At 45.1% G+C, this 72,089-nt stretch overlaps 1 protein-coding gene and 1 pseudogene across 1 annotated transcript; both read left to right on the forward strand.

The window, feature by feature from the left end:
- The first annotated feature begins 45,671 nt into the window (after positions 1 to 45,671).
- LOC123430138 (glutathione S-transferase T3-like) lies at positions 45,672 to 47,114 on the forward strand. Its single transcript, XM_045114042.1, has 3 exons — positions 45,672 to 46,170; positions 46,379 to 46,541; positions 46,618 to 47,114. Exons 1-3 carry the CDS (start codon positions 45,878 to 45,880, stop codon positions 46,942 to 46,944), a joined length of 783 nt encoding a protein of 260 aa, XP_044969977.1. The 5' UTR covers positions 45,672 to 45,877; the 3' UTR covers positions 46,945 to 47,114.
- A 19-nt stretch (positions 47,115 to 47,133) lies between these two features.
- Positions 47,134 to 48,986, forward strand: LOC123427501 (annotated as a pseudogene).
- Positions 48,987 to 72,089: the final 23,103 nt, after the last annotated feature.

Raw genomic sequence — 72,089 nt, forward strand, 5'->3', positions numbered from 1 at the left:
TGGTGAACACCATGATGATGGCTTCATTCAAGGCACTTGGGTTCTTGTTGTGCACCTGGCTGAAGAGTTGGATGTACTTATGTAGGGTCTCTCCAGGGTGCTATTTTACACGCTACAGGTCATTGACAGAAAGGGGGCGGTCATGTGTGGCCTTGAAGTTGGCGACGAACTGCTTGCAGAGCTCACTCCACAATGAGATCAACTCCTCGGGTAGGTTCATGAGCCAAGAGCGCGTGCCATCCTTGAGGGCCATGGGAACCAGTTCGCCATGACCTTGTCGTTACCGCCCATCACCTTGATGCTCAACATGTAGAGTTGGAGGAACTTCGTGGGGTCAGGGATACTAGCGTAGCGCGGGTGCAACTCACGTTTGAACTTGACGGGCCAAACCACCCGGCACAGTGATGTTTGCTATGTATCCCTTGCAACGGCGCCATGAAATAGTTTGTCGACGGCACGAGGAATCCTTCAGCTATGGCTACGCCTTAAGGGACTTCCTAGGCAAGTATGCAAAGGATTTCCCCCGTGGCCTTGGAGCCTTGCGTTGGTGTTCCCTCGAAGTGAAAAGGGTGATGTAGCGCAGCGACGGTAAGTATTTCCCTTAGTTTGAGAACCAAGGTATCAATCCGGCGGAAGAGTATCTCAAGATCCTGCACAAACACAAAAGCTTGCACCCAACGCTATGAAGGGGTTGTCAATCCCTTATAGATTGTTTGACAAGTGAGAACTGAAAGCAACAAAGTAACAAAGCAAAGTAAAAGCGGAGGTGCACACGATGGATGTGAATAGACCCGGGGGCCGTAGTGTTTACTAGTGGCTTCTCTCATAAAAGTAAGTAGACGGTGGGTGAACAAATTACTGTCGAGCAATTGATAGAACCGCGCAAAGTCGTGACGATATCTATGCAATGATTATTTCTATAGGCATCACGTCTGAAACAAGTAGACCGATACTTTCTGCATCTACTACTATTACTCCACACGTCGACCGCTAGCCAGCATGCATCTAGTGTATTAAGTCCATAAGAACAGAGTAACGCCTTAAGCAAGATGACATGATGTAGAGGGATAATCTCAAACCAATGATAAAAACCCCATCTTTTTACCCTTGATGGAAACTACTTGATGTGTGCCTTGCTGCCCCTACTGTCACTCGGAAAGGTCACCACATGGTAGAACCCAAAACCAAGCACTTCTGCCATTGCAAGAATCATAGATCTAGTTGGCCAAACAAAACCCAAGACTCGAAGAGACTTACAAGGATATATATCATGCATATAAGAAATCAGCAAAGACTCAAATATATATCATAGGTAATATGATCACAAATCCACAATTCGTCGAATCTCGACAAACACACCGCCAAAGAATATTACATCGGATAGATCTCCATGAAGATCATGGAGAACTTTGTATTGAAGATCCAAGAGAGAGAAGAAGCCATCTAGCTACTAACTACGGACCCGTAGGTCTGAAGTGAACTACTCACGAGTCATTGGAGGGGCGATGATGATGATGAAGAAGCCCTCCAACTCCAAAGTCCCCTCTGGCAGGGCGCCGGGAAGGGTCTCCAGATGAGAACTCACGGAAACGGAAGCTTGCGCTGACGGAAAAGTATTTCCGAGGCTCCCCTGATTTTTTGCGGAATATTTTGGAATTTATAGGCCAAAGACCTAGGTCAGGGTGCCAAAAGCCCCCTGGTCTTCTTCCGTTCGGGAAAAAATCATTTCGGGGTTTTTCTTCCATTTGGACTGCGTTCCAAAATCAGATCTGAAAAGAGTCAAAAACACGAAAAAAACAGGAACTGGCACTTGGCACTGAATCAATAAGTTAGTCCCAAAAAAGGTATAAAAGGTACATAAAACAACCAAAGAAGACAAGATAACAACGTGTAACCATCAAAAATTATATATACGTTTGAGACGTATCAAGCATCCCCAAGCTTAACTCCTGCTCGTCCTCGAGTAGGGAAGTGATAAGAATGAATTTTTGATACTTTCATGCTACCTAGCATAGGTGTCCTTTGTAATTCCTCTTATGTGACGTGAATGTTCAGATCCATTAGATTCAAATCAATGGTTTGCTATTGACGTGGAAACAATAATAATTCAAGCAAACTAGCAAAGTAATCATGAACTTTCAAAAAAACAAGGCCAAAAGAAAGTTATCCCTACAAAAGCATATAGTCTGGCTATGCTCTATCATCATTGCACAACGAATTTAAATCATGCACACCCCCGGTATTGGCCAAGTAATTGTTTCACACCTTTACTTTCTCAAACCTTTTCAACTCTCACGCAATACATGAGCGTGAGCCATGGTTATAACACTATAGATGGTGTGGAATGTAGTGGAGGTTGCAAGACAAAAAAGGAGACGATAGTCACATTAACTAGGCATATTAATGAGCTGTGAAGATTCTCATCAATATATATCAATGTGAATGAGTAGGGATTGCCATACAAATGATGCACTAGGGCTACGAGTATGTGAAAGCTCTTAAAGAAAACTAGTGGGAGTGCATCCAACTGGCTTGCTCACGAAGACCTAAGGCAATTTTGAGGAAGCCTATCATTGGAATATACAAGCCAAGTTATATAATGAAAATTTCCCACTAGCTATATGGTGGTGACAAAACGAGAGACTCTCAATCATGAAGATCATGGTGCTTAATATGTACAAGTGTGGAAAAAGTGGTAGCATTGTCCCTTCTCTCTTTTTCTCTCATATTTTTTTTATTTGGTGTGCTCTTTGGCCTCTTCTTTTTTTGTGGGCTTCTTTGGCCTCTTTTATTTCCTCACATGGGAAAATGCTCCATTAATGATGATCATCACACTTTCAACTCAAAACTTAGAGCAACTATGACTATATGGAATGCCTTCGGTAGTGTACCGTGGCAATGATCTAGCATGGCATAGACATCAATGGAAACATCATGCTAGCTATCTTACGATCATGCAATGACAATGTAGACGTGGTGGCACATGTCATGGTGGTAGTTGCATGGCAATATATCTCGTCATGACTTTGAAAAAGCCATAATATGTAGGTATGGTGGCTGTTTTGAGGGAGGCTAATGGTGGGTTTTGTGCACGGGCGAAAGTTGCACGACACTAAGAAGATAGTGATGGTGGAAAGTGAAAGTGCATCTAAACCATGGACTCAACATTAGTCATGAAGAACTCATATACTTGTTGCAAAAGTTTTCTTAGTAATGAAACAAAGCATTCAACGCATACTCCTAGGGGAAGGGTTGGTAGGTATAAACCATCGCGCGATCCCGACCGCCACGCAAAGGATGACAATCAATATACTAATCATGCTCACATTTCATCACATAGCAGTTCACCATACGTGCATGAGTATTTCTAGATCCACAACACCTTACTAGCATGACTTCAATATTACCATAACCACAACTCAAAACTAATTGAGATGAATCAAACTTCTCTAACTATTCAATGCACATGAAGGTGGAAGTTTTTGTATCCCTTTGTATAACTACCCCTTTTGAGACTACTTTCAAAGCATAGATCAAATACCAAGCCACACACCGCTGCGCTCTAAAAGATATAAGTGAAGCACATAGAGCAAAAGTATCTAGCTCAAAAGATATAAGTGAAGCACATGTGAGCTGAATTGTCTACCAAAAGATATAAGTGAAGCACATGTGAGCTGAATTGTCTACCAAAAGATATAAGTGAAGCTCGAAAAAATCACGGTGTGTGCATGTCTCTCTCTCTAAGTGTGCAGCAAGGATGATTCTGACACAACAAAAATAAAAGACTCCTACGATACAAGACGCTCTAAGCAAAAACACATAACATGTGGTGAATAAAAATATAGCCCCCAGTAACGTTACCGATGGATTGAAGACGAGAAAGGGGATGCCTTCCCGGGGCATCCCCAAGCTTAGGCTTTTACGGCATCCTTGAGTCTCTTGGGGTGCCTTGGGAATCCCCAAGCTTGAACTCTTTCCACTCTTTTATCTCTTTGTCCATAAGAACTTCACCCAAAACTTGAAAACTTCACAACACGAAACTTAAACAGAAACTCGTGATAACATTAGTACAAGAAAGCAAACCACCACTTCCTTAGGTACTGTAGCAAACTTAAATTCTACTTGTGCTGATGTTGGGTTACTGTACTTTCAAACTTCCATGGCTAATACCCCCCGATACTATCCATAGTTTCATCAAAATAAGCAACCAACACAACAAAAACAGAATCTGTTAACAGCAGACTAGTCTGTAGCAATCTGTATGTTTTGTATAGCTCTGGTACTTCAAAAATTCTGCCAAATTACGACAGTCTGAAGAATTTGCGTATAAATCAGCAGCAAAAAGAATCAACTCAAAAGCTCTTACAGAACAAAAATGAAAATTCTTTTCGTGAGCAGAAAGTGTCTGTCTTTTCCAGCATGACCAAACGATCATCCCCAAGACTAATCATAACGGTTTTGCTTGGCACAAACGCAAAAAGAAACACAAAAAACACAACCATAACAGAATTATGGAAGTGTGGAAAACACAAAACAGAAAGAAAAAGGATAGATTTGTTGGGTTGCCTCCCAACAAGCGCTTTTGTTTAACGCCCTTAGCTAGGCGAAAGTGATGGAATCATGTATAGTCATCTTTGGTGCTCAAACCATAGGTAGCCCTCATCATAGATTCATAAGACAATCTTATTTTATTTCTGGTAAAGTGCTCCATGCCCTTCTTTAAAGAAAACTGAAATCTAATATTCCCTTCCTTCATATCGATTATAGCACCAATAGTCCTTAGGAAAGGTCTACCAAGAATAATGGGACATGAAGGATTGCAATCTATGTCAAGTACAATGAAATCCACGGGTACATAGTTCTTATTGGCAACAATAAGAACATCATCGATCCTTCCCATGGGTTTCTTGACAGTAGAATCCGCAAGATGCAAATTAAGAGAACACTCTTCAATCTCATGAAAACCAAGAATATCACATAAAGACTTTGGAATCGCGGAAACACTAGCACCCAAATCACACAAAGCATTGCACTCATAGTTTTTGATCTTGATTTTGATAGTAGGTTCCCACTCATCATGAAGTTTTCTAGGTATAGATACTTCTAGTTCGACCTTCTCTTCAAGACATTTCATCATAGCATCTATGATATGCGCAGTAAAGGCTTTGCTTTGGCTATAAGCATGTGGAGATTTGCAATGGATTGCATCAAAGAAATGCATTCAAACAAGGAGCAATTATCATAATTGAATTCCTTGAAATCCAAAGTGGGAGTTTCATTACTACCCAAAATTTTGACTTCTTCTACTCCACTCTCCACACCTTTATCATCAAGATAGGTGGACTCCGAATCATTGGGGCGTTTTTCAACCAAAGTAGATTCATATCCAGCCCCTCCATAAGTAGGTTCGACACGTGAAAACAATGATTCCAGAGGAGACACACCAAGCACTTTAAGATCTTCGTGATTTGCATCACTAGAATGCACCCTTTTAAACCATTCATGTCTAGCGCGAATTTGGGCGGTTCTTTCTTTTCTCTCATTCATGGAGATACGCATGGATTTCAATGTTTCATCCAAGTTGATCTTGGGAGGAGCGCATCTAAATTTCAAAGCATCAATATCACAAGACATCCTATGAACGCTCTTAGCCAAATCGTCTATTTTGAGTAGTTTTTCCTCTATGGACGCATTGAAAATATTTTGAGAGTTGATGAACCCTTTGATATTACTCTCTAGATCAGAGGGTAATTTGTTGTGATTTCCATAAGTGTTGCCGTAGGAATTGCCATAATTGTTAGAGGAGTTACTTGGAAAAGGCCTAGGAACATAGTTTCCTCTAAAAGCATTGTTGTTGCGAAAATTGTTCCTACCAACAAAATTCACGTCCAAACTAGCATTTCTACTCTCAATCAAAGAAGATCGTGGCATGTCATTAGGATCTACGGTAGCATTTCTACTAGCAACCAAATTCATCAACTCGTCCATCTTAGCACTAAGCGAGTTAATCTCTTCTATAGCATGCACCTTTTTGCTAGCACGCGACCTTTCAGTGTGCCACTCAGGGTAGTTGGTCATGATATTGTCTAGGAGTTTTTTAGCGTCTCCTAACGTGATTTCCATGAACGTTCCACCTGAGGCGGAGTCCAAGATATTGCGAGAAGCAAAATTCAAGCCAGCGTAAAAGATTTGTATAATAATCCACAAACTCAAGGCATGAGCGGGACAATTTCTAATCATAAGCTTCATCCTCTCCCAAGATTGTGCAACGTGTTCATGATCAAGTTTCTTGAAATTCATGATATCGTTACGTAAGGAGATGACCTTAGCCGGCGGAAAATACTTGGATATGTAAGCATCTTTGCACCTATCCCAAGAATCGATACTATTTTTAGGCAAGGAAGAAAACCAAGTTTTTGCGCGATCTCGCAACGAGAAAGGAAAAAGTTTCAACTTAATCACGTCAATATCCACATCTCTTTTCTTTTGCATATCACAAAGCTCAATGAAGGTATTGAGATGGGATGCGACATCTTCACTAGGAAAGCCAGAGAATTACTCTTTCATAACAAGATTCAGCAAAGCTACGTTGATTTCATACGATTCCGCACTAGTGGCGGGAGCAATCAGAGTACTAATAAAATCATTATTATTAGTGCTCGAGAAGTCGCAAAGTTTGGTGTTTTCAGACTTGATGTCTTCAACAAACAAACAAGCACACAAGAAAGCAATAAACCGGCAAAGGAAAACGGCAAGGGCAAGAGAAAACGGCGAAGGAGAAAGGCGAATGAAAACGGCAAATGTGAAGTGGGGGAGAGGAAAACGAGAGGCAACTGGCAAGAAAAGTAATGCAAGAGAAGAGTTTGTGAGACCTACTTGTATAGATCTTGATTTCTCTTCCCCGGCAACGGCGCCAGAAATACTTCTAATGTTTGTTGTGTATCCCTTGCAATGGCGCCAGGAAATAGTTGTGTCGACGGCATGAGGAATGCTTCAGCTACGGCTACGCCTTAAAAGACTTCCTAGGCAAGTATGCAAAGGATTTCCCCCGTGGCCTTGGAGCCTTGCATTGGTGTTCCCTCGAAGCGGAAAGGGTGATGTAGCACAACAACGGTAAGTATTTCCCTCAGTTTGAGAACCAAGGTATCAATCCGGCGGAAGAGTATCTCAAGATCCTACACAAACACAAAATCTTGCACCCAACGCTGTGAAGGGGTTGTCAATCCCTTATAGATTGTTTGCCAAGTGAGAACTGAAAGAAACAAAGTAACAAAGCAAAGTAAAAGCGGAGGTCTAAACGATGGATGTGAATAGACCCGGGGGCCGTAGTGTTTACTAGTGGCTTCTCTCATAAAAGCAAGTAGACGGTGGGTGAACAAATTACTGTCGAGCAATTGATAGAACTGCGCAAAGTCATGACGATATCTATGCAATGATTATTTTTATAGGCATCACGTCCGAAACAAGTACACCGGTACTTTCAGCATCTACTACTATTACTCCACACGTCGACCGCTATCCAACATGCATCTAGTGTATTAAGTCCATAAGAACAGAGTAACACGTTAAGCAAGATGACATGATGTAGAGGGATAATCTCAAACCAATGATAAAAACCCCATCTTTTTATCATTGATGGCAACTACTTGATGTGTGCCTTGCTGCCCCTACTATCACTGGGAAAGGTCACCACATGGTAGAACCCAAAACCAAGCACTTCTCCCATTGCAAGAATCTTAGATCTAGTTGGCCAAACAAAACCCAAGACTCGGAGAGACTTACAAGGATATCAAATCATTCATATAAGAAATCAGCAAAGACTCAAATATATATCATAGATAATCTGATCACAAATCCACAATTCATCGGATCTCGACAAACACACCTCCAAAGAAGATTACATCGGATAGATCTCCATGAAGATCATGGAGAACTTTGTATTGAAGATCCAAGAGCGAGAAGAAGCCATCTAGCTACTAACTACGGACCCGTAGGTCTGAAGTGAACTACTCACGAGTCATTGGAGGGGCGATGATGATGATGAAGAAGCCCTCCAACTCCAAAGTCCCCTCTGGCAGGGCGCCGGGAAGGGTCTCCAGATAAGATCTCGCAGAAACGGAAGCTTGCGCCGACGGAAAAATATTTTCGAGGCTCCCCTAGTTCTTGCGCCCGGCGACCGTGACATCCTGGATGATCTAGTCCTCGCGCTAGTGCTGCTGCTCGAGGATCACACACGTGTTGGGCAACATGCGATAGACGACCTGGCAGCTGGCCTTGTCTTCGGGGTGTGAAGGTTCCGTGTCGGGCTGCTTGCACGGTCATGCATCGCGCCGAGGCTCGACTGGGTCGTTGTGCAGGGGATGTGGCGAAGGCGCTCCGTGTGCCATGTCCCAAGTGTGAGGGAAAAGCAAGCGAGAGGGTCCAGGGGCTTCTCCGGTGGCGGTGATGAGCTCGGTGATGCGGCCCAACCAGGCGTCATAGCCAGCGTTCGTCGGGCGGTAGCGAAGCAGGTCACGTGCCATGACCAGCGCGTCGTGCAAGTTCATGTGCCCAAGGCAGGCATGGGAGGAGGAAACCATGGTGGTGCGTCCATCCTGTTGCACGGAAGGGTGCAAGGAAGAGTCCTGCTGCTCGCGGGTAGCAGGTTCAATGGCAGTTGCGGCCGCGGCGCGGGCGGAGTGGTGGTAGTCGTTGTTGTTGCAGTCGGCAGGCATGGGCTAGGTGGCGCGGGCCGCCCAACGCTCGGCACTCACATGAAGACCGTCAGATAGAGGTTTGGTGGAGCTAGAGCTGAAACGGAGCTCGAGAACAGTGGTGCACCCCTAGCTGGCGTGCCAAATGTCGGAATCGGGGCTCCGAGGATACAAAGAGGTTCGAACTCTGGGGTGTGCTGGTTCCCCCGCCCTATTCTACCTCGCAACCTCAAAGCGACAGTTCTACGTTCTCGAGCTATGGAAGAAGAATAGTGGACACGACAGATTACCCAGGTTCGGGCCACCTTGCGGTATAAAACCCTACTCCTGCTTGTGTGGATTACTTGAGGGTGAGGGATAGAGTACGAAGGTGGGTTCTGGATAGTTCTGGGGTCGATGCTCTTCTAGGGCGGTAGCTTGTCCTATCTTATACTGGCCACAATCCTATTCCCCCAAAAACACACGATGGGAGGGGTTGCCACAAAGGCCAGTTTGAAGGGGGCAGGACTGCAACTTATTGTGATAAAAGGAGTCTTCGGTTGCAAAAGCCTCTTGCCGTGATGTGCTGGTGGGCTCGGGGATGGCCTCTATCCTCGCGATTGCTTTGGGAACTGGCGAGTTGGTGCAATAGCATGTTTATCAATGTGTGGTTTTGGTAATTGATGTCAATCCCTATGGACTAATGGTTTCCTTGAGTTATATTCGAATGATTTGTCCATAGGCACCTCTTGGAGTGCATCTGTATGTTTCAAGGAATTTATATGGTGACCAAGGTGCTATTCATAGTTTTATCCAAAGATTGGTCATGTGAGATTTGAGCTTATTGGAAGCATCTATTGAAGAAGAAGATTGTGTGATCATTCAAGTTTAGCTTCAAGACATCATCTTTATGAAGAGAATAGATTAGATACAAGGTTGATCAAGACTAAGTTAGTGAGTGAATCCAGTTGATCAACACACAAAGCATACAATATGTATCGAGACGGATCAAGTGATCCCATGGTATGGTAAGCATTTTACGTTACACTTTGTGTACTAACCCATGGTCTACGTGATAGTTCTATGTGGGGTTAGGTATGTTTCCATGGGATTGCGTCAAGAGGAAGATCACATACAACCCATGGAGGATAACATCAAATGGTGATTGTCATCAAGATTGCGGTGTGCAAGTTCAAGTGGAGAACGGTGAAGAGATCATGCTTGAAACTTGTTGTCCATTGTGGTGATTGTCAAAACCGGTGGATCTGGAGTAGGGGGCGAACTATGGATATTGGATCAATTGGTAAGAGATACAATGGAGACAATGTTTATCCAAGTTGGGCCCTATCAATGGAGGTAAAACCCTACGTCATGCTCTTATTATTTTCATGGGGTTGCAGAGTGTACAACGTTGATCTACCTCCAAATCGGATGTTGTGGTCTAAACCCTACTAGTAATGAGCTTAATCTGCCCTACGAACTATGGCCCCTAGTTTATATGGACACAAGGGGAGTTAGGGTTACACAAGGTCGGTTACATCAAGGACGGAATATGTCGATCACTACGTGGCCTTGCATTACACTCCAAGTTTTCGGAAGAGTCCATCTTGAAGTCAGTATGACTAATGATGATAGAACGGCCCAGGAGTCTGATCCATGGAAACAAGTAAGCGCCCGAGGACCCCTGAGACCCGGACTCCCTCAGTTGCCCCCAGACTGGCCTCCAAGGTCGTAGTCTTGACCTTCACGTGCTTTATGTGTCCAAAGTCTTCACCTTGCAGGGCAAGTTCTCCCCTTCTTACATTTAGCCGACAATAGTTCGGTCGCCGATGGGTTATTTTCTTTATGGATTTTAATCTCCAAGCCAACTGTTCTACCGCGAACGGTGTTTTTTGCTTGACACCCTTTCTAACGAAAGGATGCGGTTAGTTAAGGCCCATGACCCATTATGGAAGCGCGGTTTGAGACTGTCTTTACTCGCACGTTCCATTACAGAGATCGTGTTCCTCTTTTGCAGGGATATGGTTTATGATTTGGGTTACCCCACGCGCGCATAATCGCATGATTTTATCAGGAAATTGCGAAGTTCACAATGCAGTAGTGGGGCTCTTGGTATTTCAATGGTTCATAAAAGGAAAAAAACATCAGCATAGCCTCCTTACACATTTCATGTCTCGCACCATTGTTGCTATTCCCAGCCTCCAAAGCTCCAGCGCTCAAGTTCTCTTCTTACCTCCACTTCCTTGAACCCTTCTTCGAGGCCGGCCATGGCCAGATCAAGCTCGAAAGGAAAGTGGGAGGTCTCCTCGTGACTGAGAAGGACATCCAAGAATTGAAGAGCTTCGTCTATCTATCGGAGAGCATAGTCCACCGTGCCCTGGAGAAGGGCCAAGCCATCCCCATGCCAAAAGACGGGGAGAGGGTAGTTTTCACGCATCATTTTCTTGAGGGTCTATGTTTTCCCCTTCATCACTTTGTTCAGGGTATTATGCTCTACTCTTGGCTAGACTTCCATGATCTCCCCCCAAATTCCATTATGCACATCTCAGTCTTCATCGTAGTTTGCGAGGCATTTATGCGGGTCCATCCCCATTTCGGCCTATGGATGGGAGTCCTTAATGTCAAGCCCAAAGTCATCAATGGTGAATAGGATGACTGCGGGGGAGCAATGATCAGTAAACTTGCTTGGGCCCAATGGCCGAAGGGCACATTCATAGGTACCATCAAGGCCTAGTAGAAAGAGTTGTTCTATATTACCGAGTCACACAACATGGAAGGGGCAGATCCTCCGGCATTCTGATCTGGTCCTCCTACTCGACTTGTGTCCTGGACTGAGAAGGCCAACGATTGGGGGGGAGGCCTCATAGGTGAAGGCGCTCATAAAGAAAATAACCACTATAACGGAGAAGAAAATCAAGCTCGCCAACGTGGTCCGGTTAATGTTGCATCGCCGCCTTCTCCCCTGCCAACATTAGGCCACCCTATTGTGAGCCTACAATCCTGACGATCTGTCCAGTCTCTGGAACTTTTTTCTCGTTACCCACGAGAAATTGTGGAAGGTGATGTTCAAGCCACAGAAGTCTTGGCCAGCCGAGCAGGAGGACGTTGGCATTTCCAACCTACCAGGCCAGTAAGGTTATTATCGTACTCTTAGCTTTTATCTTTTCCTTTTAATAAGGTGCTCACTTCTTCCTTCCTCCATTTCCCGAAGATCTGGCTGAAAAAGTCCCAGCTGATCAGCTGCCCGGCGCCCTTACCCGAGGACGCCATGACGCCCTTATTGGCAGCCATGCTGGTCGAGAAGTCGTACACGGCTCCAAATGAGAAGGACAATAAGAAGAAGGAGAAGAAAAAGGCCCGGTGGGGTCCTCGGTCAAAGGGTCCACCAGACACCAGGCCTGAGAACACGTTGGCTCCCTCTAATCTGGAGGGATACGAGGAAGAAGAAGATGAGGAGGAGAGCCGCTCCTCCTACATGACGAACAGGGGAGCGTCCGAAGACGTCGAGGTAGATCCAGCTCCCGCTGCTCCAAAAAGGCAATGCAAGGCCCCACGTTCCTATTTAAAGATGCCCCGGACTCCGACGAGGGATCTAAGGATTACGCACTGGTCCCTCGAAGGACACTCAGGGTGAAACCGCAATCGTGAAGGTAATTATCAAAAATCTGAAAATACCATAGTTTTGAGATGCTACGTGCTACTTCTTGAGCTTGCGTTGGTTTTTCCCTTGAAGAGGAAAGGGTGATGCAGCAAAGTAGAGATAAGTATTTCCCTCAGTTTGAGAACCAAGGTATCAATCCAGTAGGAGTATCAAGATGAGGCACCAATGAACCTACGCAAAAACAAACAAACTTGCACCCAACGCGATAAAGGGGTTGTCAATCCCTTCACGATTACTTGCAAGGTGAGATCTGATAGTGATGAAAGGTAAATATAAATGAAAGTGCAGCAAAGTATTTTTGGTGTTTTTGTATGTAGATATGAATATATAATGTGTAAGATAGACTCGGGGGCCATAGTGTTCACTAGAGGCTTCTCTCATGATAGCAAGTATTACGGTGGGTGAACGAATTACTGTCGAGCAATTGGTAGAATCGCGCAAAGTCATGACGATATCTAAGGCAATGATCATACATATAGGCATCACGTCCGAGACAAGTAGACCGTTACTTTCTACATCTACTACTATTACTCCACACATCGACCGCTATCCAGCATGCATCTAGTGTATTAAGTTCATAACAAACGGAGTAACGCCTTAAGCAAGATGATGTAGAGGGATAAATTCATGCAATATGATATAAACCCCATCTTTTTACCCTTGATGGCAACACCACGATGGGTGCCTCGCTACCCCTTCTGTCACTAGGTGAGGACACCGCATGGTATGAACCCAAAACCAAGCACTTCTCCCATTGCAAGAAATTATAGATCAAGTTTGCCAAAGGAAGCCCATAACTCGAAGAGAATTACAAGGATACGAAATCATGCATATAAGAAATCAGAGGAGACTCAAATAATATTCATAGATAATCTGATCATAAATCCACAATTCATCGGATATCGACAAACACACCGCAAAAGAAAGTTACATCGGATAGATCTCCATGAAGATCATGGAGAACTTTGTATTGAAGATCCAAGAGAGAGAAGAAGCCATCTAGCTACTAGCTATGGACCCGAAGGTCTATGGTGAACTACTCACGCATCATCGGAGAGGCAATGGTGTTGATGAAGAAGCCCTCCGTGTCTGAATCCCCCTCCGGCAGGGCACTAGAATGGTCCCCAGATGGGATCTCGCGGAGACAGAAGTTTGCGGCAGCGGAAAAGTATTTTCGTGGCTCTCTATGTTTGTTTAGGGATTTTAGGGAATTTATAGGCGAAAGAGGAAGGGCAAAGGAGGAAAGGGGGCCCACGAGCCTGCTAGGCGCCCCCTAGGGCGCGCCTAGGGGGCTCGTGACCTCCCATGAGACCTCCTGCCTTGGTTCTCAAGTCTTCTGGGTATCTTCTGTTATGGAAAAAATCAAACCGCAGGTTTTATTCTGTTTGGACTCCGTTTAATATTCTTTTTTGAAAAAGGTCAAAAACACGGAAAAAACAAAAACTGGCACTAGGCACTGAGTTAATAGGTTAGTCCCAAAAATGATATAAAATGGCATATAAATGCATATAAGACAGCCTAGTTGATAATATAATAGCATGGAACAATCAATAATTATAGATACGTTGGAGACGTATCAAGCATCCCCAAGCTTAACTCGTGCTCGTCCTCGAGTAGGGAAGTGATAAAGACCAAATTTTTGATGTGGAATGCTACCTAACATATTTGTTCTTTGTAACTTCTTTATTATGGCATGAATGTTCAGATCCATAAGTTTCAAATCATTAGTTTAATATTGACATGAAAACAATAATACTTCAAGCATACTACCAATGTAATCATAAACTTTTGAAATAACAAGGCCAAAGAAAGTTATCCCTACAAAATCATATACTCTGGCTATGCTCCATCATCCCCACACAAAGAATTTTAATCATGCACAACCCCGGTATTGGCCAAGTAATTGTTTTCGCACTCTTAGTTTCTCAACTGTTTCAGCTCTCACGCAATACATGAGCATGAGCCATGGATATAGCACTATAAGTGGAATAGAGTGTGGTGGAGGTTGTGAGGCAAAGAGGAGGATATCGTCACATCGACTTGGCATATCAATGGGTTATGGAGATGCCCATCGATAGATATCAATGTGAATGAGTAGGGATTGCCATGCAACGGATGCACTAGAGCTATAAGTGTATGAAAGCTCAAAAAGAAAACTAGTGGGTGTGCACCCAACTTGCTTGCTCACGACGACATAGGGCAATTTTGAGGAAGCCCGTCATTGGAATATACAAGCCAAGTTATATAATGAAAATTCCCACTAGTATATGAAAGTGACAAAACAAGAGACTCTCTATCATGAAGAACATGGTGCTACTTTTAAAGCACAAGTGTGGAAAAAGATAGTAGCATTGTCCGTTCTCTCTTTTTCTCTCATCCTTTTTTTGTTTGGGCTGTTTGGCCTCTTTTTTTTGGTGGGCATCTTTGGCCTCTTTTTCTTTATTTCCTGACATGGGACAATGCTCTAATAATGATGATCATCACACTTTTATTTACTTACAACTCGATACTTAGAACAATAATGACTCTATATGAAATGCCTTCGGCAGTGTACCGGGATGTGCAACGATCTAGCTTAGTGTATGACGTTGAAACATCTCGCTAGCTATCTTACGTTCATGCAATAGCAAAATGAAAATGACGGCAGATGTCATGAGACGGAACGGTGGACGTTGCATAGCAATATATCTCGGAATGGATATGAAAATGCCATAATAGGTAGGTATGGTGGCTGTTTTGAGGAAGGTATATGGTGGGTTTGTGTACCGGCGAAAGTTGCGCGGCACTAGAGAGGCTAGCAATGGTGGAAGGTGAGAGTGCATCTATACCATGGACTCACATTAGTCATGAAGAACTCACATACTTATTTCGAAAGTTTTATTAGTAACCGAAACAAAGTGATAAACGCATACTCCTAGGGGAAGGGTTGGTAGGTGTTAACCATCGTGCGATCCCGACCGCCACTCAAAGGATGACAGTCAATTAATCAATTATGCTCCGACTTCCTAACATAGCGGTTCACCATACGTGCATGCTACGGGAATCACTAACCTCAACACAAGTATTTTAGATTCGCAACACCCTACTAACATGACCATAATATTACCATATCCATATCACAAAACTAATTGTGAGGAATCAAACTTCTTTTACTAATCAATGCACTTGAATATGAATTTTTTATTCTATCCTGTTTGGATGCCTATCATATGTAGGACTAATTTCATAACACACGCAATCACCAAGTTACTTAGTGAGAGCGCTCTCAAAATGATATAAGTGAAGGCCGAGAGTTTTTATTTCTACAAAACATGACACCGCCGTGCTCTAAAAAGATTTAAGTGAAGCACTAGAGCAAAATTATATAACTCAAAATATATAAGTGATGCTCATGGGAGCTAAATTGCCTATCTCAAAAGATATAAGTGAAGCTCACTGAGTATTCTAACAAATTCACGATGAGTGCATGTCCCTCTCAAAAAGGTGTGCAGCAAGGATGATTGTGATAAAACAAAAAAAACAATGATCCTATAATACACGTCGCTCCAAGCAAAACAAATATCATGTGGTAAATAAAAATATAGCTCCAAGTAACGTTACCGATGGATTGAAGACGAAAGAGGGGATGCCTTCCCGGGGTATCCCCAAGCTTAGGCTTTTTGGTGTCCTTGAATTTGGCTTGGGATGTCCTGGTCATCCCCAAGCTTAGGCTCTTTCCACTCTTTATTCAATTGTCCATAAGAACATCACCCAAAACTTGAAAACTTCACAACACAAAACTTAAACAGAAACTCGTGATATCATTAGCATAGGAAAACAAACCACCAACTTTTTCGGTACTGTAGTAAACTTGATTTCCATTTAGATTGATGTTATATTACTATATTCTCACATCTCCATGGCTCGTACCCCCCTATACTAACCATAGTTTCATCAAAATAAGTATTCAACACAACAAAAACAGAATCTGTCAAAAACATAACTGTTTGTAGCAATCTGTATATTTCGTATACCTATGATATCCCAAAAATTCCGAAAAATTATGACAATTAGGGAAATTTGCATACCAATCAGTAGCAAAACGAATCAACTCAAAAGCTCTTCCTGGATAGGAACTAAAAATAATTTCGTGAGCACAAAGTTTCTGTCTTTTTCAGCATGATTAAACAACTATCACCAAAACTAATCATAAAGGTTCTACTTGGCACAAACACTAATTAAATCAAAAAAAACACAATCATAACAGAATAATGATGGTGTCGACTCAACAAAACAGAAAGAGAAAAGCAAAATAATTTTATTCATTGGGTTGCCTCCCAACAATTGCTATCATTAAACGGCCTTAGCTAGGTATAAGGCAATAGAATCAAGTATCGTCACCTACCAAGAATAATGGGACATATTGGATTGCAATCAATATAAAGCACAATGAAATCTACAGGCACATAGTTCCTATTTGCAATAATAAGAACATCACTGATCCTTCCCATAGGTTTCTTAATAGTAGAATCCGCAAGATGCAAATTAAGAGAGCACTCATCAATCTCATTAAAACCTAGAACATCACATAAAGATTTTGGAATTGTGGAAACACTAGCACCCAAATCACACAAAGCATGGACTTCATAATTTTTAATCTTGATTTGTATAGTAGGTTCCCACTCATCATGAAGTTTTCTAGGAATATATATTTCCAACTCAAGTTTCTCTTCAAGAGACTTCATCATAGCATCAACGATATGATTGGTAAAAGCCTTATTTTGGCTATAAGAATGGGGAGAGTTTAGCATGGATTGCATCAAGGAAATACATTCAATCAAAGAGCAACTATCATAATTAAATTCCTTGAAATCCAAAGTAGTAATTTCATCACTACTCAAAGTTTTGATATCCTCTACTCCAATTTTAGTATTTTTAGCATCAAGATAAATAGACTCCGTATCATTGGGGCGTTTCTCAACCAAAGTGGGTTCACATCCAGCCCTATCATCATTAGGATTGACATTACAAAATAAGGATTCAATAGGAGTCACACCAAGCACTTTAAGATCTTCGTGATTCTCATGACGAGAACACGCCTTTTTAAGGCATTCATGTCTAGCACGAATTTGGGCGGTTCTTTCTTTACTCTCATTCATAGAAACACGCATAGCTTTCAAAGTTACATAGATATTAATCTTGGGAGGAGCACATCTCAATTTCAAAGCATCACTATCAAGAGAAATTCTATCAACAGTCCTAGCCAAATCATCAATTTTAAGCAGTTTTTCTTCTATGGAAGCATTGAAAATCTTTTGCGAAAATAAACTCCTTTATATTACTCTCAAGATCAGATGGTATTTTATTATAATTTCCATGAGCATTGTTGTAGGAATTGCCAAAATTATTAGAGGGATTACTAGGAAAAGGCCTAGGATTAAAGTTACCTCTATAAGCATTGTTGTTACCAAAATTATTCCTACCAACAAAATTAACATCCAAATTTTCATTGGAATTCTCAATCAAGGAAGATAAAGGCATATCATTTGGATCTAGAGGAGCACTTTTACTAGCAAACAACTTCATTAACTCATCCATCTTAGCACTCAAAGAGTTAATTTCTTCTATAGCATGCACTTTTTTTACTAGTAGGTGACCTTTCAGTGTGGCATTGAGAATAATTTTCATGATATTATCTAGGAGTTTTGTAGCTTCTCCTAGTGTGATTTCCATAAAAGTTCCACCATAGGTGGAATCCAAGATATTTATAGAAGCAAAATCCAAACCAACATAGAAAATTTGTATAATCATCCAAAGACTTAGGCCATGAGCGGGACAATTTCTAATCATCAATTTTCATGATCTCCCAAGATTGTGCAACATGTTCATGATCTAGTTGCTTAAAATTCATGATATCATGATGGAGAGAGATAATATTAGCCGGTGGAAAATACTTGGAAATAAAGGCATCTTTACTCTTGTTCCATGAATCAATACTATTTTTGGGTAAAGATGAAAACCAAGTTTTTGCTCGATCTCGTAATGAGAATGGAAATAGCTTCAATTTAATCATATCATTATCCACATATTTCTTCTTTTGTATATCGCATAACTCAATAAACACTACTGGAAAATAGTTTTTTGCCATCTGCCTTGTCTTTGCCTTCTGCTAGCTGATGGAAAAGAGTGTCTTTGCCGTCAGCTTCAACAAAGCAGACGACAAAGCAATGGCTGATGGCATAGAGTATTTTTGCCATCAGTGACATCTTTGTCGTCAACTAGCAGACGACAAAGAGTGGCACACCAGACGGCAAAGATGTAGATGGGCCCACCTGACCGCGGGGTGGTTAGGTCAAACTGGAGTCCCTTCTTTGCCGTGGCAAAGAGTCCGGAGGCAGACGGCAAATAGTCTAAACTCTTTGTCGTCCGTAGGCAGACGGCAAAGCACTAACTCCGTTAACGGCTCCTTCCCCCCACCCCGCCCCTCTCTCTCTCTCTGTAACGGCTCACCCCGCGCGCCCCTCTCTCTCTCTCCCAATCCCCGACGCCCACCGGGCGCCGCCACCACCGCCGCGTCGCCGCCCTCGTCTCGCCGCCACCCCTATCGCCCCCGCCGCCGCCCCTATCGCCCCCACCGCCGACCCTGTCGCCCCCGCCGCCACCGTCGCGCCACCACCATCATCCCGCCGTTGCCCCACCTCACCCCCGCTGCCGCTGCCCCACCACCGTCGTGCCGCCGCCCCTGGTGCCCCCGGCGCCGCCCCGCCACCCCCAACACCCGGCCCCTTCCGGTGAGCCCCCACACCCCCACCCCCCGCACCCGCATTATTTTTTAGTAGTTTTAGTGGTTTTAGTAGTTGTTATTGTTAGTAGTTTTAGTGGTAGATTTAGTTAGGTTAGTTAGTTAGCTTGGTTAGTTAGGTGGAGGAGGAGAAGAGGAGAAGAGGAGGAGGAGGAGGACGAGAAGAGCAGAAGAAGAAGAGGAGTAGGAGGAGGAGGAGGAGGAGAAGAAAAAGAAGAAGAAGAAGAAGAAGAGAAGAAAAAAATAACAAGGAGAAGAAGTAAAGAAGAAGAGAAGAAGAAGAGAATAAGAGAATAAGAAAAAAATAAGAAGGACAAGAAGAGAAAAAAGAAGAAGAAGTTGATTTTTTATTGTTTGGTATTTAGTGGTAGCTAGATTCTTTTTTAGTTACTTAGTGGTAGATTCTGTTTTTTTTGCTGTTTATTGCTATCTAGGTTTAGCGATAGGTTTAGTTAGCTTGGTTAGTTAGGTTAGTTAGTTAGTTAGCTTAATAGAAAGAATAGAAAGAAGAAGAGGAGGAGGAGGAGGAGAAGAGGAGGAGGATAAGAAGAAGAAGAAGAAGAAGAAGAAGAAGAAGAGGAGGAGAACAAAATAAGAAGGAGAAGAAGAAAAGAAGAAGAGAAGAAGAAGAGAAGAAGAAGAGAAGAAGAGAAGAAGAATACCTTCTCCTCCTTCTTCTCCTCCTCCTCCTTCTCCTTCTTCTTGATTTCTTGTTCTTCTCCTCCTCCTCCCCTTTCTTCTCCTCTATCTTATTCTCCTTATCTTATTTTCCCCAACAATGAGATAATTAGCCCATTTAGCTACAAAATGGCATAAAAACCTTGGTTACCTCATGAATATTATATTCTTAACTTGTTTTCCTCTAAAATGCCATAATTAGAATATTTGTGTTGATCGGGTGGATTTGCATGTGATAGTTGTCTCGTTGTTGTGAGGTCTGCTATGCGAAGACCTCCCCGTGCGTTGTACGAGCTCCGCCCCTGCATTCGTGGGTCAGTACAAATTTCATCTCCTCCCCGCCCCTTCATTTACTGTGGCTCGGTTTTCGGATGAAAGTTTCTAGATTTAGGTAATTAAATTAATTTATCAGTATGCGTGACCAGTATGCGTCTCCCGTTCGAAAGGGCGACATCTATAAATATGCATGTCTTTGCATATTTATAACCGCCATCCTTTCGAATTGTCCAACATTATCCATGGACAGCCCGAGTATGTGTAGATTGGGTTCGTTTTCCCGTATGCTGTGCTCTGGACCGGATGCGGAATTTCGTCAGTGCCTCCCTGTTGTTCTTCGGATGCACATCCTCTCTGTTTATTGCGGAGACGTGTATCAGGAGAACAACGTGGACGTGCTGCCGAAATTTTGCGTTGGATCTGGAGCAGAGCATGGGAAAACGAACCCAATCTACACATACTCGGGTGGGATTAGGACCTATCTTTACCTATTAGCGTGTAGGTTGCGTGTACGTAATAAAAATGGCGAACCTGATTAACTGATGAATATAAATGCTAAATTATATATAAATATATTTCTTCTGTCTTTAGTAGCTAGGCAAGATGAGCGATCGTGCGTGGATGTATAGCGGTCACCCTAGTCAGAAAGAGATGACGAAAGAATGGTTTGTAAAAACAAAGGAATTTGTGAAAGCCGCATTCGCAAATGGCCAGGAAAGAAACTATTGCCCCTATCCTGGATGCGACAACTATAAAAAGACGACAGAGGCTGTAATGATTAAACACCTGTAGAGGAGGGGTTTTAAGCCTAATTATACGGTGTGGACATTTCATGGTTAGTCCATATAACGCACAAGAGCTGAGGTGGTCCGTCGTCGCACGGACGAGCATGGTACCGGGATCGAAGACATGGTGCAAGACTTTGATGATGCTCGGGATTCGGAAGATGAGATGGAGGAATCTGCAAAAGCCTTTTATGAAATGTTGGAGTCTTCAAAACGTCCTCTCCATGAGCACAGTGAGCTCTGTCAGCTGGATGCAATTGCACAAGTAATGGCTCTGAAGGCTTAGTTCAACTTGGGAAGAGAATGCTACGACGCGATGATGACACTATTTGGACGCTTCCTACCCAAAGGCCATGTCATGCCTGCAAACCTGTACCAGTCGGAAAAAATACTTCGTGTACTTAAGATGCCCTATGAGAAGATAGATGCATGTGAGAAAGGATGTGTCTTATTTAGGAAGGAGTATGCACACTTGGACTATTGTCCCAATTGCGAGTCTTGCAGGTATCTTGTGGTAGACAACGGTATGGGTGAGAAGAGGCAGACCAAAATCGCAGTTAGTGTTCTTCGGTATATGCCAATCGTACCAAGACTTCAACGTCTTTTCATGGTCGAAGAGACAGCCAGACAAATGACATGGCACAAATTGGGCAAAAGAACCGAACTAGATGCGGATAGGAATAAGATGGTGGTACACACATCGGATGGGGAAGCGTGGAAACATTTCGATGGATTGCATCAGGATAAAGCGGTAGATCCAAGGAATCCTCGAGTCTGCGCCGCCATGGATGGTTTTAATCCCTTCCGCATGACGGCAACCCAATACACTTGTTGGCCTGTATTTGTCATTCCACTCAATCTCCCCCCCGGGCAGATTATGCAAAGACAGAACATATTTCTGACGTTAATAATTCCAGGGCCCAATTATCCGGGGAAGAATATGAATGTGTACCTGCAACCGCTTAAGGATGAATTGGAAGAAGCTTGGGATAATGGGGTCAAGACATACGATGCCGCTAGAAAAGAAAACTTTAAAATGCATGTGTGGTACATGTACTCTATGCATGACTTGCGAGCGTATGCGCTATTCTCTGGATGGTGTGTGCATGGAAGGTTCCCGTGCCCCCAATGCAAGACAGCTCTTCAGTTTCATTAGTTGCAGGAGGGTCGGAAGTATTCTTGCTTTGACTTGCATTGACAGTTCCTGGATCCTGACCATCAGTTCAGAAAAGACAAGAAGAACTTTACCAAAGGTAAAGTTGTCAAAAACTTGGCACCACCTGCGTTGACAGGCCAACAGATCCTGGATCAGTTAAACGCCCTCGAGCCTGATCCAGAGCATATAGGGTATTTCAAGGGGTATAATTCAAAACACGCCTGGACTCACAAGCCATGCTTCTCGGATCTGCCTTACTTCAAAGACCTCCTTCTTCCACATAATATCGACATGATGCACACTGAAAAGAATATCAGAGAGGCTATTTTTGGTACATTGTTCGAAAAAGATGAGAAGACAAAGGATAATACTAAGGCTAGAGTCGATCAAGAGACACTATGTCATAGACCGTTACAAAACATGCGAGAAGGCAAAGGAAAGCAGAAGTGGTCGAAACCAATGGCCTGGTTCAATCTTGGAAGGCCAGCTATGAGGGAAATTATCTTGTGGGTCAAAATGCACTTGATGTTCCCCGATGGGTATGCAGCGAATCTAAAGAGGGGAGCGAGTCTTGAAAAATTAAAAATCTTTGGTCTCAAGAGTCATGATTGGCACATATGGCTAGAGCGGGTAATGCGGTGATGTTACGTGGCTTTATTCCTGAGGATGAATGGCTAGTACTAGTGGATCTGAGCTATTTCTTCCGTGTTCTTTGTGCAAAAGAATTGTCGCGTGGAGTGGCAGAAGACATGGGGGAGTTTGCACCGGAGTTTTTGTGCAAGTTAGAGAAGATCTTTCCACAAGGCTTCTTTAATCCAATGCAGCATTTGATTTTACATCTACCGACCGAGGCAACATTGGGTGGACCCGTGCAAGATCGTTGGTGCTATGCAACTAAGAGGATGCACAAGACCCTTCGAGCTAAATGTAAAAATAAGCGTAGAATTGAAGCATCGATGGCTGAGGCATTCATTACTGAGGAGGTGGCAAACTTTGTGACAACATACTACGAAGCCAAAAATCATCATTTGCATAATCCGAAGCCTCGGCACAATGATGCAGACCCTAGAAAAGGTGGGTCCAACCTCAGCCTATTCAAAGGGAAGCTCGCACCAGCCGGTGCTTCGAAACCAATAACGTTGGATGTTGAAGAATAGCGGAACATTTCGTTGTATATCTTCAACAACCTAACAGAAGTGCGGCCGTACATCAAGTGAGTTCTCGGCACATTTTCTCGTAACTTCTAATTCATTTGCACTGCTCTTATTCCCAGATATTTCAAACAGCCGTTACATCGCCAAATTCTCGGATGGAGCGGTGATCGAAAATGATTCCGTCGAAGAGTATGAGCTTCTGACAAAGACAGGAGGCGGCTATCCCGGTTTCATCTCTTGGTTCAAACAAACGGTAATTATCAATAATGGACCATTTCATTTCTTCGTCTAACTTGCGGCTAATGCAAAAATCGTATCGTATTAACCTTGTAGGCTAATTCAGAATCTATGGACGCCGAATTGAGACAAGTCGCTAATGGTATTGACTATAAGATTCGTTTATTTGAGAAATACAACATCAACGGGTATCTTTTTCGTAGTTTTGGCAAAGAACTATCTATGCCCGACCGGAAATCTAGAAATTGTGGTGTCTCTGCTATCGGCGAAGGTGTTATCGAGTATTATGGAAGAGTTGAAGCAATTTATGAACTTCAATTCTATGGTGAAAACCCACCGAACGTCGTAGTTTTCAAATGTTATTGGTTCCAGCCGAAGGAGACTAGAAGGACTCATGAACATATAGGACTAGTCGAAATCAATCCAAAAACCCATTTAGACCTTCCCGATGTCTATATTACGGTTCAACAGGCGTCCCAAGTTTTCTATCTACCGTGGGCATGCCAAACGGATAAGAAACTGGAAGGTTGGTATGTTGTTTATAAAGTGCCGCCACACGTCAGACCACCTCTCCCAAATGATCAGGATTATGAACCTCACATTAACCCAGACACATATGATGGAGAACTCTTCCAAGAAACACGTCTTTCCAAGAAACATTTCAAGAACCGCCGTGCTTCACCCAAGAACATGGAAGTAGACAGCGACAATGAATCCGACTCCACCCCTGAGTCGGAACCAGAAGACCTGGAACTCATAGAGGTTACTAATGCGGATGACCTGTCAATGCTTCAACGATTAAAGAAAGGCCTTTCACAACCTCACGCCGTTGAACCTGACGAGCACGTCATTCATGAAGACATGCGTGATAGTGATGATGATGATGCATTTATTGGTGCTGATTATTAGTCTGTAAGATTCACAACTTAAATTATATATATATATTAATCTTTATTATTCATGTACATATTATTATTCATGTCGGTTATTCAATTTTTTTAAGTTGTACTAATTTCTTTTAGTCTTTATCATGGCAGGTCACCAGGTGTTGAAAGATGGTTGGCGCTGGTCCAGAGCGCTCGACGGGTTCTCTCCAGCCGCCCCGCACGAGGGGTGGTACTTCCCTTCCACCCCTATGTCTCCGTAGAGCCTTGGCAGACAGTTTGTTGACACCACCCATGGGTTTTTCTTCGTTGGCAGCATTTCCCACTAGGAGAGGTACTGGTCGGGTAGGGAAGAAGGGGAAGGGTATAGGGAGAGGTGGTGGCCGCGGAAGATCCAGGAGGACTGTTGAGCCGTCCTCACCACCACCACCAGCTCATTCACCCGAGCATAGGACTACTATGGTCGACCTGTTTGCGGAGGAGGCTACGGGGACTCCGGTCCAAGAGCCTGGTGTTGCCGGGCATTCGTCCCATGAGACTCCGGTCCAGGATCAGCCTCGGGTCGAGGCGCATTTGGCCCACGAGACTACGGTTCTGGAGGCTTCACCCGACGTGGAGAGGCACGGATGGGAGACCTGGCCGGATCAGACCGAGTTGCCGGATTGACCGAGGGTCCGGGTGGCTCAGGGGGCGGGGATGGCGGGGATGAGCTTACGGATAGTGAGGGCGATGTGCAGGTGGACGGGGCCACCGTGTACAAGTGTGGTAGTACACGTCTCCCGGTCGTGCTGGCTACCCGCGAGCAGAGGCTGGTGATTAAACCTGAAGGAGATATGTAAGTACATTTACTCTTTTTTTAGCTTTTGCCTTGAAGTTTGTTCAAATATCTAATGCGTTGACCTTATCATACTACAGGGGATGGGTACACCCTCTTGGAGTCCGCAGGCCGAACTCCGTCCTTGGTGTGCTTTGCCGGACAAATTTTCCGGGGTTTGTCACGTTGCCTGGTGAGGGTCAGGTTCCTACACTAGGATTTTCCTGGGAGCACTACTAGGTTGCGCAGGCCCCGCCGGAGGAGATTATAGATGGTGTCTTGTGCCACACGAGGGCCGAGATGGTGATCAAGAGCTTCTGGGTAAATTATCCTTTTACACAATCTAAAATTAACAATATAGCTAATTATTGTACTAATCGGTGTTTTCACGTTTGATTGCAGACCTTCTATAGGTGTGAGGATGGATATGAGGAGGAGGCGGCCAGGGTTCTCGAGGCCGAGTGTAGGCGGTTAATACAGAACTTACACCACGAGGCTCGTCCGCAGGCTATTCGAGACTACTACGCCACGCGTGGTATTAAGAAGCAGAAGAAGGATTGCCGCGGAAAGTTTCTGAAGAAGGAGCAATACATGAAGGTAATTACCTATTCTTAAGTCCTTCTACGTAGTTTTCTTGATTTCATTCATAGGCGTAGCGCTCAAAATTCTTTCTAATAACTTACAGGTGCCCCAGAGATGGTGTGCGGATAAGATGGATTGTTGGGAGGCGTTGGTTGATGAGTGGTGCACAGGCAGCTGGCGAGCCGTCCACGAGAATGCGAAGGATCGGCGTAGCCAAATGGTTGGTGTGCCACACCATCAAGGCAGCGCCAACTTACTTCAGTTCGGACGAAACTGGGTATGTGATTTGCTTCATGATTCATGCAATTCATTCTTCATGCTAATATTTTGTTCCTCTCTTTTAGGCGCATCACAATAAGACGGAGATGCCACACTTGTACGACCTTTTTGGCATGGCCAATACTGCCACGTAGAAGAAGGCGAAGGAATTCTCTGAGTCTGACCTGGATGATCCCAATAACTTCACCAACATATCATCCCACAACAAGATCATGGCATACAGGGACGCGGGGAAGGCTACGAAAGGGGATGACTTTAACCCTAGCCAGGAACCTTTTGATCCAGAGCTGGTGATGATATCTGGTGGCGGGAGGCCCCATGGCTCGATAGCCATTGGAGATGGGATAATATGTTGTCCACTCACTCTCCCGGAGATCAAGGCGCGCCACTCGAGCAGCTGTCCTGAGATAACGCGTCGTCCACGGCCAGTCGATCTTGCCATCGAGGTTAGTTGTACGGACTAAGAACACTTTCATCCATTTCATTATGTGTGTCACCATAGATCATTACTGTGGTAACGAGGAATGGTGTTTCAGGCTGCTCTTCAGAAAGAGAGACTGGCAAACCAGGCTGCTCTTGAGAAAGAGAGATTGGCAAGCCAGGCTGCTCTTGAGAAAGAGAGATTGGCAAGTCAGGCTGCTCTTGATGAGAGGGACCAGACCACGGCACGATTGATTGAGGAGGAGAGGTTCCGGAATGAGGCGGGTCAACGGGCCCTGTACGAGCTTTTTGTGGTAAGTTTTTTTTCGCATTAGCCAAATCATGCGTGTAATGTCTGTTTCATTACTAACTAATACGACCCACTCTTCAGGGTCTGTGCGAGAAGAGTGGTCAAGTCCCTCCGCCGATGCCCGTCTTCTCTTCGATTGGCACGGTGAGTTTCATTATAAACTAGTATTAATAATTGAGTGTCATCATGCTAACTGTGACATTGCAAAATATCAATTCTGCAGAATAACTCCCGAGCGGTATCACACGACCCTTCTCCAGGTGTTTCTCCTCCTTGATGACCACTACGGTAAGTTTCTCTTCTCCTCTTTCATATTCTCCTTGCCTTAATTTCCCCAACAATGACATAATTAGCCCATTTAGCTCCAGAAAGACATAGTTAGCTAATTTAGCTCCAAGGAGAGGAGAAGAGGAGAAGAAATAGGAAAAATGAAACGAAAGAAGAAGAAGAAGAAGAGAAGAAGGAGAAGGAGGAGGAGGAGGAGGAGGAGGAGAAGGGGGAGAAGGCCAAGGACCTTCTAGTCCTTCTCCTCCTCCACCTCCTTCTTCTTTATTTCTTCTTCTTCTCCTCCTCCTCCTCTTTCTTCTCCTATTTCATATTCTCCTTGCCTTAATTTCCCCAACAATGACATAATTAGCCCATTTAGCTCCAAAATGCCATAATAAGCACAAAACAGCATACGAACCTTGGTTAGCTCATTAATATTATATACTTAGCTTGTTTTCCTCTAAAATGGGATAATTAGCCCATTTAGCTCCACAAAGACATAGTTAGCTAATTTAGCTCCAAGAAGAGGAGAAGAGGAGAAATGAAAAGGAAGAACAAAAAGAAGAAGAGAAAGAGAAGAGAAGGAGAAGGAGAAGAAGGAGGAGGAGGAGGAGGATGAGGAGGAGAAGGAGGAGAAGGCCAAGGACCTTCTAGTCCTTCTCCTCCTCCTCCTCCTCCTCCTTCTTCTTTATTTATTCTTCTGCTTCTCCTCCTCCAATTTCTTCTCCTCTTGCACTCCTTGCGTTAATTTCCCCAACAATGACACAATTATCCCATTTAGCTCCAAATTGCCATAATAAGCTCAAAATGGCATAAGAACCTTGGTTAGCTCATTAATATTATATACTTAGCTTGTTTTCCTCTAAAATGGTATAATTCGCCCATTTAGCTCCAAAAAGACATAGTTAGCTAATTTAGCTCCAAGAAGAGAAGAGGATAAGAAATAGGAAAAATGAAAATAAAGAAGAAGAAGAAGAAGAAGAAGAGAAGAAGGAGAAGGAGGAGGAGGAGGGGGAGGAGGAGGAGAAGGAGGAGAAGGCCAAGGACCTTCTGGTCCTTCTCCTCCTCCTCCTCCTTCTACTCCTTCTTCTTTATTTCTTCTTATTCTTCTCCTCCTCCTCTTTCTTATCCTCTTTCATATTCTCCTTGCCTTAATTTCCCCAACAATGACATAATTATCCCATTTAGCTCCAAAATGCCATAATAAGCTCAAAATGGCATAAGAACCTTGGTTAGCTCATTAATATTATATACTTAGCTTGTTTTCCTCTAAAATGGGATAATTAGCGCATTTACCTCCAAAAGGACATAGTTAGCTGATTTAGCTCCAAGAAGAGGAGAAGAGGAGAATAAATAGGAAAAATGAAAAGAAAGAAGAAGAAGAAGAAGAGAAGAAGAAGAAGGAGGAGGAGGAATAGGAGGAGGAGGAGAAGGAGGAGAAGGCCAAGGACCTTCTAGTCCTTCTTCTCCTCCTCCTCCTTCTCCTCCTTCTTCTTTATTTCTTCTTCTTCTCCTCCTCCTCCTCTTTCTTCTCCTCTTTCATATTCTCCTTGCCTTAATTTCCCCAACAATGACATAATTAGCCCATTTAACTCCAAAATGCCATAATAAGCTCAAAATAGCATAAGAACCTTGGTTAGCTCATTAATATTATATACTTAACTTGTTTTCCTCTAAAATGGGATAATTAGCTCATTTAGCTCCACAAAGACATAGTTAGCTAATTTAGCTCCAAGAAGAGGAGAAGAGGAGAAATGAAAAGGAAGAACAAAAAGAAGAAGAGAAAGAGAAGAGAAGGAGAAGGAGAAGAAGGAGGAGGAGAAGAAGGAGGAGGAGGAGGAGGATGAGGAGGAGAAGGAGAAGAAGGATGAGGAGAAGAAGGAGGAGGAGGATGAGGATGAGGAGGAGAAGGAGGAGAAGGCCAAGGACCTTCTAGTCCTTCTCCTCCTTCTTCTTTATTTCTTCTTCTTCTTCCCCTCCTCCAATTTCTTCTCCTCTTGCATATTCTCCTTGCCTTAATTTCCCCAACAATGACATAATTAGCCCATTTAGCTCCAAAATGCCATCATAAGCTCAAAATGGCATAAGAACCTTGGTTATCTCATTAATATTATATAGTTAGCTTGTTTTCCTCTATAATGACATAATTAGTCCATTTAGCTCCAAAAAGACATAGTTAGCTAATTTAGCTCCAAGAAGAGGAGAAATGAAAAGGAAGAACAAAAAGAAGAAGAGAAAGAGAAGAGAAGGAGAAGGAGAAGAAGGAGGAGGAGAAGAAGGAGAAGGAGGAGGAGGAGGAGGAGAAGGAGGAGAAGGCCAAGGACATTCTAGTCCTTCTCCTCCTCCTCCTCCTTCTCCTCCTTCTTCTTTATTTCTTCTTCTTTTCCTCCTCCTCCTCTTTCTTCTCCTCTTTCATATTCTCCTTGCCTTAATTTCCCCAACACTGACATAATTATCCCATTTAGCTCCAAAATGCCATAATAACCTCAAAATGGCATAAGAACCTTGGTTAGATCATTAATATTATATACTTAGCTTGTTTTCCTCTATAACGACATAATTAGCCCATTTACCTCCAAAAAGACATAGTTAGCTAATTTAGCTCCAAGAAGAGGAGAAGAGGAGAAATGAAAAGAAGGAAGAAGAAGAAGACAAGAAGAAGATAAGGAGAAGGAGAAAGAAAAGAAGAAGAAGGAGGAGGAGAAGAAGAGAAGAAGAAGGAGAACGAGGAGAAGAAGGAGAGGGAGCCCTCCTTCTTCTCCTTCTTCTTCTCTCATTCTTCTCCTCCTTTTCTTCTTCTTCTTTTCTTCTTCTTTTTTCTTCTTATCATTCTCCTTCTCCTTCCCCTCCTCCTCCTCCTTCTTGTTTTTCTTCTCCTTGTTCTCTTCTTGCTTCTTCTCTTTCTTCTTCAATTTATCTTATTTGTCATATATATGTTGTTGTTCTTCTTCTTCTGACTTTCTTATTCCCATTTTGCAGATTGGATGTACTACATGCATGGAAGATGGCATTGGAGTGCTTTAGTTTCTATTTTTATTTGAGTTGATGAACAATGTGGAACTATATGTATATGCATATATGTATGAACAATATATGTGCAACTATATGTATGTATAGATGGATGAAACTTTGTATGTGTTGGTTCTTTTGATATATGGGATGTACGTTGATGAAAAAATGACATTGATGAGCTTTATATGTATATCATATATGTGTTGTGACCTATTTATCATATATGTGCTATGAATTATATGTATATGTGCTGTGAAATAGAAAAATTAAACAAAAATGTGACAATATAGGTTCTTTGCCATCTGCCAACTGATGGCAAAGGCCTTTGCCATCAGCTGACCGACGGCAAAGGTGCCACGTGGCGCCCCAGCTGTGCAACCTGGGCAGTAGCAGCTGACCATATAGTATCGTTGTCGTCTGCTTCCAGGGGTGGCAGACGGCAAAGAAGAGGGCACAGAGGAGGGGGGGAGGAGGTGGAGGCTGACGACAAAGAAGAGGGGAAGGCAGACGGCACACAGGAGGGGGGAGGAGGAGGGTAGGCAGACAGCAAAGAAGAGGGGGGAGGCAGACGGCATAGAAGAGGGGACGCAGACGCCAAAGCCTCCGTTAGCCCCTAACGGAGGCAACGCCTGTCGGCTGCCGTCTCGACCACTTTGCCGTCTGCTCTTACGAACAGCTGATGGCAAAGCTCTTTGCTGTCCGCTTCGGTGAGACAAACGGCAAAGAAGCTGCAATGCCGTCGTAGGCTGACACAGAAATTTTGCCGGCCGTGAGATTCTTTGCCGTCTGTGATATTTTCTTTCCCGTCCGTGATATACTCTTTGCCATCTCTGATGGCAGACGACAAAGAAGCTAATTCCTGTAGTGAAAGGTATTAAGATGGGATCCGACATCTTCAGTGGGAAGGCCGGAAAATTGCTCTTTCATAACAAGATTCAACAAGGCGGCATTAATTTCATATGAATCCGCACTAGAGGCGGGAGCAATTGGAGTACTAATAAAATCATTGTTATTAGTATTTGAGAAGTCACACAATTTAGTATTTTCAGACATGGTGACTTAGCAAGCAGACAAGCACACAAGTAAACAGAAAGCAAGCAAAAGAAAGGGCGAACTAAAAAGGCAAATATTTTTGTAAATTTTTTTTTAGAAGTGGGGGAGAGGAAAACGAGAGGCAAATGGAAAATAATGTAAATGCAAGAGATGAGTTCGTGATAGGTACTTGGTAGATATGCTTCACTTGAATACTCCCCGGCAACGACGCTAGAAATTCTTCTTGATACTTCTTGAGCTTGCGTTGGTTTTTCCCTTGAAGAGGAAAGGGTGATGCAGCAAAGTAGAGATAAGTATTTCCCTCAGTTTGAGAACCAAGGTATCAATCCAGTAGGAGTATCAAGATGAGGCACCAATGAACCTGCGCAAAAACAAACAAACTTGCACCCAACGCGATAAGGGGTTGTCAATCCCTTCACAATTACTTGCAAGGTGAGATCTGATAGTGATGAAAGGTAAATATAAATGAAAGTGCAGCAAGGTATTTTTGGTATTTTTGTATATAGATCTGAATATATAATGCGTAAGATAAACTCGGGGGCCATAGTGTTCACTAGACGCTTCTCTCATGATAGCAAGTATTACGGTGGGTGAACGAATTACTCTCGAGCAATTGATAGAATCGCGCAAAGTCATGACGATATCTAAGGCAATGATCATACATATAGGCATCAGAACTGTTCCCATATGGGATCTCGCGGAGACAGAAGCTTGTGGCGGCGGAAAAGTATTTTCGTGGCTCTCTATGTTTGTTTCAGGATTTTAGGGAATTTATAGGCGAAAGAGGTAGGTCAAAGGAGGCAAGGGGGCCCACGAGCCTGCTAGGCGCCCCCTCTAGGGAGCGCCTAGGGGGCTCGTGACCTCCCACGAGACCTCCTGCCTTGGTTCTCAAGTTTTCTGGATATCTTCTGTTATGGAAAAAATCATCCCACAGGTTTTATTCCGTTTGGACTCCGTTTAATATTCTTTTCTGAAAAAGGTCAAAAACACGGAAAAAACAAAAACTGGCACTAGGCACGGAGTTAATAGGTTAGTCCCCAAAATGATATAAAATGGCATATAAATGCATATCAGACATCCCGAGTTGATAATATTATAACATGGAACAATAAAAAATTATAGATATGTTGGAGACGTATCACTATGGTTTAACAGTTAGGCCCTTCTTCTATATTGTAGCCCGCCGTGTGACTTCCCACCGATCAAATCTTGGAGGGGGGCTCTTTGCCAACCAATCTGGCAGAAATTGGGACCGGTTCACACAACACACCTTTCCCAGCCATCGAGGAGATCGGGAAGGTAGCATCTCAAGAGAATCCCCTAGAGCCGAAAACCAGGGCCGGGGATGATGACATCATGGATGAGGTTGACACCTCGGCCGCAAAGGACCAAGAGGACGAATCCCTCCTGGCAAGAAAGTAAAGATAGCCCAGACACTCTGGGTCCTATTCGAAGACAATTCTGGAGGCCCCTCACCCTCTGGAGCCATTAGTAGCAGTTTCTCCATGAAGGGAAACTGATATGCCGCACCCGGAGCCATCCACAATAGAGCATCTCCGAACTGGGTTGCCAGTGAGGAGGTTTTAAATGACTCTTCCATCCCTGAAGAGCACCTCGCTGATCCGAGCATGGTATTCAAAAGTATTCAGCCCGTTGATAGCGGTGTGAAAGAGGCTTTCGATGGCTTGTTGGCAGGCTTCAAGGTGATCTACACACAATGTTTTTTCCTCACAAAGTAATTGTGTTTCATAGTGTTTATAAGCAATCCCTATGCTCAGTAGACCCCGAGCCCTGTGTGAGTTGAAAAAATTATGCGGGGGTCAAAGTACTTTGGAAAACATCCCTGTAAAAAACAAAGTTGATCGTAGCCCCCAAGATTCTGGTACAATGATAAAAAAAACCACCTAGAAGAGGAACTCAAATTTTTTTGAGAACATGTGAGTCTAACATGCCTATCTGCAGGCCTCAACCTCGGCAGCAACCCCCAACTTCATGGAGTTGGCGAATATAAACTAAAAACTGAAGAGTTCCAAGGAAGAGCTCGACCGCGTGAATAAGCGGTTTAATGATGCACAAGGTAAGCATTGAACTTTTTGTTTTCACATAAAAACTGAGGTGTTTAATTTTTGTGTCCTTAAGTGCAACTTATTTGCGTGACAATTATAGCTAGTGTCACTGACGTCGAGAGGCTAAAAGCCAAGCTGTGCAAGGCCAAGTAGGAAGCTACTGAGGAGAAGGCGGTGGCCGAGCAGGCTGCGGACGAACTCTGGTTAGTCAAGTCTTCCAGTGAGAGGCACGAGGCTAGGGTCACTGAGGTACATCAAGAGCTCAAGGACGTTCTCACTAAATGTGAAGTCACTAAGCAAAAAAATAAAGAAAAATCTTCCGAGCTGTCCTCGGCAACCGTCACACTTCAAGATGCGTAGAAGGAGGCACAGAGTCATCAGAAGGAGATCCACCAGATTAAGCACATTGAAAATGGTAAGATATATTTACTACATTGTACTTTTGGTGGAAAAAGTTTGCATTACTTACTCGAGTATGGTATCTCTAGGCGTGTTTGCAGATCTCTCAAAGAGTGCGGCTGATGCTTCAAAGCATTATGCATCCCAAGAGTGTGAAGCCGAGAAAATGATGTCCTGGGCGCAGTTCCAAGCCCCCGCGCAACACATTCTTTTTTATGATCAGCTGAAACAACTGATGGAGCTACACAAGATGGCAGGATCGGCAATGAAGGATCTCTACATCCGGCTATGGCCGACAAAGCCGCTGGCGAGCACATATTTTGGCCTAGTGCATAACGGGATTGCTGTTGCGCCCTAGATTGAAATCTTGAAGCACTCTGCCTACATCGAGGGAGATCAAATGGCCTTTGCAAGGACCATTATGCATTGTACAAATGTGGAACCCGCCAAGATGGCCACCGCACCTTCATCGAAGATGTACCAAAGAGTGGCACACCCATAGTGGAGTATGGGGGATCAATCTACTATTCTTCACCGAGCCGGCATAATCAAGAAAGGTGGCCCATCTTGAGGAGGACAACATCTTCATCGTCTAGCTCAAGTGGAATATGCGCAAGGCAAAGGTTTGCCCTTGATAGGTTTTCTATTTTACCCATCTCATGGTGTTACTTGGGAGACCGGCTTATAGGATCAATTGTCGTACTATCAAGGAGGGATCTCAAGTGAGTAGCTTGATCGTATCGTTCATTAATATCTCAAACCATTGCGTTCTTGGCATCATCATCTTTGTTTGTTCTTGGTTGGCTTTTTCTACGCGGGTTCTTGAGCTTATGGTCATCTTCATGACAAGCTCGATTTCATCGAAAACGAAGCCCATATGCATCTTCTATGATGTTTTCTATGTTGAAGTTTTTTGCCGGTTCTTCATTCATAGATGTTTCACATCTATATATCATTGGCATTTTCCTAGCTGCCTCTTCTTAAGATAACCAACAAGCTTGAGTTTGCTCAATTTGGAGCTCATATGAGAAAGTTATGGTAGATTTAGTGCGAGGGCAGTTTTTGTGTGTTAAGCGGAAGTACCACTGCGGTGGAAGCGGTAGTACCGCTCGGGCGGTACTGCCGCTCTCCACTTCCGCCTTACTACCGCTTATATTTTGCTCTCTAGATAGAGCTTTCCTTCGAGCGGTAGTAGAACGACAGTAATGGGCGGTAGTACCGCTCTATGCGGTAGTACCGCCCTGTTTTTCTCTACTACCTCACCCGCACTTGCAACACCTAGATGTAGTATCGCCGGTGGGAGTGGTAGTACCGCTCTAGCTGCACTACCGCTTGCTGGAGTCTCTCTATTGCAGGTTGTGGATTGAAAGTTCTGTGCCAGCGGAAGTACCACTACTGGAAAAACCTAATTTGCCAACAGCTTTTGGCTTTGCCGTCAGCATTTTCACGGGGCTGACGGCATAGAGGCTTTGCCCTCAGCCGAAAATAATGCTGACGGCATAGGCGCGGCTGACAGCATAGAAACTCTATGCCGTCCGCTCTATCTAAGCCGTCAGCTGGCTGACGGCAAAGGAGCAAAAGACTGACGGCAAAGGGAGGTTCTCGGTCCCACGTTCGACCACGGCTTAACGGGAGCCGTCTATGCCGACAACCAGCTGACGGCAAAGCCTAACGGCTGTCTTTGCCGACAGCCAGCTGACGGCATAGTCGGGTGGTTATCCCCCCCGCGGAGGCCACGACCTAACCCCTCTTCTCTCTCACCTCTCCCACCCTGCTCTCCCGACCCGCCGCCATCGTCGACCCTACTCGCCCTGCGCCGCCCAGCCCTGCGCGGCCCCGTGCCGCCCCTACTCGCCGGCGCCGCCCCGCGCCAGCCCCGGCATCGCCCCGCCCCGAGGCATCGGCCCCCGCACCGCCCTGCGCCCGCCCGTACTCGCCGCCGCCGCCCCGCGACGCCCCTATTCGCATCTGACCCGCTCCCGCCCCTACCCGCCTCTGCCCCGCGCCGCCCCTACTCACCTCTTCCCCGCGCCAGCCCCGCCTCACCGCCGCCCCGCGCCAGCCCCGCCCTGACTCGCCGGTGAGCTCCTCCTCCCCCTTTTTTTTCTTATTTTAGTTTGTTTTTTCTATGTTAGGGCGTCTTAGATTTACAGGATCGCAAAAACATAGGAATAGGAAAAATGTAGGAAAACTATCGCAACTAGTGATTTGTCAGTCGTTGCATGTACATGTTTTGTTGGTGTGGAAGTCATTGCATGCTTAGGAAAATACTTTGTGGGTTGCAACTATTTAAGAATAGAAAAGGGTTGCATGCATAGAAAATATATTTAGTGGGATTGTAGATTAATTATGTGGCATACATGCATGGTTTGTTGGTGTGGAAGCATTGCATGCTTAGGAAAAAATACTTTGTGGGTTGCACCTATTTAAGAATAGAAGATGCATGTGTAAAACTGAGGATTGAAAAACAGAGGAAAAGTACATGAATATGAAACAAATGAAACGTTTGAAATGGAGGCCTTAGTTAGATCCTATGGAATTTGCATTCCTGCGTTTTTCCTATGAAAAATCCTTCCAATCAAAGGAGGCCTTAGTTAGATCTGTTAGTAATGGATTTTTAGTTAAATTTAGTTAGCAATTACTTAGTGGTAGATTTTTAGTTAGATTTAGTTAGCAATAGATGTTAGTACATGTAAGTATTAGTTAGCTAGCTGTTAGTATTAGTCAGCTAGCTGTTAGTATTAGTTAGCTAGCTGTTAGCAATAGAAACAAAATAATAAGAAGAAAATAAATAGAAGAAGAGTAACAAAACTTGAATAATAAATTATTATTAATAGATGTTAGTATTACTTAGCTTAATTACCGCGAGTGCGTATTTGTGTTGATTGAGTGCATTTAAATGTGCAGTAGCTTCTCCGCAAGGGTTTGGTTTTCGACGACCTCCCCTACATTCGAAAGTGAGCACATTTGTTAACTCCTCCTCCACCCCCTTTATTTTGCTCTCTTCTGGCCTTCGTGTTGATGACACTATCTAGCTAGGTATTTTTAGTATTAAAATGCAAAGGTGTTGCGTAACCAATATGCGTCTCCCGTTCGAAAGGGTTCCTGTCATAAATATGCATGCATTTGCATATTTATAACGGTGATTCTTTCGAATTGTCCAACGTTATCCATGGACAGCCCGAGTATGTGTAGATTGGGTCGTTTCCCACGCTTTGCTCCGGATCCCATGAAGAGTTTCGACAACTCCTCCTTGTTGTTCTCCGGGTAGACATCCTCTCGGTTAGTTGCCGAGACGTGTATCAGGAGAACAGCGGGGAGGTGCTGCCGAAATTTTGCGTTGGGTCGGGAGCAGAGCATGGGGAAATGACCCAATCTAGACATACTCGGGTGGGATTAGGATCATTCTTTACCTAGTAGCTGGTAGGTGTGCATGCCGTGCATCCCAATGTATTAACCATGATTAAAAAATGGCCATAATTAATTTAACATACTTGATGAATTGATAATTTATATTGTTTTATATGTGGATACTATGTAGCTAGATTGCCAGAATGACTGATCGTGAATGGATGTACACCGGTCACCATAGTCAGAGAGATATGACCGATGAATGGTTGAGCAAAACCTATGAATTCGTGGAAACGACGTTTTCTAAAGGCCAGCCAAAAACATGGTGCCCCTGCACTAAGTGCAAGAATTATTCGCCACAGACAAAGGATGTAATGGGTAAACACCTGCAGATGCGTGGTTTTACTCCCGGCTATACCTTGTGGACATTTCATGGTGAGTCGGCCCAACGTAACAGAGACGAGGTGTTGCGTCGGCGCACCGATGATTATGGTACATGGATTGAAGACATGGTGAATGACTTTGATGATGCTCGGAACAAGGACGAAGATATGGAGGAATCCGCGAAAGCCTCCTATGCCATGTTGGAGTCTTCAAAACGTCCTCTTCACGAGCACACTAAGATTTCTCTGCTAGATGCCATCGCACAAGTAATGGCTCTAAAAGCCCAGTTCAACATTGGAAGACACCTGTTTGACTCAGTGATGACCCTATTTGGGCGCTTTCTACCAGAATGTCATATTATGCCTTCAAACCTATATGAGTCAGACAAAATCCTTAGTGCACTCAAGATGCCGTATGAGCAGATACATGCTTGTGAGAAGGGATGTGCCTTATTTAGGAAAGAGTATGCGGACGAAACTTATTGTCCATTTTGCAAGTCCTCCAGATATGTTGAGGTAGAAAACGGTGAAGGTGAGAAGAAGCAGAGAAAAATCCCCGTGTGTGTCCTACGGTATCTGCCGATCCTACCAAGACTTCAACGACTTTACATGCTCGAAGAAACAGCAAAACAGATGACATGGCACAAACATGGAATTAGGAAAGAATTAGATGAACACGGAGTTCCGATGTTGGTACACCCTTCAGATGGTGATGCATGGAAGGCGTTCGATAGTATACATAAGGAAAAAGCTAAAGAACCAAGGAATTGTCGAATCGCCATCAGCCTCGATGGGTTCAATCCTTTTGGTATGACGGCTACCTAATATAGTTGTTGGCCTGTATTTGTCATTCCCCTCAATCTTCCTCCATCATCCATTATGCAAAGAAAGCACATATTTCTGACGTTGATAGTTCCAGGGCCAAACTACCCGGGGAAGAATATGAGTGTGTACATGCAACCGCTGATGGATGACTTGAAAGAAGCTTGGGTACATGGAGTCAACACATACGACGTAGCTAAGAAAGAGAACTTTCAAATGTATGTTTGGTACCAATACTCGTTGCATGATCTGCCAGCATTTGCGCTTTTCGTTGCCTGGTGTGTGCATGGAAGGTTCCCATGCCCATAATGCAAGGCAGCTCTTCAGTTTCATTGGTTGCCGGCGGGTGGGAAGTATTCCTGCTTTGACTTGCATAGACAGTTCTTGCCTATGGACCATCCATTCAGAAAAGACAAGAAGAATTTCATGAAAGGTAAAGTTGTCAAACACTCAGCACCACCTGCGTTGACGGGGGAACAAATTAATGAACAGTTAAAATCTATGGAACCTGATCCAAACCGTCCTGGGTATTTCTTGGGTTATAATGAGGAACACGCCTGGACCCACAAGCCATGCATCTGGGATCTCCCCTACTTCGAAGACCTCTTACTTTCACACAACATTGACATGATGCACACTGAAAATAATATCGCCGAGGCCGTTCTTGGCACATTTTTCGGCACTGACAAGGGCAAAGATAATACAAAGGCTAGAGTTGACCAGGAGACTCTGTGTGATAGACCATCACTAAACATGCGAGAACCGAAAGGAAGAAAAAATTGGTCCAAACCACCTGCCTGGTACAATCTTGAGAAGGGAGCAATACGGGAAATCCTCTTGTGGGTGCAAAAAAAGTTGTTGTTCCCCGATGGGTATGCTGGGAATCTAGCGAGGGGAGCGAGCATTGAAAAAATGAAAATTTTGGGGCTCAAGAGTCATGATTGGCACATATGGCTTGAGCGGATAATGCTGGTGATGTTGCGTGGCTATATCCCCGAGGCTGAATGGCTAGTATTGGCCGAGTTGAGCTATTTCTTCCGTGTTCTTTGTGCTAAAGAGTTGTCGCATGCCTTGATAGATGACATGGAAGAGTTGGCGCCTGAGTTGCTCTGCAAGTTAGAGAATATTTTTCCACCGCGCTTATTTAATCCGATGCAACACATGATTTTGCATCTCCCAACCGAGGCAAGATTGGGTGGCCCTGTGCAAAATCGTTGGTGCTACGCAACTGAAAGAATCGAGAAGACACTTCGAGGAAAATGTAAAGATAAACGTAGAATTGAAGCATCGATGGCCGCGGCGTTCATTACCGAGGAGGCGACAAACTTCGTAACAGCACACTAGGATGCCACTATGCACAACTTGCATAATCCAAAGCCTCGGTACAATCTGGGCGACCCCAAACGACGTGAATCCAATCTCAGGCTTTTCAAAGGGAAGCTCGCACCTTCTGCTGTGGGAAAACCAAAGTTGCTGTGTGTCGAGGAGTGGCGCACACTAACGATGTATATATTGAACAATTTAACATAAGTTCGGCCATACATCGAGTAAGTGATCTGTACATTGTTTCGCAACTTTTAACAAGTTTTGTGTCTAACAACTATTATTAATTGATACAGTCGATACGTCGAAAAATTCTCGAATGGTGTTGCAATCGAAAAAGAATCCAATCTTGAGTATGAACTTCTTGAAAAGACAGGAGGCGGCTATCCCGGTTTCATCTCTTGGTTCAAAAAAACGGTACCTCCCTTATATATAATAAGTGAATTCCTTTGTTGCTATTACTCATGAGTAACACACCAAACTCTATCTTTTCTTAACTTCTAGGCTAATTCAGATGAGCAAGTCGACGATGAATTGAGACAAATAGCTAATGGTTTTGACTTTAAGGTCCGTACATTTCAGAAGTACGACATCAACGGGTATCGCTTTCGTAGTACTAGCAAAGAGCTTTCAATGCCCGGTCGAAAAACAAACAATTCTGGTGTCTCTGCTATAGGCGAGGGAGGTGTCGAGTATTATGCAAGACTTGAAGAAGTCTACGAACTTCATTATTATGGTGAAAATCCTCCGAACGTTGTTGTGTTCAAATGTCATTGGTTCGATCCTACTAAGACAAGACGGACTCATGAACATCTTGGGATTGTCGAAATTTGACAAGACAGGCAGTTAAGCGGTGCCGATGTCTATATTGTGGCTCAACAGGCCACCCAAGTTTTCTATCTGCCATACTGTCATCAAAGTGTTAAGAACCTAGAAGGTTGGTATGTCGTGTTCGATGTGCCGCCACATCTTAGACCACCTCCCCCAAATGAAGACGATTATGAACCTCAAATTGACCCAATAACATATGATGGAGAATTCTTCCAAGAATCACGTGGTGTCAGACGTCGTACCCGAAACTGCTCTACGTCCATCCAGAACACGGAGGAACAAGACTCACGTGATGATGAGGAAGAAGTGGAAGTAGAAGAAGTTACCAATGCCGATGAGCTATCAATGCTTGATCGGTTACAAAAAGGCCTTCCACATGATGTCCATGAACCCGACGACGATATCAGTCATGACGACACGTGTGATACTGATGATGATTTTGCTTCAATTGACCATGGAGAAGAGACAGATGATCCAAACTATTAGTACTTTGTATGCATCCAAACATTGTTGTTGAATTATTCAATTATTAGTTGAATTATTCATGTATTTATTATTGTTCATTTAATTATTGTCCTTGAATTTGTACTAATTATTTAACTATTTATCGTTACAGGTGGTGAGACATGGCAGGCGGGGATAAGTTGAGGATAGCACCTGGGCAGCTACGGAGAACTTTGTTGCAGAGCTTTGCCGAGGAGCCCCGTGGGAGAGGCGTAGGAAAGAAGAGAGGCAGAGGACGTGGTCGCGGGAGAGGGAGGCTGCATGATAGGGGCCAGTCGCCACCACCCTCGGCTACTTCTGTCTCAGCCACTTCACCCTTGCAGACAAGGGTGTCACCGGTGCGGGATCCTCCCGTCCAGGAGCAGACACCGATGCAGGGGGCTGAGGCGGAGGTTGATGCGGAGGGTGCTGAGGCAGAGGCTGAGGCGGAGGGTGCTGAGGTGGAGGCTGAGGCGGAGGGGGCTGAGGCAGAGGCTGAGGGGGTTGCCAGCAAGTCGGTCCACCAACGTGGTATGACACGAGTTCCACACCGATTGGAGTTGCAGCACAGGGCGTTCATTAAGCCAGATGGCGAGGAGTAATTAGACATATATTGTGTACCTTATATCATTATATTTCACCAAGTAGCTAATGTCTTTGCCTTATCATTATGTAGGGGGTGGGATTACCCGCAGAATACCCGGAATCCAAACTGCCTCCTTGGTGCTTTACTTAGGGAGCACTTCCCCGGGATAGTGTCGTTGCCCGGTGAGGGTATGGTTCCCGAGCCAGGACTAAAGTGGGAGCACTACCAAGCCGCTCTGCTCCCGGAAAACACACATGTCAATGGAGTTGTTTGCGTGAGCGTGGCCGACAAGGTGTTGGCTGATTTTTGGGTAACTATTATTTTACCCAATAAAAAGTATACAATGTTATATATTGTTATTTCCTTCCAAATCATTTCACTATTCATCTGTGCATCTATTTTGGCATAATTGCAGAGTTACTTTAGGGTCGAGGAGGGGACGGAGGAGGCAGCCAAGAAGAACCTCGTGAAAGAGTGCAAGAGTTTATTGAATAACACGAGGCACGAGCTGCGTGTTCAGGCTGTTCGAGATTGGTATGCCAAGCAAGGGGAGCCGAAGACAAAGACTGAACGTCGAAAGATTTTCCTTGATAAGACCGAGTACATGGAGGTATGTACATTCCAAAGATCAATTCTTAGGGCTAGTTAGGTCTATTTAGTTATAATACTTAGTTTCATTCTTCATTAACTTACATTCATAGGTGCCCCCGAGATGGTTGGCCGATAAGATGGATTGTTGGGAGATGATAGTGGACAGGTGGTGCACAGAGGCTTGGTTGAGCACCCACACTATGGCCAAGGACCGTCGTGCCCAATTGGTTGGTGTGCCACACCACCAAGGCAATGCCAACATCAAGCAATACGCCAAAAAATGGGTATGTGTGCCTTGTTTTGTTTCATCAATAATTCGTTCGTTCATGATTTTTGTTGTACCAATTCTTTGTCTTTTCGTGTAGGCCAAACACAATAACCAGCCCGAGCCTGAGGGATACGCCGCGTTTAGCATGGCCCAGAAGGGCCCGTACAAGACGGCGAAGGCATATTCTGAGGGGGACGGGCCGTCGGCATACACAAGCCTGTCCGCCTACAACAAGATGACGTCTTATTCTGAGGTGGTCAAACAGCTGCGCGGGCCTGACTTTGACCCGAGCCAGAATCCTATCGATCCAGAGGCGTTAATGATCTGTGGTGGCGGTAAGAGTCATGGCACACTGGCCATGTGTGATGGCTTCGTCCCTATCACTGAGACTCTATCTCAGATCAAGTCGAGACAAACGAGCTCCGCTCCTGTAATACGGCAAGCGCGAGGCCAGTTGATCTTGCCATCGAGGTTAGTTTTCTTCATTATTTCTTTCGTTCTTTTGTCCCTGGATGGATGATAAAAATTCCTTTTGAGGAGTGGTTGCAGGCCGCACTTATGAAGGAGAGGGAGGCCACCAGGCCCTTGTTAGAGGAGAGGGACCGGAATACGCATAGGTTGCTTGAGGAGGAGAGGGCACGCAATAATGCCCATGCAAAGGCCATGCACGACTTCGTTGCGGTAAGTCAGTTGTGTGAGAAGCAAGGCTATGTGTGAGACGCAACAAGGCTATTTCTTTGACTCCTCGAAAACTAATTTGCAGGCTATGTGTGAGAAGCAAGGTTTGCCACCCCCTCCGCCGATGCCTTCTCCGGTGGGAACGGTGAGTTCCCTTTCAATGACCAACCTTGCACGGTCTTATACCATTGTCTGTCGCCGTGCTAACCACATATTTTAACTCTTGCCTTGTTGCAACATCATTCCAGAGTTGAATCCCACGATCCCTTTACTTCTCCTGGTGAGAGCCCTAGCAACCCAGCGACCAACGGAGATGGAGCTTATCCTCCGTTTCTTGGCATTCGATAAGTTATTCCTCTCCTTCTTATTCTTCTTATTGTTTATATCAACTTAGATTATGCCATGCTTTAGTTATCTTAGTAAATTCTAGTTGATATTAGCCATGGTTTAGTTAGCTTAGTAAATTCTAGTTGATATAAGAGCTCAAAAATGACATAATTAGTTTAGAAAGTTTTAAAAGAAACCAGAAGAGAAGAACAAACAAGAGATGAAGAAATAAGAGAAGAAGAAAGAGGAGAAAAAGATAACTTCTCTTCTTTCTTTTTCTCTATCTTCTTCTTCTTCTTCCACTTCTTCCACTTCTTCTTCTTCTTCTTCCACTTCTTCTTCTAATTGCTTAGCTTAATTTAGATAACTTCTTTCTTATTGTATTCTTCTTCTAACTTCTTTCTCATTATGCAGATTTTGATAAAGCAGCATGGCATATGGATGGATGCTCGAGGGACTTTGTAATGCACTTGTGTAGTCTTAGATGAACTTTGTAATGCAATTGTATTTGTGGATGCACTTGTGATGCTTTGTAATACTTTGTGATCTTGTTTGCACTTTAATTACATATATTCGTGTTGTTTGCACTTGTGTTGTGCTGTTTGCACTTTGTGATGCACTTGTGGTGTTGTTTAGGGGCTGGGCAAATATATATATGTTGTTGTTTGTATCTATGTTTTGCAAATGCAGGGAATTAACAGAAAACAAATATGAAAAAAAGCAGAGAGGGTCTTTGCCTACAGCTTACTGACGGCAACGGCTTTGCCGTCGGTGGACTGACGGCAAAGAAGACACGTGGCGGCAGCCTGTGTATCCTGACAACTCTGGAATACCAAATTTTCCTAGATTTTCGGCTTTGCCGTCAGCTGTGGCTCCAGCTGTCGGCAAAGAGGCGACCAAGGGGACCCAGGGGTTTCGGCTTTGCCGTCAGCTTTGCTACGGCTGTGGGCAAAGAGGGGACCTAGGGGACCCAGGTGTTTCTGCTTTGCCGTCAGCTTGGCTACGGCTGTGGGCAAAGCCTGCCGTTAACCTTCTAACGGAGCTCGGCCTGCGCCGTTGCCGCCACTCCTCTTTGTCGTCAGCCCGTGCCACAAAGCTGACGGCAAAGTCTTTGCCGTCGGTCGACTTCTGGCTGTCGGCAAAGAAGGTGATTGCCGATAAAATCTTGGCCTTTACCTTTGCCGACAGCACACTGACGGCAAAGCCTTTGCCATCAGTTAAACTGTCCTTTGCCGTCAGCTCTGGCTGTCGGCAAACCAGCAGATTCCAGTAGTGACTGGCTGACGGCAAACCATCTTGAGCGGTACTACCACTTATGCACGGGCTGAGTACATAACGGTTGGATTTGGAGGAACATATTTAAGGGTGTCTTCTTCGCCAAAGGTTTCTAACCCTTTGAGCTTGTGTTCTTCCCCCATTGTTGACCTTCTCTGGTCTTGCTAACTCTTGGTCCATCCAATAATTCTTGCTAGTTCTTAAGGGAAAAGAGAGATGAGATCTAGATCCACATTTCCACCAATCACTTTCTCCTTTATGTGAGGAGAACCCCTTGGATCTAGATCTTGGAGTTATTTGTGTTCTTCTTCGTTCTTCCTCTCACTATCTTCCATAGCATTAGTTGTTGTGGTGGGGTTTGGGAAAGAAGGACTTGGGCATCCCATGTTCCCTTGCCATTGCATTTGGTGAATAGGTTTGAGTTCTCCACGGTGATACGTGGAGGTGAAGTTTGAGAATCTTATTAATCTTTGGTGTTTCTGCACCCTAGAGCTTGTTCCTCTTGGGTGCCTTGGCATCCTAGACGGTTGGTGATATCTTGGAGCTCAATCATTATGGTGTAAAGTTTGGGGCAAGAGTCGGGGTCTTTAATTAGCTAGGTTGTGGACATCGCACCGAGCAATTTGTACTGGTATCGATGAGTGCCCCCAAGGTTGTCAAAGTGTACGTGTTCGGTGACTACCCCCAAGGGTTGCCATTTCTACGGGTTCGGTGACTGCCCTCAAGGGCCCCTTAGTGGAATCACGGCATCTTGCATTGTGCGAGGGTATGAGGAGATTAGGGTGGTCCTAGTGGCTTGTTGGGAGCATTATGCCTCCACACCGCTCCAAACGGAGATTAGCATCCGCAAAGGTGTGAACTTCGGGATACATTATCGTCTCCGCATGCCTCGTTATCTCTTACCCGAGCCCTTTACTTATGCACTTTACTTTGTGATAGCCATATTGTTCCATGTTATATTTCTTGCTGTCACTTAGTTATTTATCTTGATTAGCATAAGTTGTCGGTGCACATAAATGAGCCTAGTTGTTTTAGGTTTTGTGTTTGACAAATTAAACATTAGTTTTATTTCGCATTTGTTCAAACCTAAACCGTAATTACTTTAAAGCGCCTATTCACCCCCCCCCCTCTAGGCGACATCCATGTCTTTTGAGTTGGCCTTCCTCCTTTAGAGCAACTCCAATAGTCCCATTCAGCAGGCTATAAGGAAGTACACATCAGCAAAAATCTGAGGTGGAGAAAAAAAAACAAAGGAGAGAGAAGGAGCGGGCGTTTCGTGAGTCGCCGGGCTAATGCACACAACGCGAGAACGTGCAGCCCGCTTGCAGCCCGATGCGAGCGCTAGCGCCGACGCTATCGATCCCCTGCATCTCGCGTGCGTCGTGCGCTTCTCCTTCCCCCTCTGCGCGCGAAATCCATCCCCAAATCGCCACCACTCCCGAACCCTAGAACAGCCGCCGGCGCCGCATCGAGATGGGTCAGCAGTCCAAAAGGACTCGTGCGCCGGTGCCTCGGCTCGTCCTGGCTGTGCTCCCGCACCTCGTCCAGCCGCCGCCGCCGCACCTCGTCCAGCCGCCGCCCCACCTCCTCGTCCAGCCGCCGCCCCACCTCGTCCAGGCGCCGATGCCACCACACGAGCCCGAATCCGGCGGCTCGATTCCTCCACGACCACCAAAGGCAGCGACATCCTCTGTATCATCCTGGAGCCCCCAGATGCAAGCCCCCTTGTGGTACACGAATCTGGATGATTTGAATGCAGAAACATGGTATGTGTTTGTTCCCCTGGTTAATCTGCTGTGTGATAAATCTATTTAAGTATTGTCTGAAACTCTGAATATTATCTGAAACTCAGCTATGCATTTTATCTGAAATTTGCCTGAAATGCAGCTATGCATTTTATCTGAAACTCTGAATATTCAGAACTTGTTGTTTTCTTTGAAATAAATCTGATGGTTTTAAGTATTGTCTCGACAGGGGAGTGGATTCTCATCCACCTGGTGGGTTCCTTGGTTTCTTTAAGGATGCCAGCAACGTGAATTCATCGCAACAAATCAAGGAAAAAGATGACAGCAATGGTGTCGAGTGTGCAAGGACTGAAAAGCGCTTGCTGTGGACAAAAGATGAAGATCTTAGATTGGTAAGCTTTTATTCATGTTGTTCTCCATGTGTTACATTACTAGTAGAAGAATAAACCTCTTTTGGTAATATTATAGGTTGGTGCTTGGTTGAATAATTCAAACGGTCCAATCCAATCAAATTACAAGAAGAACGACCAATATTGGAAAGAAGTTGCTGCTGTCTACAATAGTACCACCCCCAAAAACAGGGAAAGGCTAGTCAAGCAAGTGAAGGATCGCTTTGCGAGAATTAAGAAAAGGGTTGCATGGTTTTGTGGGAGTTATAAGGAAGCTAATGCATTGTATGCTAGTGGTGAATCTGACACAGACTTGAAGAAGAGGGCAATGCAAACTTATGAGGCAGATCACAAAGAAGACGGCCCATTTATGTTTGAACGTTGTTGGGAAGTTCTAAAAGATTAACCAAAGTGGGATGCATATTTGGAACGCCTAGAAGATGTGGAGCCTGACAAGAGGAAGTTTAGTGTTGATGACGAAGTGGGGCAACATTTTACACTAGATGATGATAAAGAGCAACGCCCACCGGGTGGCAAGACAGCTAAGGATCAGCGGAAACGAAAAACAAAGGATGAAGGTTGTACTAGATTCCGCATGAATAAAAACCTCTTCCTACGCATTGTGAATGCCCTTGGTCAGTGGTCTCCCTATTTCACTTATAGGGCAGATTGTTCTAGCCGAATAGGACTCTCACCATTGCAGAAGTGTACTGCAGCCATGCGAATGCTAGCGTATGGCACTCCTGCAGATGCCCTTGATGAGTACTTGAAGATTGGGAAGTCCACTTCATTAGAGTGTATGGACAAGTTTGCACGGGGTGTGATTGCGGTGTTTGGCGGGGAATACTTGCGACGCCCAACAGGAGAGGATATTGAGCGTTTGCTTCAGGTTAACGAGTCTCGTGGTTTTCTTGGAATGTTAGGGAGTATTGATTGCATGCACTGGCGATGGGAGAAGTGTCCTTTGGCATGGAGGGGGCAATTCACCCGCGGTGATTATGGAGTGCCAACAATGATCCTAGAAGCTGTTGCTTCCCAAGACCTTCGTATTTGGCATGCTTTCTTTGGAATTGCTGGGTCAAACAATGACCTAAATATGCTCAACCAGTCCCCACTGTTTTTTGCGCCTTGAAAGGAGAAGCCCCTCAAGTTCAGTTTTCAGTCAATGGAAATGAGTATAGCAGAGGTTACTACCTTGCTGATGGTATATATCCAGAGTGGGCTGCCTTCATGAAGACCATACCACTTCCCCAAACAGAGAAACATAAGTTATTTGCCAAGCATCAAGAAGGGGCAAGGAAAGATGTGGAGCGTGCTTTTGGGGTATTGCAGTCCCTCTTTACCATTGTTCGCCGGCCTGCACGGCTATGGCAGAGAAAGAGTGTTGGAAGGATCATGCGAGCATGTGTGATTCTTCATAATATGATAGTCGAAGATGAGAGAGATCAGGTTAACGTTCATATTGACTTGAATGAGATTCCGGGGGCTTCATTTGCTCTACCTCCTGAAGTGAATGTTGGTGGTAATCTCTGTTTTGCTGATGTACTGCGTAGAAAAGCTACTATCCGTGCTCGTCCACAACATACCCAGCTCAAAAATGATTTGGTCGAGCATATTTGGAGTAGGTCTCGAAATAATCATCACACTTACTCACGGTGGGATAACGATCTTTGCATTTTACTGTTCTTTTTTCTTCCTGTAACATTGAGGATCAACATTATATCTTACGTGTATTTTATTCTAGGACAATGCTATAATATGGTGATTGTTGGAGTGCCTGGAGGTTGCAGTGGCCATCAAGATCAAAATAAATGGGTGGTTTACGAGAGATCTTACCTATGTTTGGTTTATGCTTTTTTATGAAGACTCAAGTAATGTTTAAGTGTCATGTCATGCTGCTATGTGCCATCAGTTTGGTGATTATTCTCGTCCAGGTCGAAATGAACGGCTTGTTGTTGGACGTGTAATTTTTTTTATGTTTGGTTAATGCTTCACTATGCAGACTTAAGTATTGTTCAACTGTATTGTCATGGTCTTGTGCACATTTGTTTAATGTTGTTTATTAATTTGGTTGAATGCCATATTTGTATTCTGGTTGAGAAATGAGATGGCCACAAAGATGCATCTTACATTGAATCACAGCAGGTGATATGCACAATATTTATTACAATCAGTTTTGTAGCCAACCTAATAGTTAGCCTATTGTATGTGTGAAGGCTTTATGTGATGTGGCAATGGTTATAGCCAGCAGCCGGCTGTATTATTAACCATGCTCTTAGAACAAAAAAGGAAAGCTACCTCATACGTGCCTGCTGGCACGGCCCCTGGCGTCTCTCAGCGTGCCCGCGTCACCCACATAAAGATGCAGGACCGCGCGACCCCGCTGGGCCGCCCTTGACTAGTCCACCCTACGAGGGCCTCGGGAGCACGCGTGGGGGCTTCGCGTAGCTCTAACGATGTTTGCAGACATGGGCCTCGCGAGGCAGGGGTCGTCACGAAGGTCTTGCCCGTGAAGTTTAATGATGAACCGTGCTGAATCCATGACATGCGTCGCGTCTTGAATCACATGCAAACGGGTTTGGGTATCCTAGTTTCATGGACCCGACAAAACCACATTTGAACTGTCCGGATTAAATGAGGACGGACGGTTTGAGGGTCACCGCTAGAGATGCCCCAAAGTTACAATACATCAAATACGAATGACCTGCTTAATTATTATCTGCTTCAATTCTAGGATTATTGCAAACAGATTAATTTTACCTTTATAAATCCGTGGTCTGTGTAGGTTTGGTCGTCAGTCCATGGGGTACTGCAAGACAACAACATTAGCTACAAAACTAACTTTAATTACAACTACATCAGTGGTGTCCATGATGTGACAGTGTGGCCTATGGAATCTCGTTCATTTATAATTATCGTGTAAGATTATTTTACATTCGAATCTTTTATATGCGCCAATAGAAATATAGAATATAGATTCATGATTGCGACCTGTGGAAGCTTCTTTGATCATTGCGGCTGTGTACGTGGCATGGGAGAGGGTGTGTGGATTGGTAACCCTAGCGAGTTGCTGTGAGCGGTTGCCAAATTTTTTTAAAGAAAAAAGATAATTAGATTGCGAAAACCGCATGGCCATTAACCTACTCCTCCGTTCCTAAATATATAATATTTTTGAGATTGTACTATAAATTACATACCGATGTATATAGACATATTTTAGAGTATAAATTCACTTATTTTACTCCGTATGTAGTCTTCTAGTGAAATCCCTAAAAGTTCGTATATTTTGAAATGGAGGGAGTATAACAGTGTGGTATAACAGAAAAGAAAGGCCCATACATAATGAATTAGCTATAAAATACTTTCTTTATATCGTTGAAAAGAACTAGTTTAGTTTTTTTTAACAAGTGTTTCGAAACAAAAGAAATAACAAATACTCCATTTTTATTAAAGTATAAGACGGTTTTTGAAGCTATTCGTGTGGAGTGGCCAATAATGCACAGTATATGAGAATAATAACACGGAGTATATATTTATGGCTGTGTTCCAAGACAATGACGGATCATGATTGTGCCTAAAATCTAATTGTGCTCTTGATGTGAATGGGCAACTGAATATAGGAGACCACACAGCTCGCCAAACATGTTGGTGGATAGGGCTGAAGCTTGCTTTTGTCCCGATAGCTACATACACTCCACCTGTACCTGCCATTCCGCCCACTCGATCACTACACTACTGTTCCAAACGGCTCCATTGATCCTCCTGTGTAATCCATTAAGAGCATCTATAGCCAGCGTGGCCAAATCCGGCCATCTATATGCCCGCAGACGCGTCTGAACATGTTTATGGGCATCGAGACGATCTTTTATATTTCGTTTTGTGCATCTATATATCTCATATTTAGACTCACAAATCCGTATAAAATCATGCACGTCGATCATCCGATATAAATTATGTGAATCAACAATTTTTTTTAAACGAATTGTTGAATATATGTGTTGCATGTATATTGCGTATAGCCTAGCCCACCTCCTAGTTATGTATAGTTGAGGTAGAGGCCCATACGCCCACTTGTACTCTATATATACGTGCACCTTGGCACCTGTCAATACATCAACAATAGTATTGCCTATCCTCCTCTCTACATGGTATTGTCCTTCTCGATCCACCCTAGGGTTTAGCCGCCGCCGTCGTCGCACCTTCTCGCGCAGCCACCGCTACCCACCATCGCCGCACCTCGCCGTCGCCGCATCTTCCTCCCAACGCCGCCACCGCTCCGTGCCGCCACCCCCCTTCCGTTGCCTCTTCTCCTGGCCGACCCACAACCTTCACCACCGCCGCGATCATCTCTCCCGCATCGCTGCTGTTGCCCCATCGCGCAACCTCTCCCGATGTTACCGCTCTTCCCACACCGCAGCCACCCACCGCGCAGTCGCTCCTCTTCTTCCCAACCCTAACCCTAGCTCCCGATGGACTCTCCCGGCTCCTCCACCACCCGCTCGTCCAACCCCTTCGCCGGCCCTGAGCCCTCTGCCGTTGCCATCCGCGACCTCAACATCGAGGCACGAGTCCCCATCCACCTCGACAACTCCACCAACTCGTACTGCACGTGGAAGGCCTACCTCACCCTTGTTTTCTGCGAGTACTATCTCACCGAGCACATCGACGGCTCTGTGGACGCCGTCTTCACGAAGGGTGATCCAGAGTGGTCTGCCATTGAGGCCACTCTCATCCGATGATTTTACCAAACCGTCTCGAAGGACATCTTCCACACGGTCGTCGCGGAAAAAGACACAGCTTGTGCCGTGTGGAACAAGATCAACGCGCTCTTCACCGACAACAAGCTTCAGCGCCTTGTTTTCTTGCAGCAGGAGTTCTTCGGCTGTCACGAGGACAACTCCCCCATCGATGAGTACTGCATGCGGCTCAAGATGCTCGCTGATGAGCTTCGTGATATAGGGTTTAAAGTCTCCGACGAACTCATGTTGAGCACTCTCACCGCCGGCCTCAACGAGGATTTAGGCAACGCGGCCTCCAACCTCACCTTGATGCCGGAGCCCACCTTTCCCCGCGTCGTTGCTTACCTCTAGCTTAAGGAGCGCCGCATGACGAAGCTGAAGCAGCGGGTCCACCACACCGCCCTCGGCGCGGGCACCACCCACGGGCCATCTGCGCCCCTTGCCGCACCGACTCAGTCGCGCCCGTCTCCACCGCCCGGCTACTTCTCCCTACCACCCGTGCCTCCCGTGTCCCCCGCAACTCCCCAACAGCAAGGCGGAGGCGGAGGAGGCCGACGCAACCGGCGGGGTGGCGGGGGTCGCCGCCAGCCACAACAGCAGCCGCTGGGTCTGGGCATCGGGGGGGGGGGCACCGCGCCAGCAGCCACATCCTCCGTCGTGTGTTGCTGGGCAGAACTCGTCGACACGCGTTGTGCGTGCTTATCACATGCCTGTCCCACGGGCTCCCGCGCCAGGCCTCCTCGGTCCGGGCCCCACCAGCCACCAGGCTTTCTTTGGAGTGCCCCAGCAGCCGGCCGACGCTGGTTACGGCGCCCCTCTTGCGTCACCACCCCTCGGCGCCTATGGTGCACGAGCCATGGCGCATCCCTATGGCGGTCTATTGCCTCCATCGGCGACCGTCCCATGGTATCCCTCCCTCCTGGCGGCCATACACTCTGCGCCTACCCCTCATCACTATGGCGGTGGATGCGTCTAGTATATGGACACCGGTGCTACTGCGCACATGACTATATGGACACCGGTGCTACTGCGCACATGACAGCTCATCCCGATAACCTCCTCTCTTCCACTCCCATTCATACGCCCACTCGTATCACCGTTGGCAACGGTTCCTCCATACCAATCACCCACATCGGTAGCACTAGTTTCCCTTCTAACAACACACCTATCACTATGTCGAATGTTCTTGTTTCACCTAAACTTGTCACAGACCTTGTCTCTGTTCGTTCTCTTGCTCGTGAGAATCCTCTCACTGTTGAATTTGACGGTGCTGGTTTTTCTGTGAAGGACGCCCGCACCCAGATGGTGCTCCACCGATGTGACAGCCCCGAGGATCTTTATCCCATGCATGTCGGCGCTAATTCATCTACACCCGCTGCATTGGCCGCCGGCGTCAACCTCTCGCACGCTCGCTTTGGTCACCCCAACCCCACCGTTTTGCGTCAAATTCTTAGGAGTTTCTCTTTCTCATGAAATAAACTCGACGAGCATACTTTTGAGGCTTGCCGTCTAGGCAAGCACGTTCATCTCCCCTTTAGTGCGTCTACTACTATCTCCACTTTTTCGTTTTAGTTGCTTCATAGTGATATTTGGACATTTCCCGTTGCGAGTAATACGGGTTATCTATACTATTTGGTGATTTTAGATGATTACTCTCATTATGTGTGGACTTTTCCTCTTCGTCGTAAATCCGATGCTCTCCCTATACTTCAGTCTTTTTTCTCCTATGTCACCACACAGTTCGGTCGCCCTATACTCGCACTCCAAACTGACAACAGAAAAGAGTTCGACAACGTCGCTCTCTGCACTTTCCTTGCCTCTCACGACACCATCTTCCATCTCACTTGCCCGTACACCTCGCAGCAGAATGGCCGCGCCGACCGCATCCTTCGCACTCTTAACGATTGCACTCGCACGCTACTCTTTCACGCTAACGTGCCCGCTCGATTTTGGCTTAATTCTCTCGCCACCGCTAAACTCCTCATTAACATTCGCACGTGTCGTCCTAGGTAGAATTACGCCCCTCACCACCTTCTTTTCGGAGGACCATCGTCCTACAACGGTCTTCGCATCTTCGGGTGCCTTTGCTACCCTAGCACCGCGTCGACCACTCCCCACAAACTCGCCACACGTTCCCTTCCCTGCGTCTTTCTGGGCTATCCCTCTAACACCAAAGGTTACCGGTGCTATGATATTGTCACTCATCGCGTGTACACCTCGAGGCATGTGTACTTCGTCGAGACGGTGTTCCCCTTCTTTCAGGTACCCCCGGCTATGGTCCCTTGACGCCGCCTCTAGCGCCCTCCCTTGGCGTGACGCGCGGACGCACCATCCGGTGGCGTCACCGGCTCGGCGCCTCTTGCCGCCGCCACCTGGGTTCCCGGCTCCATCCCCCGAGGTCGAGTCGGACCGACTCTTTGGGTCTACGGCCTCCTCCGCCGAGGAGGCATCGGCCTCCCCCGTTGGTGCCATGGCGGGCTCCCCAACCAGCGCCAGCTCTCCCGGGACGGGCTCGTCATCACCCTTGCCGCCGGCTCCGCCACCGCTGACGGCCCGGCTGCTGGTTCCACCGCCGAACCGACAGCCCCCGTGGGCTCTGATACGTCTCCAATGTATCTATAATTTTTGATGGTTTCATGCTATTATCTTGTCAAAGTTTGGATGTTTTGCATGCCTTTTATATTTTTTTGGGACTAACTTATTAACTCAATGCCAAGTGCCAGTTCCTGTTTTTCCATGTTTTTAACCCCTTTCAGAGGAGGATTTTGAACGGAGTCCAAACAGAAAAAGATCGGAGAGCCGGAGAATCAGGGCAGGGGGCTACCAGGGACCCCACAAGCCCTCATGGCGCGGCTAGGGGGGCCCGCCGCCGTCTGGCTTGTGGGCTCCCTGAGGCCCTTTGCCCTAGGTTTTGCGCCTATATATCCCCAAAAATTCCACAAAAAATCAGGAGATCATCAAAAGTACTTTTCCGCCGCCGCAAGCTTCTCTCTCCGCAAGATCCCATCTGGGGAACGTTCTGGTGCCCACCCGGAGGGGTATTCGCATACGGAGGGCTTCTTCATCAACACCATGACCTCTTCGATGATGTGTGAGTAGTTCAACATAGACCTACGGGTCCATAGCTAGTAACTAGATGGCTTCTTCTCTCTCTTGGATCTTCAATACAAAGTTCTCCATGATCTTCCTGGAGATCTATCAGATGTAATATTCTGTTGCGGTGTGTTTGTCGAGATTCGATGAATTGTGGATTTATGATCAGATTATCTATGAATCTTATTTGAGTTTCTTCTGATCTCTCTTATGCATGATTTCATATCCTTGTAATTCTCTTTGAGTTGTGGGTTTTGTTTGGCCAACTAGATCTATGATTCTTGCAATGGGATAAGTGCTTGGTTTTGGGTTTATACCATGCGGTGACCTCACCGAGTGACAGAAGGGGTAGCAAGGCACGCATCGTGTTGTTGCCATCAAGGGTAAAAAGATGGGGTTTTCATCATTGGTTTGAGATTATCCCTCTACATCATGTCATCTTGCTTAAGGCGTTACTCTGTTCGTCATGAACTCAATACACTAGATGCATGCTGGATAGCGGTCGATGTGTGGAGTAATAGTAGTAGATGCAGAAAGTATCGGTCTACTTGTCTCGGACGTGATGCCTATATGTATGATCATTGCCTTAGATATCGTCATGACTTTGCGCGGTTCTATCAATTGCTCGACGGTAATTTGTTCACCCACCGTGATATTTGCTATTTTGAGAGAACCTCTAGTGAACACAATGGCCCCCAGGTCTACTCCACACCATATTTTCAGCCTTACACTTTTTACTTCGTTGCACTTTCCGCCTTCAGATCTCACTTTGCAAACAATCTTGAAGGGATTGACAACCCCTTTGAAGCGTTGGGTGCAAGCTCGTTTGTGTTTGCGCAGGTACTCTGGACTTGACGAGACCCTCCTACTCGATCGATACCTTGGTTCTCAAACTGAGGGAAATACTTACTGCTCCTTTGCTGCATCACCCTTTCTTCTTCAAGGGAAAAACCAACGCAAGCAAGTCTCCGTCAACGCGTCAATTTCTGGCGCTGTTGTTCGAGACGTAGCAAGAAGAATTTCTGGCGCCGTTGCCGGGGAGGAAGATCAAGTCAAGAACTCATCCAAGTAGGTGTCGCGAACTCATCTCTTGCATTTACTTTGTTTGCCAGTTGCCTCTCGTTTTCCTCTCCCCCACGTCACCAATTTGCCTTTTTCATTTGCCTTTTTCGTTTGCCTTTTCGTTCGCCCTTTTCTCTCGCTTTGTTTTCAGTTCGTGTGTGTGGGATAGTCTACCTGTCCTCATGGCTAGATCCAACACTTCGAGCGATACTCCCGAGAGCGAAGTTCTCAATTTCAAAGAAATTGAGGAAGAAAACTTAAAGGATGCTTGGTATAGGATTTGGAATGCTCAGAGTAGATCTACTCATAAGCAATCCACTACCGTCCTGCTTCGCGGTTTTTACGTGGGTGTTTCTCCTTGGAATAGGTATATTCTTGACACCATCGTAGGTGGAAATTTCTTGGGTAGCCATACCGTTGATTCTTACGGACCTGTAATAAATTTGGTAGGCTCACACCCACCCATGGTTAATGGAACTACCTTAACTCTAGAACATGTGATGCGTAGGCTGGACGTCATTGAAAATAAATTTGCTACGATAGAACTCATTGAGAATTTGGATAAAAAGATCCACAATCAAATCACTCAGTATGGATCCAAGGTGGGAATGGTTTTAAAAAATTTAAAGGAGAAGGAACCCACAGTTAATGAAAAACTAGGTCATGATTCTGCTAGGATTGGCTAACAAGAGGATGTTATAACCAACTTGGGTTCCGCTTTTGCCGCTGTGCAGAATACTCCAAACTTTGCCCACAATAAGGTCACGAAATCTGTTTTTGTTCCCAAAAATAGTCGCGAATCATCTAGCAAGAAAGATGAAAACCTTAAGATGATAAGTGATCACGCCACTTATGTTTTGAGCACCAAAGACGACGATACGTGATTCTATCTCTTTTATGCCTAGCTAAGGGCGTTAAACAATAGCGCTTTTTGGGAGGCAACCCAATGAGTTTAGCTTTTTCTTTCTATTTTCTTGCGTCCACACCATCATAATTCTGTTGTGATTGTGTTTTTTGTGTTTCTTTTTGTGTTTGAGCCAAGCAAAACCTTTATGACTAGTCTTGGTAATGGTTGTTTGATCCTGCTGCAAAAAGACAGAAACTTTTCGCTCACGAGATGATTTTTCACTTTTATTCAGAAAGAGATTTTGAGTTGATTCTTTTTGCTGCTGGTTGATATGCCTTCTGACTAGGCAGTCGTAAGTTTTCAGATTTTGTGAGGTACCAGAAGTATACTAAGTATACAGATTGCTTGAGACTGGTCTGTTTTTGTTGAGTTGGTTGCTTGTTTTGATGAAACTATGGTTAGTGTCGGGGGGTACTAGCCATGGAAAAGTGAGAATAAAGTAGCCCAACACCAATATAGATAGAATTCAAGTTTTCTACAGTACCAAAAGAAGTGGTAGTTTGTTTTCTTGTGCTAATGTTATTACGAGTTTCTGTTTAAGTTTTGTGTTGTGAAGTTTTCAAGTTTTGGGTGATGTTCTCATGGACAAGGAGATAAGGAGTGGAAAGATCTCAAGCTTGGGGATGCCCAAGGCATCCCAAGCCAAATTCAAGGACACCAAAAAGCCTAAGCTTGGGGATGCCCCGGGAAGGCATCCCCTCTTTCGTCTTCAATCCATCGATAACATTACTTGGAGCTATATTTTTATTCACCACTTGATATGTGTTTTGCTTGGAGCGTCTTGTATCTTAGGAGTCTTTTTTTGTTGTGTCACAATCATCCTTGATGCACACCTTTTTGAGAGAGAGAGACATGCACTCATCGTGATTTTGCTAGAATGCTCATAGTGTTTCACTTATATCTTTTGAGCTAGATACTTTTGCTCTATGTGCTTCACTTATATATTTTAAGAGCACGGTGGTGCGTGACCTTGTAGTTAGCTTATGCTATGAAAGTAGTCCCAAAGGTGATAGGTACCCAAAGAGGATGCAAAAACCTACATCTTCATGTGCACTGAGTAGAAAGAGAAGTCTTGATTCCTCTCAATTAGTTTTGAGACGTGGATTTGGTAATATTAAGAGCTATGTTAGTAGGGTGTCGTGAATCTAGAAATACTTGTGTTGAAGTTAGTGATTCCCGTAACATGCACATATGGTGAACCGCTATGTTAGGAAGTCGGAGCATAATTGATCTATTGATTGTCATCCTTTGTGTTGAGGTTGGGATCGCGCGATGGTTAACACCTACCAACCCTTCCCCTAGGAGTATGCGTTTAGCACTTTGTTTCGATTACTAATAAAAACTTCCGCAACAAGTATGTGAGTTCTTCATGACTAATGTGAGTCCATGGTATAGATGCACTTTCACCTTCCACCATTGCTAGCCTCTCTAGTGCCGCACAATTCTCGCCGGTGCACAAACCCACGGTATGCCTTCCTCAAAACAGCCACCATAACTACCCACTATGGTATTTTCATAGCCATTCCGAGATATATTGCCATGCAACTCCCACCGTTCCGTCTCATGACTTGTGTCGTCACTCTCATATTGCCATTGCATGATCGTAAGATAGCTAGCGAGATGTTTCAACGTCATACGCCATGCTAGATCGTTGCACATCCCCGTACACTGCCGGAGGCATTTCCTCTAGTCATCATCATTTTGAGCTTTGAGCTGCGAGTAAATAAAAGTGTGATGATCATCATTATTAGAGCATTGTCCCATGTGAGGAAATAAATAAATAAATAAATAAAAGAGGCCAAAGAGCCCAAAAATAAAAAAGAGAAAAAAAGAGGCCCAAGAGCCCAAATAAAAAAAGAGAGAAAAGAGAGAAGGGACAATGCTACTATCCTCCTCCACACTTGTGCTTCATAATACCACCATGTTCTTCATGATTGAGAGCTTCTTGCTTTGTCACTACCATATGCTAGTGGGAATCTTCATTATATAACTTGGCTTGTATATTCTAATGATGGGCTTCCTCAAAATTGCCCTAGGTCTTCGTGAGCAAGCAAGTTGGATGCACACCCACTAGTTCTCCTTTTGAGCTTTCACATACTTATAGCTCTAGTGCATCTCTTGTATGGCAATCCCTACTCATTCACATTGATATCTATTAATGGGCATCTCCATAGCCATTTGATACGCCGAGTCAATGTGACCATCTCCTCCTTTTTGTCTCACAACCACCACCACACTCTATTCCACTTATAGTGCTATTTCCATGGCTCACGCTCATGTATTGCGTGATAGTTATAAAAAGTTTGAGAAAGTAAGAGTGCGAAAACAATTACTTGGCCAATACCGGGGTTGTGCATGATTTACAGTAGTTATGTGAGGATGATGGATCATAGCCAGACTATATGATTTTCTAGGGATAACTTTCGTTGGCCTTGTTATTTTGAAAGTTCATGATTACCTTGCTAGTTTTCTTGAAGTATTACTGTTTTCATGTCAATAGAAAACTATTGTTTCGAATCTTACGGATCTGAACATTCATGTCACGTGAGAGAAGTTGCAAAGGACAACTATGCTAGGTAGCATTCCACATCAAAAATTCATTCTTTATCACTTCCCTACTCTAGGACGAACAGGAGTTAAGCTTGGGGATGCTTGATACGTCTCCAACGTATCTATAATTTTTGATGGTTTCATGCTATTATCTTGTCAAACTTTCGATGTTTTGCATGCCTTTTATATTTTTTTGGGACTAACTTATTAACTCAGTGCCAAGTGCCAGTTCCTGTTTTTTCCATGTTTTTGACCCGTTTTAGAGGAGGATTTTGAACGGAGTCCAAACAGAATGAACTGCCAGAAAGATTTTTTATGGATCAGAAAAAGATGGGAGAGCCGGAGAATCAGGGCAGGGGGCCACGAGGGACCCCACAAGCCCTCATGGCGCGGACAGGGGGGCCCGCGGCCCCCTGGCTTGAGGACTCCCTGAGGCCCCTTTGCCCTAGGTTTTGCGCCTATATATCCCCAAAAATTCCACAAAAAATCAGGAGATCATCGAAAGTACTTTTCCGCCGCCGCAAGCTTCTGTCTCCGCAAGATCCCATCTGGGGCACGTTCTGGTGCCCTGCCGGAGGGGGATTCGGATACGGAGGGCTTCTTCATCAACACCATGACCTCTCTGATGATGCGTGACTAGTTCACCATAGACCTACGGGTCCATAGCTAGTAACTAGATGGCTTCTTCTCTCTCTTGGATCTTCAATACAAAGTTCTCCATGATCTTCATGGAGATCTATCCGATGTAATCTTCTTTTGCGGTGTGTTTGTCGAGATCCGATGAATTTTGGATTTATGATCAGATTATCTATGAATCTTATTTGAGTTTCTTCTAATCTCTCTTATGCATGATTTCAATGCCTTGTAATTATCTTCAAGTTGTGGGTTTTGTTTGGCCAACTAGATCTATGATTCTTGCAATGGGAGAAGTGCTTGGTTTTGGGTTTATACCGTGCGGTGACCTCACCGAGTAACAGAAGGTGTAGCGAGGCACGCATCGTGTTGTTGCCATCAAGGGTAAAAAGATGGGGTTTTCATCATTGGTTTGAGATTATCCCTCTACATCATGTCATTTTGCTTAAGGCGTTACTCTGTTCGTCATGAACTCAATACACTAGATGCATGCTGGATAGCGATCGATGTGTGGAGTAATAGTAGTAGATGCAGAAAGTATCGGTCTACTTGCCTCGGACGTGATGCCTATATGTATGATCATTGCCTTAGATATCGTCATGACTTTGCGCGGTTCTATCAATTGCTCGACAGTAATTTGTTGACCCACCGTGATATTTGCTATTTTGAGAGAAGCCTCTAGTGAACATTATGGCCCCCGGGTCTACTCCACACCATATTTTCAGCCTTACACTTTTTACTTCGTTGCACTTTCCGCCTTCAGATCTCACTTTGCAAACAATCTTGAAGGGATTGACAACCCCTTTGAAGCGTTGGGTGCAAGCTCGTTTGTGTTTGTGCAGGTACTCCGTACTTGACGAGACCCTCCTACTGGATCGATACCTTGGTTCTCAAACTGAGGGAAATACTTACTACTCCTTTGTTGCATCACCCTTTCCTCTTCAAGGGAAAACGAATGCAAGCAAGTCTCCGTCAACGTGTCAATTTCTTGCGCTGTTGTTTGAGAAGTAGCAGGCTCCACCTCCTCCGCTGGTCCATCTCACCGCATGACGACCCGCGCCCGGGCTAGCATGCATTGCCCGAGCATGCGCTACTCTTCCGACGAGTATGTGTGTGCCGCCGCAACCTCAACGCCATCACCGATCCCCATCTCTGTTCGCACTGCCATGCGGGAACCTCACTGGTTGGCTGCGATGCCAGATGAGTTCGAGGCCTTGCAGCGCAACCACACGTGGAAACTTGTTCTACGCCCCACTCGTGCCAACGTTATCTCTGGAAAGTGGGTGTTCCGCCACAAGACTCGCCCAGACGGATCTCTCGAGCGCTATAAGGCCCGGTGGGTCGTTCATGGTTTTCGACAAGCGCTGACGTGAACTTCCTCAACACCTTCGCTCGGGTTGTGACACCGGGCATGATCCACATTGTGCTTCAGTTGGCGGTCCCGCGCGGTTGTCTGGTACATCAGCTGGACGTCTCCAATGCCTTCCTGCATCGTCACCTTGATAAGCAGGTTTTATGTGAGTAACCTACAGGCTTCGTTGACGCCGAGCATACATAATCCGTGTGCTTCTCTCTCGTTCCCTTTACGGGCTCAAGCAGGCACCACGGGCTTGGTAGCAGCGTATCGTTGCTTTCTTGCAGTCCCTGGGGTTTCGGTCGACCCGCTCCGATGCCTCGCTCTTCGTGTTCCATCAGGGTGCTGTCACCGCTTATCTGCTCCTCTACATCGACGACATTATCAACGCGGCCTCCACCACCGAGCTCCTTCAGCGCCTTACAGCTCGTCTCTGCGCCGAGTTCGCCCTCTAGGACTTGGGGGCCCTTCATTACTTTCTCGGCGTCGAGGTGGTACGCTGGGCCGACGGCTTCTTTCTGCATCAGCAGAAGTACGTGCACGAGGTTCTGGAGCGCGCTGGCATGCTCAACTACAAGCCGGCGCCCACTCCGGTCGACACGATGGCGAAGGTTTCCGCTACGGAGGGGTCTCTCGCCACCGATGCAGCGTTTTACCGCTCTATCATTGTTGCTCTACAGTACCTGACGCTCACATGTCCGGGCCTGCAGTATGTTGTTCAGCAGGTGTGCCTCCACATGCAGTCACCCAGGAATCTCACTAGACTCTAGTGAGGCGTATTCTCCGATACATACGCGACACCATGTCTCTAGGACTCAGACTGACGGCCACCGCCTCCACCGAGCTTGTTGCCTACTCGGACACCGACTGGGTCGGCAGCCCCGATACCCGTCACTCCACCTTCGGCTATTGCATCTACCTTGTGCCCTCGTTGATCTCTTGGTCCTCGAAGCGACAACCCACGGTCGCATGCTCTAGCACCGAAGCGGAGTATCGGAAAGTCGCCAATGTCGTCGCGGAATGCTCTTGGGTTCGTCAGCTGCTTCAAAAGTTGCTTTGTGATACTTCCAAGGCCACTCTTGTATTCTGTGACAACATTAGCGCAATGTATCTCTCTGCAAACCCGGTGCGTCATCGACGTACGAAGCATATCGAGCTCGACATTCACTTCATTCATGAGCAGGTTGCGCTTGGTCGTCTTCGAGTTCTCCACGTGCCGACGTCGCAACATTTTGATGATGTGATGACTAAGGGATTGCCCACTCCCGTCTTTGAGGAGTTTCGGTCCAGTCTTTGTGTCTCCAACGATGCTTCGACTGCGGGGGGTGTTGAATATATGTGTTGCATGTATATTGCGTATAGCCTAGCCCACCTCCTAGTTGTGTATAGTTGAGGTAGAGGCCCACATGCCCACTTGTACTCCATATATACGTGCACCTTGGCACATGTCAATACATCAACAATAGTATTGCCTATCCTCCTCTCTACACAAATGATATCATAGTTCAACCAAACGGAGATGTAAAAATGAAATGAAAGTCCGACCGACAAGTGTTGATTGTCGGATCACCGGCCGGATGAGTTCATCCATGCATCCTCCTCCGCGTGGGCATCTATCTCTGCCTGCATCCGGGATGCCTCCTCCGCCTGCATCCTCGCAACGATCGTCCCCTACATTCGGGTTGCCTCCTTTGCCTGCATCCTTGCAACGATCGTCGCCTGCATCTGGACTACCTCCTCCGCCTGCATCCTGGCCACCTACTCTGGCCGCCTAATATGTATGAGCACAAGAATGAAAAACACATCAACATATTGAAATGGAAATAAGATGAGGCAATCGGGCTTACATGATTTGCCACTCCCATCCGACTTTGAGACCATTTGGTCACTTGTGAGTAGTAACCAACGTATTTGTTCACTTCTCCTTGAACAAACCCCCATCGATGTTGGAGAGATGCCACATTGCGGGTGCCCCCTATAGGATACAGATCCACATACTCCTTTTGTTCATGGTAGTCCTTCCAAATCTTCTCCCAATACGTGGTCCCCTTCAACTCGGTGCCACTTATTGGATCCAATGTGTGTTCAACCAATATGACCAACAAGATGCCCACAAATCTTGAGAAAGCAAGCCCTCTTGCCTTCGTTGTCGTGCCCTTCTTCTTCTTGGTACGATTGGAATCAGATGTTGCTCTAATCACAAATGTGCACGTCTCCTCCATTTCACATTCCACATGGGCCGGATCTTCATTCTCATTGATCATACTTGACAAGTATATCTCATGCACATTCATGGTTTGCAAGCAATCATCTTGTGCGAACTAGTGAACTATACGAAACATTAATCATTAGATCGGACATGAGCAAACATACCCGGTCTTGTTGAGACATTTCGTCGAACATGTAGAGTGCAGCCTGTCCGGTAGGGTTACCCGTGCTCAACCGCTCCCGAACGACCTGCAAGGACTCACACCCATTTACCGACGGTTGCTGTGTGGATGGAAAGCTCGCCAGAAGGGTCCAACCGACCGCCTCATCATCCTCCTCGACCTCGACGGTGCCGGACAGCACAATCCGTGCCGGCGCTTGCATGGATGGGGTACGGGGAACCCGGCGCACCGGGGGAGACATCTCCTCAATGATGCCCACATGTACCTGCGCCGCCAACTTCGCCTCCTTCTGTCGCTCTCGGCAACGACGCATCTTATGCACAATTTTCTCCGGCTTGCAAGACGAAGTGGAGAAAGGGCCGCCGACAGACAAGGCGGACTGCGTTCGTTGCGGCGGTCGGGGACGTGGTGGAAAACATCATGGCGGCGGATCGAGACAAGTGGTGAGGATGGAGAGAAATTGTGCCAGACGGCAAGGAGGCGGGCACGAGAAATGTTGGAGGGCAGCAGGAGAATGAGGAAGGGTTTGGGGCATTTATGCCATTTGCTGTAGGGTCGGGCTATCGGATCCAACATGGCGGGCGTGTGATGAGGACATCGATACCATTGTTACACCTGCTATACCTACTGAACCAGGTACCAGAGCTCGCGCACGCAATTGAATTACCACGTACTTTCGTTTGTTGGAAATCTTTCTAATGTTCATGAACATATGATGCTGCCTAAATTAGATAATTTTGTTTTGCTTATGAATGAAGGACCTAGCATGGACAAGGAGGATGGCCATTGGAGAGGGATCAAGCATGGAGGGGAAGGTGCACATGCGGGAAAGAACAAGGGAGCTTCGAGTGGTGATTTTCGGTCTTTGAAGCCACCATAAGGAAAGCATGAAGGCATGGACGAAATATACAAGATGTCACTTCATAAATTTCATCCATAGGCTATTATAGGTGATGTGTCACCTTATTTTTGGGCCAGGCCCATGTAATTTCGAAATACTACCACATAGGCTGTTTTTAGAGTCCGTATGTGTGGGGAAACCGAGTTTAGGGTCGTTTTCGGACCGCTCCTCCAAGGGTCCCGAAAATCCCTCTCTATTCCCTCATATATATAACCCTTATGGCACCGTTTAGACTTGGGTTCTGTTTAGATTACAAGTTCGCCATAGATGCAACTTCGTGTCATTCGTTTTTGTTCTACGACCAGACCAAGACGTCACACAACCCCACTTTCATCAATAAAGTTTTCCTCTTATATTCGCATTATCAAGATTGCAATTTCAGTTTCTTGCTTGTTCTTCATTTGCATGCAGGAAACAGACCCTCGTGGTGAGGTTGATTGTGCTCCGACATGGTCAATAACCTCTCGGAGTAGGTTTAGCGATTGCTAAGACGCGACGTCTTTGCATGTTCGTAGTGGATCGTCAAAGTCTACGTCACCAAAAACGATAGCCACCATCTCATCGAAAGACTGGGACAACTTTGCCTCTATCAAGTGGTATCAGATTTGCAGGTTGCTTAGTGAAATTTTACTAGTATTCGTTGTTTAGATCGCATCTGTTCTTCATACCTATAGTCCACACCAAAAAGCCAAAAACAGTTAGGGTTAGTTCATGCTATCCGAACCAATCTGAGCCTTTTGCAATTTTTTGTTTGGTGTTTTGCTTTGTCAAACTTGCGGTTGCATCGTCGTGTCGAGTTGCTGGTCTTAGAGTCTAGTACTTTAGAGTTTTGAGTTCTATTCACAAGTTGCCACACTGCCTCCGCCACATCTTCGATCTCGCTGCCACCCACAACTATCATCACCGCTGCCATATAGCATCACCCATTATTATCGTCATCATTACCATCTATCCCACCACATATCTGCCACCAATCCGAGTCCTTTATGGATTAGGTTTCGTTTTGAGATTCCTTTGTTTTCGGTTTAATATTTCCTTGCGTGAGTAGGTTTCAGAATAAAAAATGTCTCGCACAATTTTTAGAGCAGCCTTTAGGACAAAATTCCAGCACCTGAAAATATTTTCCCCTATTCTGTTTTTAGGGTGTCGAGAGCGTTTTGATAAACTCGCCATCATAGCGTTTTTTTGCAATTTTTGGTTGTCGCCGCCCCGAATCACTTTCGGAAATAGTCAAAAAAAATTCATGCCTATCGTGTTTTCAGTCCTTCGGAAGAATTTTGATACACTAGCCATTATAGTGATTTTCTGGAAAAAATCAGAGTGGCTCTTCCATTGGTTACATGTAGCATCATGATTTTGTTGGTGTTCTAGGCTCGCATCTCTAGTACGGTCTAGCCTAGGACTAGCACGGTACCGTCGTTGAGCGTCCTTTCAACTTCACATCTCGGAACTGATTATTGTTGGCCCTTTTTGCTACCATATTATAAGCCTTTCCAGCTCCACATACATCTACATCACGTGTTTGACACCACCTGGCTATCGCTCTATCCAAGCTTTTAGAGTTTTGACTATATCGGTTGCCGATCACCATGTGCTGGTGGGTAAGAACTGTTAAGAATTTGAGATTTGCTTGACGGATTTGTGACACACCACCACCACCACCACTTCCTAGTAGTCTGTAGGTTCATATTATTCTATGTTCCTATTGCTGCTAACCATGCCAGGATCACAAGTCGACGAGATCGACTGGGAGAGCCTGACCAACCGGGAGCTCCATGATAAATTTCAGCAAATGATGGTTGGACATGTACAAGACTTCGTGACCAGCCATAAAGAGGCCATGGAGAAGCTAGGCGGTTTGGAGAAGACATTCGGCACCAAGATGGACGCCAAGTTCAATGAGGTGCTTGCCCGTATACCACCACTAGCTGCAACTTCCGTCCCTCTCTAACAACAACAACAACGATAGCAACGAGGCTCCGATTTTTTGGTACAAGCGCGACGTGTGCCTTCCGGCCAAGCACAGAATTCTGGTGATGTTGCTCTTGCTCCTGCTCCTGCTCCTGCTGCTACTACTGAGGCTTCTATGGCTGAGCAGAATGAGGATTATGATGGTGATAATGATGATGAGGGAGAGGTTTCTCCAAATCAGCACCAGGGACAACAACCACCACCACAAGCACCAGGTCGTCCACATGGATACAATCGCAATGGTAAGGCTCCACCACCCCCTTGGGTACGGGATCATGACCATCTCCCTAAACTTAAATTGAATATTCCTACATCTGATGGTAGATATGTTCCTGATATATATCTTAGTTGGGAGTTAGAAACAGAGCAAAATTTTACATGCTTGCAATTTCCTGAGGATAGACGTGTTGCTGCTGCTGTTTGTTCATTCACTACTTTTGCTTGTGTTTGGTGGTCTAAACATTGTAGAATACATCATGCTAATATTCCAACTACTTGGGCTGCTTTGAAAACTGCTATCCGTACTCGTTGGGTTCCACCATATTATCAATGTGAATTACTTCAAAAGCTGCAGCATTTAAGACAAGGAAAATATTAAGTAGAAGAATATTATCAGGAATTACAAACTGGCATGATTAGATGTGGTATTGTTGAGGTCAACGAAGCTACGCTTGCACGTTTTATGAGAGGATAAAATAGAGATATTTAGACTATTTTAGAGTGTAAGGATTATAATATTATCACTCGTTTATTCCATCTTGCTTGCAAAATGGAACGTGAAGTGCGGGATCGACACGCATTGGCCATAACTAATTTTTCTACAGGTCGCACTTCATCAGGACGCCATGAACCTCATCTGCTTCCACACGTCCTGCTGCGGCACCTCCTATTTTAGCCACTAATTCCAACCGAGATAGCATGAAACAAGCACTTGCCCCACCTTCCGCCAAGAGCACACCTTTCGGGCCTGCATAGAGTGCGTCTTCATCCATTTTGTCCATAGGGCAAACACATGAGGTTATAGGTCGTCGCTGCCAGGGTGGAGGTCACTATGCGAGAGACTGCCCATCCAAACGTGTGATGATTGTTACCGAGGATGGTGGATATGACTCCGGTAGTGATTATGATGAGGAGACGTTGCCTCTTCTTGCGAGTGATGAACAGGGTATCGATGATACTAAACAGGAAACACAATGCATGGCCGCTGACTACGCCAACAAGTATGAAAGTTTAGTCGCTCAACGTGTTTTCAGTGTGCTGGTAACACAGGTTGAGCAAAATCAGCAGCACAATTTGTTCCATACAAAAGGAGTTGTGAAGGAACTATCTGTTTGTGTCATCATTTATGTGGGGAGTTGCAACAACTTGGCTAGCATGGAGATGTTGGAGAAGCTGTGTCTTACCACCAAACCACATCCTCATCCGTATTACGTCCAATGGTTCAACAATAGTGGCAAGGTTAAGGTAGCACGTATTGTTCGTGTACATTTTAGCATTGCTACATAATCTGATTATGTTGATTGTGATGTGGTACCCATGCAAGCATGCTTTGTTTTACTTGGTAGGCCATGGCAATTTGATAAAAAAAATGTACACCATGGTAGGACAAATCAATGTACTCTTGTTCATAAGCATCACAATATAACCTTGCTTCCTATGTCTCCTCAACGTATTATGAAATATGACGTTGCTAGAGTGTGACATCCGTGGAGTATGCTACAGTAATCATTGTAATTAAGCTACAGTGATGGCCGACATTAAGCTAGTGCTTTTGCTAATCTATTATGATCACAGTTGGAATCAAACTCCGATTAGAAAATCATGTTTGGGTGGCAAATAATTCCTAGGTATTTATAAAATTGAAACCAATTTTTTTCCAAGCATTTTAGTGCCTCAAAATAATTAAAACACGGACCGAGACGATTATTAAATGATGTGTTGTATTTTACTATATTTTAAAAAAAAATCTAAACCTCCCCAAAAATATTTGTGGCATGTTATAAAATTACAAAAAAAATGAGAGGTAAGCCCTATAATTTTTACAAAGTAAATATAGGCACTATAAACAAAATTGAATAAAAATTAAAAGTAAAATTAATAATAATAATAATAATAATAAAAGTAACAGAAAAAAAACCTAACCCACCTCGGCATCGACCTACCTGGCCAGCCTAACCTACCATCTAAACCGACTCAACCGACCCCCTCAATCCCTTGAAGTATGACCCCCCTCCCCCCAAAAAAACCCTAATCCCACCTACCCCGGGATCCAGAGACCCGGGAAACATCATCTGATATTTTCCCGATCTGTCTATGACGGATGATACTACGTTAGTGCATGCCTAGACGTGCATATTGCCATGTCATGCATCGAGTTGCACCTGTTGTTGTTATTTGTTGTTTCTTCCCCCCTCTTCTTATTGGTAGAACCTGAGATTGACGATGTTCTCGGGTACGACGACGCCCCTGATGACCAGCCCTTTTCCGCAGAGTAGCAAGGGAAGCAAACCCCTTGATCACCGCTATATCGCCTATTTCATTCTCCCTCATGCTTGCATTAGAATTTTGCTATTGTTGTAGATAGATCCTATTCTGATGCATAGCTTGTTTTTGATGAACTGCTACTTTACTGTACCGCAATCTAAACATTTTAGTATAGGTGAAGCAGTCATCCCCTTTGCCCCCTTAGTCCAGTTGCCGCCGCTTTATCGTCAAGTCTTTATCTTTGATCGACGAGCCAAGACCTGACACAGTACTTACACCCCCTTTGTTGTACGACGCTGCAGGGCTACTATCGTGTATCGAGGGTGACACCTCGTTACGTACTCCTATGTTAGCGTTGTAGTGTAGTTGACCGGCGGTGGTTCTCGGAGGGTGATTCCTCGTTCACCACTTCCAGTGATGACTTGGTCAAACAACCCATAAAGTGTGGCCCATCGAGGGTGATTCCTCTGTGGCCACCTTGATGGTTACATCATTCGGAATCCAACCAGGGTGATACCTCGGATCCCCCTAATGTTACGACCACACGGTTACTTGACCGTGTTACTGGGAACATTGATGAATAAATGTTAGGCGGGTGGATTCCCGCATGGATGTGTCGATGAGTTAATTAAAATGCTAAGGATTTGGGTATTTGATCTGGGTTGGTCGGAGACCTTTTTCGCACTAACCGTCTACGTGGGAGAAGTTATGGGTACTCGACATCGTGGTATCAGCTGAAGCTCTTCAGATGTCAGGAATGAAGCAGCGCACGCCCGAGTGGTCTGGATTATCACCGTTCTCGTATAAGAGGTGCCAGGACTGACATCGGCCACCCTCACATTGTACAGGAGTGCAAAGGGTGATGGCCCCATGACCCCTGCGTGCGTAGGATTTAGACCGACAGGCTGGGCTCTCTATTGATTCTAGGTGGGGTTGCGATGTGTTGATGTTCCAAGGCCGAGCATGACCCAGGAAAGTGTGTCCGGCCAGAGTTATTCGAGTGTGACGGGGGAAATGTGGTGCACCCCTGCAGGGATGAAAATTAACTATTTAGATTGTCGTGTCAACGGTTACATGACGACTTGGAGTTGAGCCCCGATCTTATACAACTACAATTGTTACTTAACCGGAATGTTTGCTTCGGGATTTCTTCCTCGCAGGGAGTTGAGGAAGAATCTCTGGTCGTGACTTTAATTAATATTGCTGCAACAATAGAACCATTAATTGTGTTACTTGCTCTATTCTCGTCTATTGCTGCAAGCCCCCTGAAGATGCTAATATTCAATAGGACTAGGCATTCTCTCTCTATTCTCGCATTGCTGCAGTCAGTCCACATATAACCCATTCCTTTCATACTGATGCATACTTAGCATAGTTCTGATGTCAATCTTGCGAGTACTTTGGATGAGTACTCACCGTTGCTTTGCTCCCCCTTTTCCCCTTGATTCATTGCTGCGACCAGATGATGGAGCCTAGGAAATGGTGTATCCGACGACAACTGCTACCCCAACGGTGCCTACTACTACGTGGAGGCCGCTGATGACCAGGAGTAGTTTAGGAGGTTCCCGGGCACGATCGTTCGATCGTTGTATCTTTTGTGCTAGCCTTCTGTAAGGCACATCATGTTTCATGTTTGTACTCAGATATTTCTTGCTTCCACTGACTCGTGTGTTTATCGAGCTTCTGTATTCTAGCCTTCGAGGCCCATCGCTTGTAATATGAAGCTTGTTTGTTTTTATTTGTGTCTAGAGTTGTGTTGTGATATCTTCCCATGAGTCCTTGAGCTTGGTCGTACGCATTTGCGTGTATGATTAGCGTACGATCGAATCGAGGGCGTCACAAGTTGGTATTGGAGACGACTGCCTATAGGTAGCCCCCTTTCCAACTCCTTGGCCGAAGTTGAGTCTAGTACTTGAAGAACTTACTAACTTTGATGTTGTGGCTTACGGGCCCACATCTCAATCGGGTGGTATTAGTATCTTTTACTCCTTTTCTATACTCTGGGTTCTACTCTCTCTTCTCTTTCGGGTTAAAGATGTTTGCTAACTCTAACATTAGGCTCTCGTAATCACATCGACCCGGAGGGCTGGATTATCTACTATTGTTCTTTTGATAATATGTTACACACACTGCCATCTAACATCCTTGAATCTCCCTTTTGAGATGTGTCCCGCAAGGTAGCGCGTACGCCTGACACTAGCTATTGAGGCGACTAGGTTCCCGACCATTTTGGTCGACCTCTTGACTAGTCTAGGATATCGCTGGTACCCCGAGTACACTATGTAAGAGGACTTCCGCAAGTTCAACTAGTACCAGTACCAGGCTGAGGTTCGCATCTTCGATCAGACGGACATCTCCATCCGCGAGCTACACACCTTCTGCGGTGTTGGGTTGTCGATCGATATGGCCGTCCATGATGCGACCTATATCGCTATAACCCACCTCCATGGAGCGCACCCTTGCCTGGAGGGGACTGCCTTCAGATACATCATGTATGTTCCTGCTGGGGATGAGACTAGATTTATCTCACTACCAACACTGCTCACGTTCGGGAGCGCAACGACCGGTCCTACGTCGCTGTTTGTGCCCCCTACATGACGCTGATACGTCTCCAACGTATCTATAATTTTTTATTGTTCCATGCTATTATATTATCAACTTGGGATGTCTTATATGCATTTATATGCCATTTTATATCATTTTTGGGACTAACCTATTAACTCAGTGCCTAGTGACAGTTTCTGTTTTTTCCGTGTTTTGACCTTTTCCAGAAAAGAATATAAAACGGATCCAAACAAAATAAAAACTGCGGGGTGATTTTTTCCATAACAGAAGATACCCAGAAGACTTGAGAACCAAGGCAGGAGGTCTCGTGGGCCCCCTTGCATCCTTCGCCCTACCTCTTTCGCCTATAAATTCCCAAAAATCCCGAAACCTCCATAGGGAGCCACGAAAATACTTTTCCGCCGCCGCAAGCTTCTGTCTCCGCGAGATCCCATCTGTGGACCGTTCTGGTGCCCTGTCGGAGGGGGATTCGGACACGGAGGGTTCTTCATCAACACCATTGCCTGTCCGATGATGCGTGAGTAGTTCACCATAGACCTTCGGGTCCATAGCTAGTAGCTAGATGGCTTCTTCTCTCTCTTGGATCTTCAATACAAAGTTCTCCATGATCTTCATGGAGATCTATTCGATGTAAATTTCTTTTGGGGTGTGTTTGTCGAGATCTAGTGAATTTTGGATTTATGATCAGATTATCTATGAATATTATTTGAGTCTCCTCTGATTAGTTATATGCATGATTTCGTATCCATGTAATTCTCCTCGAGTTATGGGTTTCGTCTGGCCAACTTGATATTTAATTCTTGCAATGGGAGAAGTGCTTGGTTTTGGGTTCATACCGTGCGGTGTCCTCACCTAGTGACAGAAGGGGTAGTGAGGCATGCATCATGTTGTTGCCATCAAGG

This window comes from Hordeum vulgare, chromosome 2H (assembly GCF_904849725.1).
Source record: "Hordeum vulgare subsp. vulgare chromosome 2H, MorexV3_pseudomolecules_assembly, whole genome shotgun sequence".
NCBI lineage: Eukaryota > Viridiplantae > Streptophyta > Magnoliopsida > Poales > Poaceae > Hordeum > Hordeum vulgare.

What these genes read in the sequence shown, in the direction of transcription:
- LOC123430138 (XM_045114042.1), top strand. Translation starts at nt 45,878, where the DNA reads ATGGGTCAGCAGTCCAAAAGGACTCGTGCGCCGGTGCCTCGGCTCGTC. An exon ending in GATTTGAATGCAGAAACATG is followed by an intron (nt 46,171 to 46,378) that starts GTATGTGTTTGT and finishes TTGTCTCGACAG; the next exon opens with GGGAGTGGATTCTCATCCAC. An exon ending in AAGATGAAGATCTTAGATTG is followed by an intron (nt 46,542 to 46,617) that starts GTAAGCTTTTAT and finishes GTAATATTATAG; the next exon opens with GTTGGTGCTTGGTTGAATAA.